The sequence below is a fragment of the Solanum lycopersicum genome, chromosome 6 (assembly GCF_036512215.1).
Source record: "Solanum lycopersicum chromosome 6, SLM_r2.1".
Taxonomy (NCBI): Eukaryota; Viridiplantae; Streptophyta; class Magnoliopsida; order Solanales; family Solanaceae; genus Solanum; species Solanum lycopersicum.
Genome location: NC_090805.1, coordinates 8,039,309 through 8,111,397, shown reverse-complemented (window position 1 = coordinate 8,111,397; position 72,089 = coordinate 8,039,309). Strand labels below are relative to the sequence as shown.

General features: G+C 34.5%; 2 protein-coding genes across 51 annotated transcripts; one reads left to right on the top strand and one right to left on the bottom strand.

Annotated features, from left to right (window-relative positions):
• Positions 1–17,767: 17,767 nt before the first annotated feature.
• Positions 17,768–24,609, bottom strand: LOC101249554 (hydroxymethylglutaryl-CoA lyase, mitochondrial). Of its 50 annotated transcripts, none has more exons than XM_069299093.1 (15): positions 24,301–24,609; positions 23,289–23,452; positions 22,809–22,896; positions 21,768–21,859; positions 21,357–21,423; positions 21,084–21,129; positions 20,914–20,993; positions 20,200–20,585; positions 19,402–19,460; positions 19,144–19,303; positions 18,923–19,053; positions 18,705–18,790; positions 18,477–18,621; positions 18,142–18,199; positions 17,768–18,076 (listed from the first exon to the last, which is right to left on the bottom strand). In XM_069299093.1, the coding sequence occupies exons 1-5, from the start codon at positions 24,334–24,336 to the stop codon at positions 21,414–21,416; spliced, it is 390 nt and encodes a 129-aa protein (XP_069155194.1). In that variant the 5' UTR covers positions 24,337–24,609; the 3' UTR covers positions 17,768–18,076; positions 18,142–18,199; positions 18,477–18,621; positions 18,705–18,790; positions 18,923–19,053; positions 19,144–19,303; positions 19,402–19,460; positions 20,200–20,585; positions 20,914–20,993; positions 21,084–21,129; positions 21,357–21,413. The 50 variants fall into 50 exon arrangements, with proteins under 50 accessions (XP_069155194.1, XP_069155193.1, XP_069155198.1 ...); XM_069299092.1 differs by having other exon boundaries at positions 17,768–17,999; XM_069299097.1 differs by having other exon boundaries at positions 17,768–17,999; positions 18,705–18,783.
• A 41,695-nt stretch (positions 24,610–66,304) lies between these two features.
• On the top strand, positions 66,305–69,296 carry LOC101249271 (ACT domain-containing protein ACR2). Its single transcript, XM_010323641.3, has 8 exons — positions 66,305–66,462; positions 66,700–66,772; positions 66,849–66,900; positions 66,999–67,113; positions 67,250–67,317; positions 67,848–68,507; positions 68,602–68,706; positions 68,794–69,296. The coding sequence occupies exons 2-8, from the start codon at positions 66,702–66,704 to the stop codon at positions 69,157–69,159; spliced, it is 1,437 nt and encodes a 478-aa protein (XP_010321943.1). The 5' UTR covers positions 66,305–66,462; positions 66,700–66,701; the 3' UTR covers positions 69,160–69,296.
• Positions 69,297–72,089: the final 2,793 nt, after the last annotated feature.

The following is a 72,089-nucleotide window of genomic DNA, read 5'->3' as shown; positions in this document are numbered from 1 at the left end:
ATTGGAGTTTACATGACTTTCAGTGCTGGAGGGAGTGAGGTATGTTAGACGAAGTACCCTCACTATCAAAGCTTACCTTGCAGGTGCTGACACTTTGTGCTACTGGACATTGCCCTTTCCTGCTTCGGAAGATGTTTTGATATGGTGGCTCGGGAAGTTGCAGCCTCCTAATTAATGAGTATCCCTAGTCTTCTTTCGAGGAGGTTGATTTCTTCCCACAATCTTTGGTCTAGTAATTTATGTAAAAAACAAATAAGACACATTAGATTCAATTATGAAAAAATTAAATTGAAGAAAATTGCATAGAAGACTCACTGAATCATTCGGTAAGCCAATGAAAGCTTTTTCACTAGTTGAGTCCATCTTCCCAAATGGGCTCCATCTACCTTAGTTGAGTCCAGGTTCCCAAATTATATATCTCATAAGATGGAAATCTTCTACATTAGCTGAGTCTGGGTTCCTAGAATAAATATCCTTAACCCATAAACTATGTGCCAACATAGGTCTTTACCTAGTTGATCCACCTAAGCTTAGAGCATAGTTCTAGCTTAGGCAAGTAGGATAACCCATTTTCGGTGTGGGGTAAATACCAGATTCCATAGTAAGGCACATGGTCTATGTCGGTTAAGGCTAATATTCCTTTATGATAGTATGAATAGGAATATGAAATATGAACTATAGTTACTCAAGAAGCTTACTTAGTGTGGGTAGGATTACGAAATCTTATTCATGCATTGCACAAGTATGCTTTGAGGGTATTTATGGTAAGTTCCCATTATGATATGATGATATATGAGTTGATTTTTCTTATGACTTATTCTTTTGCATTATATGCATAATGATTCTTTACACTAGTAAATGTCATGCATTCAACAAAATGTTCCTTTTAGCATGTTTCTTGATTTTATGCATGGCTATCGTACTTGGTCCATTTTTATAGTAACCCATATTATTATTCATTGTACTCTAGTGTAGGGTATAGTTCTCAAGGAGGTCCCCATTATGGATAGAGCTTGGAATTGATCATTATCTTTTTCTTGTTTGGTGAGTCCTTACGATTCAAGGATGGATACTATCAATGTAGCTTCATTCTTGTATTTTTACTTTTGGATTATGTAGTTTGGGGCTATGACTCAAGTATTGTATTAGATAGATAATCGAGACAAGTCTATACTTCCGCTTTTTTTATGAAATATTTGGACAAGAAATGTGTTTTTACTCTTGTTTTCCTGATGCTTTATGTTATTATATGCGGAGTGACTTACATAAAGCCTTTTAGGGTTGTTGTTACGTCTAGGGGGTACCCTTGGGTCATGACAAACTTGGTAATCAAGGCACAAGGTTTAGAATGATTCTACAATGATTTCTCATAAGCCACGTCTAGTAGAGTCTTGTTCATGAGTGTGAAGTGTGCCACACTTATGAATGAGTGGCTATAACATGTTTAGTAAATTTCACTTATTGCATTACTCTTATGTTGTGCCTTAGAGTTTAACTCTATAAAGTCCCTCTCCTAAATCTTCTCTTATGTATATAGGATATGAATATAGGAAGGTCTAACAAAAAAATAATGGAGGGTGACGATGTGAACGAATGAGATACTTCTCAAGCTAATCAAGCTAACCAAGCTCTGGTTCATCCCGTGATTAAGAATGTAACCAATGTAGAGTTTAGGTCTACTATCCATATATTGGGTCAATTCTTGATGGCTGAAGCCAACAGAGAAATTGTATCCTCGTTCAATCCTAATGTGAATCCGGATACTTCAAGGGTTAGGGACATTTATAGAATGAAACCTCTCAAGTTTCATCGCTCAAAAGTGGATGAGGATCTGGTTTATTCATGAAGTTTATAAGGTCCTTTATACTACGGGGGTATCTTGGGGAGAGAATAAAATACTCGCCTACTAACTAAATGATGTTTCTCATGTAAAATATGATTTATGAAACAGGGGAAGACATGTAGGAGTGGTCCCGGTCGAATGGGAAACATTAAAACTGACATTTCATGATATATTATTTCCTTTATAATTGAGGGAGGCTAAGGTGGATAATTGATTAGCCTTAGGAAAGGTAACATGAGTATCAAGGTGTACGCCTTGAAATTTACCCAACTATCCAAGTATACTCCATCTATGGTGGCCGACTCGAGGGATGAGATAAGTAGGTTTTTAATGGGTGTGTATGACTTGGTTCACGAAGAATTTCGTACAGAAATTTTCTATTGTGACATAGATATATAAGGGCTCATAATATATGCTTGACAAATCGAGGAGTCAAACTCAAGAAAAAAATAGAGAGGAAAAAGGGATAGTACCAGTTATGGGAACTTATCCAATGTTAGGTTCGATAGACAGGAGCGACAAAGGTTCAAGCAAATGTTCTTCAACCAAGTCTTATCTGGTTCCCCAATGGTAAACAAGGATAGGGTTTAAACCTTAAACCTTAAAGAGGTAATAGTGGTGGTTCATTTTTCGCTAGGACTAATTGTGTAAATGTTGTAGAAACCATGATGGAAAGTGTCTTGTTGGTACCGATAGGTGTTTTAGTAGTGGGAAGGTTTGCCACAAGATGATAGATTGTCAAACGCTTAAAGTTAAGGAAGATAAAAAAAAAAGCTCCTCCATGTGGTTCCAACTCCATTTCTCAAAAGTAAGAAATTTTATGCTATTCATTCCCGAGATAACTGAGAGTGCTCCTCGGATGTGGTGACTGGCATTTTAAAAGTCTTTTCTATTTATGTATATGCCTCGTTAGAATTCTGGTTCTACTTTGTCCTTTGTGACATATTTTGTATCCATGAAGTTTGAAATACTCCCAAAGTGTTAGTGGAACCTTTTTTGGTCTCTACCTCAGTTGTTGACTCGGTAGTGGCTAAAAGTGTTGATAGAAATTGTCTTATTTCCTAATCCCGTAGACTTACTTTGGTGGATTTGGTGGAGTTAGACATAATATACATTTAATTAATTTTGGGTTATGGATTGATTGCATGCTTACTATACCTCTATCAATTGTAGGAATCGGGCGGTTGAATTCCAATTTCCAAATGAGCCTCTCTTAGAATAGAAGGGGGAAATTCAATACCTAGAGGTAAATTTGTTTCATTCCTCAAAGTTAGGAATATGATCTACAAAGGGTGTATTTACCATCTTTTTAGTGTGATGGACATTGAGTCCAAAACCCCTTCTCTAGAGTATATTTTGGTAGTGAATGAGATCCCAAAAGTTTTCCCCGATGATATTCCCGGTATTCCTCCTGAGCGGAATATGTTTTGGCATTGACCTTTTAACTGATATGTAACGTATCTCCATTCCTCCTTATAGAATGGCTCCGTTAGAGTGCAATGAGAGGATAAAAGATTTGTTAGACAAGAGTTTTATCTGACCGAGTATCTCTCCATGGGGTGCTCCGGTGTTGTTTGTTAAAAAAGGATGGGTCTCTTAAGATGTTCATTATTATTATCAATTGAATAAAACGACCATCAAGAATAAATATCACCTTCTAAGAATTGATTATTTGTGACCAACTTTAAGGGGATAACTATTTCTCTAAGATTGATCTTCGTTCGGGTTATCACCAGTTAAGGGTGAGAGGGGTTGATATCTCAGAGACGACTATTAGAACCCTGTATGGTCACTATGAGTTTGTGGTAATGTCATTTTGTTTACTTATGCTCCATCTGCATTTACGAACTTTATAGAGTGTTTAGGTAATACATAGAAATGTCTCTAATTGTGTTTGTCGATGATATTTTGAACTACTCGAAGAGTAAAAATAGACATATGGACTATTTAAGAATAGTGTTGCATGTTCTTAAGGACCCACAACTTTTTGCAATGTTTACAAAGTGTGAATTTTTGTTAAGGTTCATAGATTTCCTTGTTCATATCGTGTCAAGAAAGGGTATTGAGGTAGATCCTAAGAATACAGACGCGGTCAGGAGTTGTCCCAGACCTCTAACTCCTTTTGACATTAGAATCTTTTTGGGTTTGGACAGTTACTATATGACGTTTTTTGAGGGGTTTTCCTTCATTGCTTCTCCGTTGACGGCTTTGACACAAAAGAAGGCTATTTTTGGGTGGTCGGAGGCTTGTGTGGAAAGTTCCCAAGAGTTGAAAGATAGACTTAGATCCGCTCCGGTGTTGACCTTATCAGAAAGTAGGAATGGTTTTGTGGTACTTTATCATGCCTCTAGAGTGTGGTTGGGATGTGTCCTCATGCAAAATGGTAAATTGATTGGATGTGCTTCAAGGCAACTTAAAGTGCATGAAAAAAATTATCTGACCCATGATCTTGAATTAGCGGCAGTTGTGTTTTCCTTGAAAATATGGTTACATAAATTGTATGGGCTCCATGTGAATATTTTCACTAATCACAAGAGTCATCACTATGTGTTTAGGCAAAACGAGTGAATCTTCGACAACTAAGGTGGTTAGAACTTTTGAAGGATTATGACATGATTGTCCTTTACTACCCCGACAAAGCTAATGTTTTAGCAGAAGCACTTAATAGATTATCCATGGGTAGTGTAGCTCATGTGAGAATGAAATAAAGAATAGTTCGTTAGGTGCATAGATTGGCCGGACTAGGTGTCTAACTAGATGATTCCACCAAGGGTGGTATCATGGTCCATAATGGTTAGAAATAGTCGTTTATGGATGTAAAGTCTAAAAAAGAACTTGATCTTAAATTAAATGGGTTCAAAGAGTCGGTGCTTAAGAAGTTCATTGCGGCATTCTCCCAAGGGGGAGATGGAGTAATGAGGTACCAAGGTCGATTATTTGTTTGAGATATTGATGTCTTAAGGGAGAAAATATAAGACAAAATGTATAGTTCTCATATTCTATTCAATCGGGTCTATTCAATCGGGAGACACCAAGATGTATCGTGATTTATGGGAAGTCTATTGGTTGAATGGTATGAAGAGAGATATTGTGGAATTTTTAGCCAACTGCCCTAATTGTCAACAAGTTAAGGTTGAGATGATGAGGATATTTGAAGCGTGTCATTTGTCTCCTGTTTGTGGCCATCATAGTGGTATTTGAACTTCAAAACAGATATTTTTGTGTGGGTATTTTTGTCCTACAATTAACCAATATCTGATAGTTTGGAAAAATCTTGTGATCCTTTTCAAAGAGAAGGGGGTATTTAAAGGAAACAAGAACTCCCGGTGACTCTTATTCTAGTGATTGAAATATTTGATATTTGGGTCCTTCAGTTTATTGGTCCATTTGTGAGAGCTGATATGATTAAGTACATACTTGTAGTGGTCGGATACATATCTAAATTATTGGATGTGGTAGCGCTTTAAAAACAATGAAGGAAAAAGTGTAAGTGCATTCCTGAAAAATAGTATAATCTCCATATATGGTACACAGGGAAATTATTAGCAATGGAGGTTCTCACGTTTTTAATAATGTTTTTAATGTGTGGCTTGATAAATATTATGTTCTTCACATCATATATACTCCTCGAGATCCGAAGTCCAGTGGGAAAATCAAAGTGTTAAATAGAGAAATTAAGCAAATCCTTGAAATGATTAAGAATCTGAACAGAACTGTTTGGTTGACAAATCTTGATGATTGTGTATGGTCCTATTGCACTGCACTCAAGGCTGCCATAGGTATGTTTGCTTATCAACTTTTGCTTGGGAAGTCTTTCACTTGCCTGAAGAGTTAGATCATATAGCAATACTGGCACTCAAGAAGTTGAATCTAGATTGGCATGTTGCGTAAAGTCAAAGGTTGAATGAGTTGAATGATCTGATGAGTTTATTCCTAAAGAATATGAATTTACAACCTTATATAATCATATGAAGAAGTACCATGATCAAAAGATTGAAAGTGTGATATACTCCGAGTGATTTCGTACAGTTATTCAATTCAAGGTTGCACTCATTTCCTTGCAAGCTCAAGTATAAGTTTACAAAACCATGGAGAGTAGTACAAGTGTTCTCACACAGAGAACTTGAACTTGAGAACGAGGAAGGAACAATATTCAGGGTAAATGATCAGAGGATCAACATATCTTTTGCTAAACCGGAAGAGGTAAAAGAGGCGATCGAAGAACAGTATCTTAATGAAGTCTTAGTAATTAAGAGGTCTGTATCGTGCCGCGACGTTAAATCAAGAACTACTTGGGAGGCAACACAAGTTGTAAATCTAGGAAATTTAAAATATTTTAGTGATTTTTAGTTACACATTTTCTATTGATTTTTATGTTTTGACTTTTGGTCTATGCGAAATTAGGGTAGTATAGGGTACGTGTCTACGAAGTATCAAGAAAATGTTAAAAAAGACAGAGGAAGGCCTAATTTTAAAAATCTAGAAAATTCTAAGTGTAGAAGGTTCTACAGTTCTCATCGATCAGTCGTCGTGTAGTGAACGGATCGTAAATGGAATCTATGGAATCTAAGGTCTAAATTCAATTGCAGCTTTAAGGCTACGGTAGCACGGAACGAACCATTGCTCATTCTATTGAATATTAAGAAAGATGATGATTGGAACGTGTTAAGGGATCATGTCCAACGAATCTGAATAATGTGCTTACTGTTGTAGAGTTAGAGTCAAACTAGAACAAGACTACTAAATCCTAACTTGTGTATAACTAATCTAATGTATTGTGCATGGGACTATAATGACCCTAAAAAAAATAGGATACACTATAGCTTCACATCCATTTAACAAGTTAGTAACTTGTTAAAATTATTATAAATATATTTGAAAGTCTAGTGTAAGAAGTTTCGAGGTCGAACGGCAAGGAACGACCATGAAGTTCGGAACTAGACTTTTGAGCTTGTGTGTGTACAAATGTCTTGTCGTTGAAGTTTGTGGGTTGTTTGAATTCTAAAACTTATAAAAATGAAAATAGTACCTATATGGACATTTGTACAAGTTAAATTTCCGGTTACGACTCCTCAAGGACAACCCTAAGGGACCTTGAAGAAGACCCAAACTTTGGCTAAAAAGTTATCAAAACAACTGACCTACGGTGGCTATCTATGCCCCTTAGACCAATCTACGGTCATTATATGGTGGGCATAGGTGAAGACATAGTATTGGAGCCTTATCTTCCATTTAAAAGTATCTTACCAAAACCACAGAGTCACAGGATGGGGCGTCATCCCATCTACGGTCTGTAGATGGGTAGACATCGTTTGCACCTCCTTCATTGATGAGTTCATGGACAAGTAATTCACCCCAAGTCTTTTAAAGTGTGAGGACGGTTATTTTAGATTTTTCAATTATTTTGAGAGTCTTAAAACATTTAAAAGGTATTTTTGACTTTATTATTTCAGAACCCCTCTTCCACAAAACTCTCTCTCAAGGAAAACTCCATTAGAGTTGAGGTATGGGATTTGAGACCTCTTTCCCCAAAGGGTTTCTTAAAATTATTTTCAAAAAGTTGGGTTTTCATGTGGGTGTTTCTCAATCTAGAAAATTATGTTATTAATTGGTTTTTTTATATTTTCTATTGGATAATATGAATTTATTAACATGTATTTTAACTTGATTATCATACATCTTGATGGTTTGGTCTAGTTTGTAGAAGATGACCCTTAACCCTTAACCCTAGGTTTGATATTGATATGAATTAAGTTGTATTTGATTCAATTGATTTGTTTATTGGTTGAATTACTATAAAATTATGTTGTTACGTTAATCAAGAACAAATAAGAGTGATCCGTAGCCTCTTAAGAAGTGAATTGACCTAAGTATCTTGTCTTAAGCTATGATCTAGTATTGAATTGTGATGTTGTGATTCTTCTAGCCTTGTTATCATGTTGATGAATTACTTATGATGATGTATAACCAAATTGGGTTGAATTGAGGGTTTATGGTAAGGCATTGATGATGAACTATGAATAAGACTTGGTAAGTCTTATGACCTTTATTTTTTATTTCAAATTGTGGTTAATTGTGATTAAGTCATGATATTTTGTTGGAGCATGCCTTTTATTAGCACTGTTAGGGTGGTATGATGTTGAATTAAAATGTCTTGATTATGATTGTGTTGATTAAGATGTAAATGTTATAAGGAAGGTGAATGATTTACCGATGTGCCTTATCACGATATGAAATGTTAATGTGCTAACGTCACCTATATGAATTATAATGAAAGGAATTATACTCATGCAATTCTTATTGAGTTATGATGATGATGATGTTATACAAGGGTTAGACTCTATGACTTATACTAAGTTATGATTGATAATACAGGCTTAAAGACATTTCAAAAAGGGACTCTAGCTTAGCACAGAGTGAACTAGATTGAGGAGTGTCCCTTCCCAAATAGGAAAGGTAGGATCACTAATGTACTCTTGAGATTGGAGACTATAATGCATGTAGCATAAAGAGGGTCCCAATTATATCTCCTAGTTCTTGAACTTGTTGGCCCCATAGGAATACTAACTATTGGATCTACGTAGTTGCTATGTTTTATGTTTTGGTACTACCTTGAAAAGTAGTCCACCTTCCTTCGGTCTAGGGTTTCATGACACCGGATTCCACACTAGCTCATGTGGTCTACGTCGGCTAGGGCAAGATGTTCCCAAAAGGTAAAATGAACTAAAGGATTGAACTCTAACTAAGATGACCTAAGTGGTCTAGCTTAGTCTAGGTTGGGGTATTGGACTCTACCTAAGATTTGCACTATTTAGTCTTGAGGGGAGTATTGGAAGGATGTTCTTATGTATGAATATGCTTATAATGTTGAATGGCATGTATATGATGAACTTGCACATTGTTGATACTATAAGATGATTAGTTTCACTTATGTATATATGTTTTTCTATATGGTTAAAGTAAGATGATGTGTGCTCTTAAATACTATGTTATGTGAAGTAGGATGTTAGTCATGATTCTTGTTGGGTTACTTGAGTAAGGTTATGGGGATTTACTTGGTCATTGAACTTGTTGACTATATAGGGGTTCATGGGTCATTGACTTGCTTTGGTTATGTTAAAATGTAATCTTGTTCATGCTTATTGTTAAAATGACTTGATGATAAAGTTACATTGAGTGTTTATTTACTTATATGATATGTATGGTTGACTTGACTAGACTTGATGTTGTAGTCTTTGTAATGTACATGTGTAATGACCTAATGAATATAAAGATTGATTGGTATGGTCTTGTTGAAATGTGCATAAAGGTTTTTAATTGAAAAGTGCATACTTTATAAAATGTCCCTTTTCTTAGCATGATTTCAAAGTATGTGCGCATATGGTCTCATACTTAGTACAAGTAGCGTACTAACCCCATTTGTTCATTTTCCTAAACATTTTAGGTTCCGGCCATTGAAGCGTTTTGGATGGTGACTTGAAGAAGGCTTGGATCTTGTATTCATCCAAGTAGAGTAGGTCCTCATTTTCCGAGGGAGAAGTCACTATCTAGCTTATGGATTATGCTTTTTAGTTAAAGACTATTATGGTTCATTCTTTCCATTTAGTATGAAACATTGTATAGACAATGTGAGGCATTTTTACTTGATGTATGGGTTAAGCCCAAGTTCTTACAATCTTAGTACATGGTTATGAGATGAGACGACTATTATGACTATTATGTCTATGTTATGTTTATATACTTATGTGCAATAAAAGTAGAATTTTATGTAACCTTCCTATACGAAGGGACTATGTATACTCAATATGTATATGTTATGTGTATGTAGAGGTCTATGTAAACCTCTAAGTAGAAGTAATGAAAAGATTTAAATTTTCCGCTAAATTTGACCAAAGAATGTAATGATTGTAAACTAAGAAGCTAGTCTTAGTCCTCAAAGAGGACAACGACGACGGTTAATTTTAGGGGTAAACCAGATGTGACAGAGATATTTGCATAGGAGTCTAGAAGAGACTAAAGTGAACTTGTATGATTAGAATGATGATTACTAAAGGAAATAAATGCTTAGCACCGAAAGGACATGTAAATTACATTGGGGTATCACATGTCATAAGTCGGTCTCACTACATGGGTTTCCTCAAGTTTGGTAAGTTCGAATTCCTAGGATATTTTTTGTCTCATGAGATGGAAACCTCCACGTCTAGAAAGTCAAGGTTTCTAGTAACAATCTCCATGACCGTTAACTATGTGTCCACATAGGATCCTAGCTTAGTAGATCTACCTATATAGTTATTTATGAAAGGTTACACCTTAGGAAAGTGTTAACCCTTGGTGTGGGAATAGAACGTCGTATTCCATGTATCTCACATGGTCTCATGTCTGTTATTGTACTTATTTTTCTAATGTAAAACTAAACGAACAAGTTAAGTATGTGAACTCTTATTAGGGCTTGTCTAAAAGAATGCTACATAGTGTGAGGGAGGGTATGGGACTTCTCTTACACATTGCACATGTGGGATCCTAAGGGATGCTCCAAATAGTGTTCCTGTATGATTAAGTTGATTATATATTATATAGGTCAAGTTATATATGATCTTATGAATCAAGTATGTTATGATGAAATATGAGGTTATGTAATATGTATAAAGTAAGTGACTTAATGTGCTATTTAGTTTTGGATAGAGTTATGAGGTTCTATTCTTTGCATTGCACAATTATTGCTTTTGGTTGCCTATGTGTTGGGTTAATTTCATGTTGGGTTGACTTATGATGTTCCATATATTTGCATGATAAGGTTATTTGACACTATGCATGGTTTGGACTAATTGTGCTTTTTTCATGCTGTGATGATTTTATGCATAGGAAGCATACTTAGTACATGTGGTTTGTACTAACCCATATTTCTTTCATTTTTCCCCAACATTGCAAGAAGACTTGGACTTTTCCCCATGTTGTTAGTGAGTCCTCAAAGTTCGAGGATGGTGCCACTAGTTATACCTTAGTAGTATTTCTTCTTATGCCTAAAGACACTTATTTATTTCCCTATTTTTAAGACTATTGTTTTAAGCCTATTATGAGGCATAATGTTCTTGTATAAGGGCTATGCCCGAATATTGTAATTCTTTTTAGACGGTTTAATGTGAGAAAAAGTATTAGACTATTTCTTATGGATTGGTTTTATTGCCTAAATGAGAAGTCTATGTAAACTTCATAAGCGAGGAGTCTATGTAAACTCCATATATGATATGTGAGAAGTCTCGGCATACTTTACTATGTAAAAGTTTTTAAGTTATCTGCATTTTGACCAAAGATATGTTATGACGAATGCTAAGGGCTAGTCCAAGTCCTCTTCGAAGACGAAGATGTCGGTTACGTCCACAGGGTACTCCCGGATCGTGACAAACATGGTATCAGAGCATGAGGTTGAATAATCTTAAGATTGATATCTCACTAAATCACGCCAAGTAGAGTCTCATTCATAATTGTGAATCTCACCACACTTATGAATGAGAAGCTATGGGATGCTTAGGAAAGTCTCACCTTTTGGTATTCTTAAAGTTGTGCCTGTAGAGTATTAACTCTATGCGTCCTTTATTCTCTTCACTTTCATGTGCTTATAGGCAATAAATACAAGAAGAATAATTCTTGAAGGATCAAAGAAGAGAATGAAAATGAGGTGTCTCCCCCTCCGTCTCCTCAAAACCCTCAAGTTCCTATTGAAGAAGAGGTTATGTCTAATGTTGAGATAAGGGCGGTCATTCATAGCTTGACTCAAGTGTTGGCAACTCAAGTTGCTAGGGATTCTATGGTAAAAGTGAACCCCAAATCTAGCACCACCACATCAATGATAATAGATTTCACAAGGACAAATCCCCCTACTTTCTTTGGCTCCAAAGTGGAGGAGGACCCGCAAGGGTTCGTTGATGAAGTGTTCAAGGTACTAGATGCTACGGGAGTGTCTTCTTAATAAAAGGCGGAATTAGTCGTGTATCAACTCAAAGATGTGGCTCAAGTATGGTATGAGCAATGGGAGGATGAGAGGTCAGTTAGAGAAGGTTGGATTACTTGGGGGGCTTTTAAGACAACTTTCCAAGATTGATTCTTTTCCTTTGAACTAAGGGAGAGGAAAATGCAAAAATTCATCAACCTTTGCCAAAGGGTTCTGATTATGAAGGAGTATAGCCTCAAGTTCACTCAAATTTATGCTCCTACTATGGTGAAAGATTTTAGCGCTAAGATGAACAATTTTTTTATGGGGATATCCGATCTTATGATTAATGAATGTAGGTTGGCTATCTTGATACCTAGCATGGACATCTATCGTCTTATGGTTCATTCCGAACAAATTGATGAGCAAAAGCTTAAGAAAGTCGATAAGGAATTGAAGAGGACAAGGGCCGAAGATGGAAATTTTCTAAGGCTAAATTTGAGGTGCAAGATAAGCCAGGGTTAAAAAAGAGGTTTTACAACCAAGGCTCTTCGAACACTCAAAAGATAAACAAAGTTAAAGGGCCTATACCCAAGCCTCATGAGATAAAAGGTAGTAATCCTTATATTGAGAAGCCTATTTGTGCTAAGTGTGGTACAAAACATGAAGGCAAGTGTCTAGTTGGCACAGGTAATTGTTATGGTTGTGGTAAGGGTGGACACAAAATAGGGATTGTTCTATTATGAAGGCTCAAGGAAGAGAAAATGCTCAAGCACAAGTAAGTGCTCCCAATTCTAATGCTTCTAAGAAGAATCGTTTCTATTGTCTCTGCTCTAGGGGTGATCGATAGGATTATCCTGATGTTCTCACCGGTATGTTATAATTGTTTTCCATTAATGAGCATGCTTTACTAGATACCTCTTCCACCTTATCTTTCGTAACTACTTTAGTATCTAGAAAGTTTAATGTGTTACCTGATGTTCTAATTGAACCTTTTTCGGTTATTATCTTGGTGGGTGACTCCGTTGTTGCTAAAAGTGTCTATAGGATTGTCCCATAATATTTCCCAATAAAGTTACATTGGTTAATTTGGTAGAGCTTGAGATGTTGTACTTTGATGTACCATTGGGGATGGATTTGATTACATGCTTGTTTTTCTCCATTGATTGTAAAACAAGGGTAGTTACGTTCAAATTTCTTAATGAACCCATCTTAGAATGGAAGGGGGGAAACTCAATCCCTAGAGGTCAAAGATGATCTCTAAGGGGTGTCTTTACCATGTGGTGAGGGTCAGGGGTCTTGAATCTGAAGTTCCTCCATTAGGGTCACTACCTGTAGTGAGGGATTTTCTTGAAGTCTTTCCTGATGACTTTCCCAAGATTCCTCCCAAATGGGAAATAGATTTCGGCATAGACTTGTTGACGGATACAAAACTTATCTCAATCCCTACATACCGGAATGCTCCGGTCGAGTTGTAAGAACTAAAGCTTCAACTCAAAGATTTAATAGACAAAGGATTTATAAAATAAAATATTTTCCCTTGGGGCGTTCCAGTGTTATTTGTAAAGAAGAAGAGTGGATCCCTCAGGATGTGCATTGATTACCGTCAACTAAATAAGGTTACCATAAAGAATAAGTATCCACTCCCTAGGATTGACAAATTCTTTGATCAACTCCAAGGGGCAAGCTAATTTTTTAAAATTGATTTGATGTCTGGGTATCACTAACTTAGGGTGAGAGGTGAAAACATACCTAAAATGGCTTTCCAAACTAGGTACGGTCATTATGAGTTCCTAGTTATGTCTTTTGGTCTAACTAGTTCCCTAGAAGCATTCATGGACCTTATGAATATAGTGTTCCAAGTTTACCTTGACTCTTTTGTAATTGTATTCATTAATAATATCTCATTATATTCTAGGACCGGGGATGCAAATATGGACCATTTGGGGGTAGTATTACAAGTCTTTAAGGAACACAAATTCTGCGCTAAATATAGTAGGTGTGAATTTTTGTCAAGACTCTCAAAATGAACTAAGGTGTCTGGAGTCTCACATGTTCATGAAAAGGTTAATCATGTGTAAATTAAATGTTCTACAGTAGGTATGATTGATTTGAAGTGGTTTGGAAGTCAAACGTCCAAGAACGACTAACACGTTAGAAAGTTAGTCTTGAGACGTGCTAGTGTGTCCTAGTATGTTTGCCTTGTTTGTATGTGTTTTTTGGAGTCTAAAAAATAGTAGAGGTGACCCTAGTGTTGCAATAAACATGTTCATGGTCAAACATCTGGTAACGACTCCCCAAGGACCGACCTAGGGGTCCTTGAGGAGGACCCATCCTTAGGCCAACAAGCTGCCCAAGGCAACAACACTTTGCTCATAGGTGAAATAGGTCCGCTTCATGGACAAGGGTATTCAAGCTCCAAATGTTGCTCAACGTTGAGGACGTGTAAGATGAACAACTATATCCAGAATTAATTCCATAATCTATGTGGGAACATCTTCGAGCCGATGAAGATTCCGAAAATGAAAGTTACGTTTGACATGTATAAAAGTGCAATTAAGTATAGGGGTGTTTTGGATAATTTTGTTGACGGTTATAAACTGTTTTTAAGACCTATTTAACCCTTTCCCAAGTCAGAACCCCAACAACCAATAAGAAAATCAAAACCCTTAAATTCTCCTCTTCCAAATCTTCCCTAACCTCCATAGGAGACAATAACTCAAGATCAAAAGCTAGGGGATGGAGTTCTATGGTTTCTTATCAAATTTTTCATGGGTTTTCAATCAATAAGGTATAGTTATCTTTGATCCTTAGTTAATATTCCATATAAGGAGTTCAATCATTGATTTTTAAAAGTGACTCAAAGACCAAAATTCCTAATTTCCAATCTAGCCATGGGTTCATTGTCAAATTGACTTCAAAGTCATTATAATGATGGATTTATGTTTAATTATTGTTTTAATTAAGAATTTCAATCCAATTTTATGAAAATCCCATAATCCTCCTAATTTCTCAAACTGGCCTAAATGTGATTCTTGTGATCTTGATGATATGATGATCAAAGTATGTTTAGATTATAATGAATTGTTTAGTTCTATATTCCTTTATGTAGATTCACTATGAATTGTTGGGAATTGATCAAGATGATCATTAGCATAGGAATTTGGTAAGTTGGCCTATTTCTTATAATTAGCTTAGAATGTATATTGAATTGTGATTATTGGTATGGTCCACTCATGGTGGCGGTGTTTATATTCTTGTATATCCTTATATGTGATGTTCATGGCTTTTTAGGCACTAGATGTAAGATGAATTGATATGATGATTTCCATGTTCAGGATGTTAAAAAATGTAGCCTTAATTATAGTATCATGTTTTAAGTGAATTGATCTTATGTAGATTATATAAGTAGTCTTCCACACTAGTTGCTTGATTTAGGTGTGTGGATGATGTTGTGTATATGTGATGATCATGTTAGGGTTAGGTGTGGTCAAGATGGCTATTATGATGAATACTATTATAGCATGACCCTACCTATATGAATCCTAGATGAATGTGTGATCAAAGTATGTAAGGAGTCTTTAATAATGATTAAATATGTTCTTGCCTCCTGAGGTAATGTGAGTTTGTGTCGTCTATATTGCTTAATACTTAATATGTGTGTATAACTTGAGATTTGACGAATGTTGTACATGTGTTCTGATTCTTAGAGGGTGGCTTCCTCAATGTTACGTTATAGCCATTATGTGAATCAGGTTTACCAATGTACACACACTTCATGCATGACTATGAATATGGTAGATTCATGATGACTAAGGAATGTGTAATTCTCGTATGTGTCATCACCTATTTCAATGCATGTGAAGTATATGATTGATGAAGTCATGAACATATGTGATTAGAGGTGTTTTATGTGAAGGTAGATCTCACATCATATGCGCACACACACATGATGTATGATTGTATGAATATGTGAAAGGACATTCTCACATGAAGTATGGTCTATGATGAAAGGAAATTATCATCTTAGAATCCTTTGAGCAATATGATGTATGAAGGAGCAAGATCCTAAAGACTTCTTTATGAACTAATGCATTCAAGACTTAAATATATCTAAAATAGGATGTAGAGCCTAGCACCGAGTGAACATGACAAATGAGAATGGGGGCTTCACGTTGGTAAGTCCAGCTTCCCACAAGAGAACCTTCACGTTTAGCAAGTCTGGGTTCCCAACATAGACATCGTCTCATAAATGGAAATCTCCACTCTCTTTAAAGTCCATGTTTCTAGAAGCAATCTCCATGTTCCATAACTACGTGCCCCCGTAGGTTATAGCTTGAGGATTCCACCTAGATAGTTGTGTATCATTTGTTACACCTTAGGCAAGTGTTAACCCTCTCTTTTCGGTGTGGGAGGAGAATATCGGCTTCCATGTAGCTCACGTGGTCTATGTCGGTTATGGCCATGTATCCCAAAGTAAGAAATGAACTAAGATAAGATTATGGACTCTAATCATAACTCCTTGAGAAGTTACTTACTACAGGTTGGACTATGGACCCTACCCATGCATTGCACAAGTGATCTTCAAGAAAGGATAGATTAGTAATTTTATGATATGAAGACTTATGTTATGATATGTATGAATTGTATGAATGAATGTTAAGTGACTTTGCTATGTCAAGACATGAACTATATTTATGTGTATGAATTGCACTTGTAGATTCTAATCGGGTTTACTTAGTATCGTGGGGGTATGGAACTCTATGCGTACATTGAACAAGTAAGCTTGTGAAGGAGTTGTGAGGGGGATTTACTTATGATATGAACTAAATGAGTTGTGACTAAGGTTATAGTAAAGGAGTGAGTCCTTATATGAGTTACGAAGTATGTGTCCTTATGTATAGTTATAAATGAAAAGGTGGTATGACTTGTGGAGTACGTTATGTCTAGTCTAGGGTGAGTTGTGGAAGTAGTATTATGGGATGCTAAAAACACATTGCAGTAGTGTTAGTAAGGTGTTGTCTTAGATTGTGGTGCTTGTGTGAAGCTTATGTTTATGATGTTCTTATGACATGTGAATATATGAGGTTATATTTATTAAGCATATCTATGATAGACTGTTGTAAGGTGACCTCAAGGTGATAAATTATACTTAGTACACTTGAGGGTTACTTAAGGAAAGAAGTAAGATAAAAGAGAGGCAATGTATTTTATGTATTGAATATGCCTCGAAGTATGATAAATGATTTTATGTGCTATTATGAGTAGTATCCATGTCTATATGATGCATGTGAACTATATTTTGTTTGTATGTGCTTATGTTCATGAAGTTTACTAAAATGACATGTTGCATTATTTTAAATGAACTGTCCTCTTTAAATGCATGTTTTCGCATGGTTGTCATACTTAGGGAATTCTTGTTCTAATACCATTATTCTTCATCTTTTTACATAAAATTTAAGTGTTGATGGCTAGAGGATGTCTCACTACATCATTTTAGGCCTACGGCAACCCTATTAATGTGTAGCCTAAACTAGCAAAAAAGTATGGTCTTTAATAAAAGGCCACACTTTATGACTTAAGGCAACACTTCTTAAGGGGTAGCCTAAAAAGGCGTGACCTTTGACGTTAGACAACACTTTTGAAGTGTTGCCAAATCAGCGACACTTAAAAAGCATGGCCAAAGAGTATAAAGGCCATACTTTTGAGTACTTCATTAGCAACACTTTTATCAAATTATACTACACTTAAAAGTGTAACCGTTGTGTTGTTATTGGTTACACTTTAAAAGTGTAACTTTTTATATCTCACCTACAACAACACTTAAAAAGCGTAGCCAAACAGGTATAAGACACTTTTTCGTAGTGTTGTTATGTTGTGTAGTTGTAACGACTATTCAGCCACACATACTATACAATATATATATATATATATATATATATATATATATATATATATAAGTGATATATATAAGTGATATAAAGTACAAAATTAGCTTATAAATAATTTGAAAGTATATATATATCAAAGTAAATAAACTTGGAAAATATGTCCCATGTATACATATATAGAAAGCAATTACTTGAAGATGTGTAATAGCAACAAATTCCACAAAACCAAATGTGTTCAAACAACATTTATGATAATCGTATGAAAACTCTTCATCATTCACTACAAATCGAGTTTACTTCTGTCCTCTATTCATAAAGTTCAATAAGCGGCATTTTCCTACACATTCAAAAGTAAATTCAATGTAGCTCCATCTATCTCTTCTCTAGTTAATCCTCCTTCTCAATCTTGAACGTCTGCTAGTTCAGTTTTTTCTTAGAAGATATGGACGAAAAATCTATAAAGTTTCAACTGCAAATACCTGGTTAAAGTGTTGTTGCAGCTTCTCATTTGTGTAATTAATGGAGCATTGTTAAAATCTGGTACACAAAAAGTCAAAAGAGTCAAATGTCGAAACACAATATTCAACAAGATCATGTGTGTCCTCCAATTATTTGACTCCTATCTGTTAGTTTTAAAACTTCAAAAATCATAAATGTTAATAACACCAATAAGAGACTTTGAGCTCGGACCTTGACCAATTGAGTTATTTATTTTGTCCACCAAACTATAAATAATTGAAAGCTGTGCATCTAGTGTCAAATAATCTGTACCAAAACCACATCAAACAAGCTGGTTGAGACAATAGATTCTTACCAGTCAAACAAGCAAGAATATAATGTTTTAGAAAGCCCATTTATACATATGTTGAAGCATCATGATCAAGATTCTGTTTATTACTTCTTCAGTTGTGACCATTACACATTTTGATAGTGCATCTTCAAAATCCTTAAGATCACACCTGATATAACGAATGAATCACATCAAACTCTCATCAACAAAGAAAAAATTAAGAGAAGTAAAATTTGAAAGCCAAGAACATACATCGAAAGCTCTGCAATATTCTGAAGATGTAATTTAGACTTGTCATCTCTTAGCATTGATGAATCAGTTTCTTTGCCCCCTGTGAACTGAAGATTACCAAGATTTAGAGCGGAAGCCACTACTCTAAAAATTGCTTCTTGAAAAAGAAACGAGTGACTTCTTAGACTCTTAATCAAAATAAAATCTGCAGCACAAACTAAAGGAACTAGGGCCATTACCTGCTCTTTCTCACTAAAGCCAACAACATCCATGGCCCTCATTGTTTCCAGATAATCTTGAGCAATACTAATACCTACTAGTTCAAAGAAACTCGCTCTATACTTTTAAACCTCCTTCTAAGATTAAAAAACTGTTAAGAGGGACATCAAAACTATAAAATAAGTATACAGTAAGAGCTGAAAATTATAAAAAAAGGAGAGAAGCTTTGAAATACAATTACCTCCTTGGGTGCTGCACATAGAAGGGAGAAACAATGATAGTTGCATTCCGGATCTGAAACTTGGCAAACTCGAGACCTTTCTAAGAGGTAAGTTCTAGTAGCTGCACCAGACATTCTTCAATTTTTGGCAAAAGAAATTTCCATAAATTTACCAAAATGGCTGTAACAACATAAGTATAAACATTTAAGAAAAATTGTAGCCCAAAACAACAAATGATACACTTCTTAATTGGATGCATGAGTGGAACAATATCTCACCTTGATTTGTTATTTCTAAATGTTTTGGCATTCCCAAATGCTTCAAGTACTGGATTTGACTGGAGATGAAACAAAGTTAAATTAATAACAAAACCAATAAGAAGACATAAGAAAATGAGTGATGACCCTTAAGCTTGAAGCTCCCTCCTCCCTACTGATTTATACTTATTAAATATGAAATCGGTTATTTCAAGATTATTATATTCAAATAAATAAGAAAGAAAGTACAATGATATATTAGCATAGAGCATAGTGACCCATTCACAAGATTTTAATAAATCTGTAACATAGCAAAATGCTGGTGAGTTCATTAGAACCAAGAATGATCTCTTTTGAATGCCCTTCAGAAAATCTCATGTCATGTACTTCAGATGTTCAGCATGTAGAAAATACTGTAGCAAATGCAACATTTGTTCCAAAAAGCTTCAGTATGTAAAAATAATGTAAGTTATGTAGACCTAGCCTCAAAGGAAAAATTTGCCAATGTCTTACCTACCCTTTTAAGTTATAGAGGAAAAAGAGTTCAAAAAAGCTAGACTCATCAAGATCATACAGTTTACCTCTAGAACTTGCTGCTCAAAAGTTCGAACATCATTGCTTCTATGTCCACCCAAATAAGTAAGGTATTACATAAGCATTTTAGCAGTTTCAGTTTTACCAGCTCTACTTTCACCGCTGACCAATATTAAATTGCTTTTACCTTCATTTATCATCTTCCTTATTCAACTTATAATCTTAGTGCCAATTGTAAATTGTTTGGGGATAAATCATGGGGAATGGAATTTGAAACAGGAGTACCTGTAAGCAGCATCAGCAATAGAGAAAACATGAGATATTAATTCGCCAAGCGGTGCTCCCCCTTGAATTGTTCCATCATGTTGCGATCATATTGACGAGGAAACTTTTGGAATGGATTGATGGCAATGATAATACTTTTAGTATAAGTGTGTCATAATGTCACATTATGATTGAACCGCACATAGATACAATCATTCATTTCTTCCTCTCACTTATCTACAGAAATATGACCATAAACCTACATAGATTTCGTTGATTTGATATCTTGAAGCCAAATTCAGCAAGATGCCAGGCTCATGCAAATATGTTAATTTGGTAATGTCATCAAATCCAACAGCATGAGCATTTTCATCTATGGGGTGTATGTTTGATAAACTCACTGTAACCTAGATGAATTGAAAAATCAAATATCAGTAAGCAGTTACGACTGAAGACATAGCCACTTACAGTTGTGTCTGCTGGATTAAAATTTTGTGACAGTGCAACATAAGAGGGAACGAGACAGAGCTTACTAATACTTTCTTAAACAAAAAAACAATAGCAACTACTACGCTGAACAAGTTACCGTCGACTATATGAACCCCCACTTCTTCATTTAGGCTCATTTCACATTATCATCTTCATACAAGGAAAGCTCATTAATAAATCAAAGTACTTCATATTAAAACATGTCATACAAGGATAACTCAATAATAAATCACTGCCTGTTTATACCTTCACGTCTCTGTGTAGAACACGGTTAAAGTGCAAATATTCTACTGCGAGTAATAGTTGATCAGTCATATGCTGAGTTTCTGTAGAGGAAAAAGATGGTGAACACATAAAGTTTACGTGAACCACTCTAGTACGAGAACCCATTATAATGGAAGTTGTATCTGAACTACCTCTTCTGGTAACAGAGCTCCTCTAGATTTCCTTGTGCTCATTTTCCTGATAACCAAAACAAAAGTCATTATCTTCATATTACACCATAAAACATTCTCATAATCTTATAGCTTTCAATCTCGTAATTTAGGAAAAGATGTCTAAATATTATTCATGCAAAAAGAATCATAGGTAGTTCAGTCTACAAATATGTTTTGATCATCTTTTGGGAGAAACGAAAAATTCATGTCAACAAGTATAGAAATGCTAGAAAGGATAGGATAACCACTCACACATCTCCTCCTTCACAATATGTCAATAAGCATTAAATTGTTAGCAAGGCTAGCATGTCAAGTTCCCCTGAAAGAAAAATAAAGTCACTCTGATTTTGAGGCAACTCGATATAGTATTTTTCTCAAGTCAAGGATAATCATTTCAGTTCAAACTCTTGCTCTAGAAGCTGAATAACATAATACGTTCTCGACCCAAGCATCCTTGTACTCCATGATATATGCTTGTTTTAACCTAGCTATCAGATCCACAAGTAAACATACTAATCAGCAAAATACCTTTCTTTGAACACAATTAAAGACTACAAAAATCAGTTTCCTAAAAATATGATATGAAAAGATAGCAGTAAAAGCAACCATATAAAACGTTAAGATAAGTTATCTGAACATTGTTTAGCATCTTTTGAGTCTTACTTTTGATAGATCTCAAAGAGATATTTTGTAAGAAAGCCAACAGAAGCCCTGAAGGAAAAGGCATAAATCATCAATAGTAAGAGCCTTTGATTCTGCATACAAAAGATGTACAAACTAAGAACGACTTGAAGAAAAGTTCAGCAACATGAAAGAAAATTTACAAGTCATTGATCATGTACCCCTCTCCATGGTGGTGTGAGGTTAAGCCAGAGTAAACATGCTACAAAATAAAAGAATTTGAAAAACCCTCCCACTTCCCAGAACATGTGCAAGTAGCATCCAATAGTAGAGAAAAAAATGACAATGGAAAAATTAAAATACACATATATCATCAGTCAAAATTAATCAATCACAGGAAAAAGGCCCTTCATAGTGCTGGAATCAGAAGGTGAAATTTGAAATTGCACGAAACCAATTAATCCATCTCATTCACTTACTATGCTACTTTCATTCAAAACAACCTCTAAGACTGAATAGGGAGCCACACTTCAATAAAAAACTCGACACAAAATGATACTCCAGTTTTTTTAACTGATTATTACTAACGTCATAAGCAAGTGCAGAGGAACAACAAAGATTACGGTAATACTTTAAAATCTTTAGAGAATAGGAGTTCATCAATCCTGAAGATTTAAGAAAAACAAGTAGAATGTTGCCTTATTTCTTAATGTTAAAAACAAATCGCCTATAATTATCCATAATATTCTGAGAACCAAAATTCATCTATAGTGAAGATATAAAAAAAATTGAAGGAGCACGAGCAGTAAGAGAGCCATAAAACTTTTATACTCTTCACATTGTCATTTTCTGGATCACCCTTAGGTGTAGGGGAAGGGGTAGAAGCAAGAGCAGGAGAAGGAGCAGGGGCAGGGGAAGATGACATTGATATTTGTGAAAATTTACGAAAACGCGACACTTTGGGGTAATCATAGAACCTACCATGAACTAAACAATCATAGGAAATCAAGAAAACAGAATTTTTAGAATATTACCAGGAGTAGCGTTTCCTATTACGTCTCCAAGGGAAATTTTGAAACATACCATGTCATGAAGCTCCTTTGCTACATATGCCACTTTTGAAGGTGAAATCACTCCTTTAACTGGGCACCCAATAGCACAGGATACATATCTGCTGAGCATTGAAAGATTTTATTTAACATTGTACCGTATATATTGGTAAAAGATAGATGTTACAAGCTGCAACATCAAATCCGAAAAAAACTAAACTAAAATTTCTAATCTTTTTTTCCCTTAAATATAATATTGAAGTCATCATCATGTCTTTATTTGATTAAGCAAATCAAAGTTAGAGAACCATGTTTTATTAGCTTACTGACTTCAAAATAATTGTCAGAAGACAATGATTCAAACTCGCAGTGATAACACAACACAAACAGCTATTCATTCAATATAAAAATATGCCAACACAAAATGCATGTCCAATTTGCAGAACCTACTTCAGTACTTGAGAAAAAATAGAACTAACTTATCCTTGTACTCAAGTATAAGATCTTTCATTACTTGCGAATAGGTATTTCAAGCTTCTTGGCAGCAGATGTAACAACTTGATATCTAACAAGGCTCTCCTTATTGGTGCAATTAATTTTTGACTTTGTGAAAGACTCCGAAGTTGATGCAAAGACTGCTACTTCTTTCGCCCTGGCTGCAATAGCTGCTTCAAAGACCTAACAAAATTCAAAAAACATAAATTTATACCTACTTTGAGGTAAGATGTTCACCAATTACCTTATTTCAAGCAGATAACTTTACCCATTTTCTTTCTATAAATTTGCTCAGATTAAACCCAACTAACTTTACTTCAATTGGAAAACAAAAAGACCATAGTAATCAATTACACTAAAACTCAAACTAGTTGAAAGACACCTATGCGATCTTCATGTTAATTGCATTCAAATACAAAGGAAAGAACAAAACCAACCCAATTAATCCCTGTAAATAAAGGCAAAGTGAATGTTGTTTTAAAATATTTTCCAGCACATTTGATACCTATTCCTAGGTATAATATAAAAATTTAGCTCATATAAAACCTAAGTAACTTTTAATTCCATCAAAATGCAAGAACAAAAGCAACCCAACTAAACCATAAATAAAGACTACTTGACTACAATGTGAGGATTCCCAGCACATTACATTCCTATACTTAGTTCTAATCTTAAATTTAGCTCATAAAACTTAACATACTTAAAACTCGTCAAAAATGCAAGAACAATAACAACTAAAGCAACCCGATTAATTCCATAAATAAAGGCAAACTAACTGCTATTTTACAATTTCCCATTACATTAGATACTTATTCCTAGTTCCCGTCTCAAATTTAGCTCATAGAAAATGTTTCTTACCTTCCATTAGATTCTAGTTCACTTTTCAAATAATAAATTCACCTCCTAAAAACCCTAACAAACTACATATTCAATCAAAAAAATAAAAAATACCATGAAGCAAAAATTTGAACAGATCTTAAAAGGGTTTGCAACAATGATACATTCATAGCTATCAGTAACATCAACAGTACCTTTAAATGAAGTTCAAAGCAAAATCGCAACAACATTCTTCTGTCTTTTGCGACTCTATTATAGTGGTCTACGATGCTCAAAAGCACAAGTGAGTGAACTATGACCTTCCCAATCGACCTCGAAGATATTTGTTGAGATTTGATTACATCGATTATTGCTTCTTCCGTTCTTTCTCTCTTCGAAATCTAGGGAAAATGTGTTCTTCAATATAGTGTCTCAGTCAATTCGTTGATCAGCTGTTATTTTTTATTTGGGGCAAAACTCTCAGCCAGAACTTTTTTATTTATTTATGAATATTCTTTTTGGCCAATAAGAAAATGGAGGGAGTACTATATTTTAGAGATATTTTTTAAAATAAAAGAAAGTACAAGGCTACACTTATAAAGTGTTCGTTTATATAATTATAAAAATAGCACACTTTAAAATTATAGACATATGTCTAAATAAGTGTTACCAATTATATCATGATATGACAATGCTTATAAGTGTAGTCTATACCACTAAAGAGCATGTTTTAAAAGCGTACCCAAATATTTTTTAGGCAACACTTTACAGGTGTAGTCCAGATTTAGTGTTACCTTAGGCCTAAAATGGTATAGTGTCTCCTAAGTGAAAGGCTTGGATATATCTCCCAAGCTTAAGTAAAGGGACCCTTATGTTTCAAGGATTGCCTATTTCAAGATGTTCTTTGAGTTTATGTAATAGCTTAGACGTATATTTTATGTTGTAAGGGTCTTGTCCCTATTCTATTCTATTCTATTGAGTTGTATCTTAAGATGGCAAAGAGACTTAGAGTCTAATTATGTATTATGATATTTTATATATATATATATATATATATATATATGAAGTGATATTCTAGCATATTATGTGCTATGAAATTTTTTTAATTTTCCGCTAATTTTATGACGATTATGCAATGAAAGATGGATAAGGGCTTGTACAAACCTCCGAGAGGTCAAATACATCGTGTTACTTCTAGGGGGGTCTCCCTGCTCTTGACGATTTCTGCTGAGATCGATTGCTTCTAGGTAACATTGTGTCAAGTGAGGGTATATAGGTCGATGCAAAGAAAACGAAAGCGATGAAGAATTGCTTAGACCTTTTACTCCAACCAATATTCGAAGTTTCTTGGGTTTAGACAGGTATTAGGAGGTTTGTTGATGGTTTTGCATCTATTGTGTCTCCTTTGACATCCTTGACCGAAAAGAAAGTTATGTTTGAGTGGTCAAAAGCTTGTAAAAGAAGTTTCAAAGAGTTGAAAGATAAGCATACCTCCACTCTAGTGTTGACCTTACTGGTGGGTAGCAAAGGGTTTGTAGTGTATTGTGACGCTTTTCGAGTGGGTTTAGTTTGTTTCCTCATGCAACATGGTAAGGTGATAGCTTATGCCTCTAGACAACTCAAGGTGAACGAGAAGAATTATCCAACTTATGACCTTGAATAAGAAGTTGTAGTGTTTGCCTTTAAAATATAGAGGCATTATCTTTATGGTGTCCATGTGGATGTATTTACCGACTACAAAAGCCTTCAATATGTGTTCACTCAAAAAGAGTTGAATCTCCAACAAAGAATATGGTTGGAACTCTTGAAGGATTACGACATGAGTGTTCTATACCACCCCGGCAAGGACAATATGGTTGTGGACATTTTAAGTCGTATGATCATAGGTAGTGTGTCTCATGTAGAGGAAGGTAAGATATCCCTAGTGAAGGATGTTCATAGATTGGCCTGGTTGGGTGTTCGGTTAGAAGATTCTCCGAAATGCGGTGTTATGGTTCATTATAACTCCGAATCATCTTTAGTGGTTTGGGTGAAGTCTAAACAACATCTTGATCCTCTATTGATGGAGTTGAAAAAATCAGTACTTACTAAGTTTAATGATCCATTCCCCCAAGGGGGATGGTATGCTTAGGTACCAAGGTAGATTGTGTGTATCGGATGTTGATAATTTGATGGGGGAAATTTTGGAAGAAGCTCATGTCTCCCAATATTCAATTCATCCAGGTGCCACCAAAATGTATCGTGATCTCCAAGAGGTCTATTGGTGGGATGGTTTAAAAAGCGACATACCAGAGTTTGTGACTAGGTGTCCAAATTGCCAACGAGTTAAAGCCGAGCATCAAAGCCAGGAGGTCTAACCCAAGTAATGGATGTTTCTACTAGGAAGTAGGAAGAAATTAATATGGACTTTGTTGTTGGGTTGCCTCGAACAAGGAGGGAAAATGACTCATTTTGGGATATTATGGATAGATTTACCAAATCAGCTCACTTTATCCCCGTCGAGTCTACTTATTTGGCAGAGGATTATGCAAGAATGTACATTAATGAGATTGTGAGCTTACATGGGACCCCTTTGTCAATCATATCGAATAGAATCTCAGAGCGTACCATTCATACCCTAGAACATATGTTAAGAGCTTGTGTAATAGACTTCAAAGGTAATTGGGATGATCACCTATCGTTGATTGAGTTCTTGTCTAATAATAGCTGCTATTCGAGTATTTATATGGCACCTTTAGAAGCACTCTATTGTAGGAGATGTAGGTCGCCGGTTGGGTGGTTTAAGTTTGGTGAGTCTTCACTCCTTGGTCCTAATATAATCTATGAGGCATTATAGAAGGTTCGGATGATAATGGATGAGTTAAAAACAATCTATAGTTAGCAAAAATATTATGCCAACAATCAAAGAAAAGACCTTGTATTTGAAGTAGGTGATAGAGTCTACTTGAAGATTTCACCCATGAGAGGGGTGATGAGATTTGGCAAAAAGGTGAAGCTTAGTCCCCCGATATGTGGGTCGTTACGAGATATTGGAACGAGTTGGGAAGGTGGCTTATGAGTTGGACCTACCAAGTGAACTAGCTCTAGTTCATCTCGTATTTCATGTCTCTATGGTCAAGATATGTATTGGCGACCCGGTGTCTAAGGATCAAGTCCAAGGGAGGGGTACCCAACCTTGAGGAGCAAGCCAAGGCCAAAGGCCAATGGTGCCCCAAAAAGGGAGGCAACTGCCTCACCCTTAACGAGCATGACCACGGCCGTGGTCATGACCATGTCCAGGTGGAGAGCTCGTGAAAATATTGTGGCCATAAATGAGGGAGGACATCATGGACTAGCTACTTTCCAAGGCACCATGAGCCTCTTCACGACTTGTGGTGCACTTGATGGTTCGTGGACTTGCCTTGGGCTCTTTAGGGAAGGGGTAGTTTTTTATGATCAACTGCTTAGAGCACAATGAGCCACTTGACGGTCTGTGGTGCATGTTCACGGAAGGGGGATGGGTCATGAATTTCACTTAGAAAATTCTTAGGATAGTATGTTGCAGGAGCTACTGCCTCATCCTCCATGACTACCACGACGGGCTGTCAAGAACTTCACGGCTCATGAAGTGGGGCATGAAGGAGGGCGGGCTTTCACAGCCAAAGTCAAGTTGGACTTCACTTTTGGAAGTCCAACTTAATGAGGGGTATTTGGGTATTTTTGGGTTTGACTATATATTGGTTTTGGGTCTTTTATCACTTATTTCCCACTTCAAACCTCAAACATAAAGTGAAACCCAATTCCTCCCACTTCTCTATACATTTTCTCTCCACCTCATCCTCCATTGAAGACACTTTGAAGTTCAAGAAGAAGACTCAAATATCAAAATTTCTACTCAAATCTCATGGTTATTCATCTTTAAGGTATGGTTTTTTTCACTCTTAGATTCCTTTCCCCAAGAGGTTCCTCCAAAATATTGATTTCTAAATCCCTTACAACAAGGGTTTTCCTCTATACATGGGTCTTCTTTGAAAGGTTAAATTACGAACCAATTGTGATGGGTTATGATGAATTAATGTTGGTTAAGTATACATTGATGGTTAATTCTTTTTTATTCACCCAGTTTCCCATGGACACATGTAATTCCTCAATTTCATAAAAACCTTGAATTGATAGGGTGAATTGTGAAGAGGATGAATATGTTGATTGATTACATTTTGACATTAATTATGCAATTGCTTGTTGTATATACCTTGTTTATGTATTGATTTTGTATTCTTTGTAATGGAAGTATGGGTCCATGAAACGTCAATAAGGTATGAAGGTTGGTTCTTCTTGAACTTAATTATGAAAGATGAATTGCTTAAAAGTAATGCTCTTATGTATAATGTGTTGTTGTGATGTTGATGATAAGCATTCTTCATCCTTAACCCTAGACACTTGAATTATCTATGAAGTATGTATGCATGTTATGATATTATTATAATTTGATTGAAAGTAATTCTTAATGATTATAATAAAGTGTTTAGAGAAAGGTTTACTCACTTGTATGTGGTTCCTAAGGTGAAAGGATAGTTCTCACTTATTAATACCTATGTGCTATTATGATGAGATGTTTACATAGGAGTCTAAAAGAGACTAATCTGAACTTGTATGATGAGTATGATGATTACTAAAGGGAATAAATGATTAGCACCAAAAGGTCATGTAAATAAGATGGGGTCTCACATTTAGTAAGAATGGTTCCCTACAGAGGTTTCCTCATGTTTAGTAAGTTTGGATTCCCAAGAGATGTGGTATAGCATGAGATGGAAACCTCCATGTCTAGAAAGTCAAGGTTTATAGTAACAATCTCCTCGTCTTCGCTCGTGATCGCTTAGAGCCCCCCTTCCATCAATAGGTACTCCCAAGCCATCGACCACATGCCCTAGCATAGCCTTTCCCGCAGGAACATGCACAAAGGATCCAGTGGCCATTAAATATGTGACCACATAGGACCCTAGCTTAGTGGATTCCACCTAGATAACTATGTACAAAAGGTTACACCTTAGGCAAGTGTTAACCCTATCTTTTCAGTGTGGGAGTAGAACACCAAATTCCATGTAGGTCACATGATCTCATGTCGGTTATTGAACTTATTTCCCTAATGTAAGAGTAAATGAACAAGTTAAGTATGTGAACTCTTATTCGGTCTTGTCTTAAAGGTTACTCCATAGTGTGAGGGACGGTATGGGACTTCACTTCCACATTCACAATGCAGGATCCTAAGGGATGGCCATAGTAGTATTCTTGTATGATTAAGTTGATTATATATTATATAGGTCAAATTATATATAATCTTATGAATTATGTATGATTAAATATGAGTTTATGTCATATGTATGAAGTAAGTGACTTAATGTAATATTTAGCTTTGGATAAGGTTATGGGGTTCTATTCATTGCAGAATACAAGTATTGCTTTGGGTTGCTTATGCTTTGGGTTAATATCATGTTAGGTTGACTTATGATGTTCCATATATGTACATGATAAGGTTATTTGACGATATGCATTGTTTTTACTAAATTGTGCTTTTTTCATGCACTGATGATTTTATGCACAGAAACCATACTTAGTACATGTGGTTTGTACTAACCCATATTTCTTTCCTCCCCCCCCCCCAACATTGTGTGTTCCATCCACTGAAGAGATTCTAGGACACTTTGCAAGAAGACTTGGCTTTTCCCTCCAAGTTGTTAGTAAGTCCTCAATGTTCGAGGATGGTCCCATTTGTTCTAGCTTAATAGTATTGGTTATGCCTAAAGAAACTTATTTTTTCCCTATTCTTGAGACTATTGTTGTAAGCCTATACGAGGCATAATGTTCCTGTATAAGGGCTATGATCGAATGTTGTAGTTATCTTTAGATGATTTAATGTGATACAAAGTATTATACTATTTCTTACAGATTGATTTTATTTCCTAAACGAGAAGTCTATGTAAACTTCATAAGTAATGATTCTATGTAAACTCAATATATGATATGTGAGAATTCTAGGTATACTTCACTATGTAAAAGGTTTTTATTTTTCCGCATTTTGACCTATTATATGTTATGACGAATGCTAAGGGCTAGTCCAAGTCTTCTTCGAGGATGAAGACACAGGTTACGTCTAGGGGGTGCTTCTCGATCGTGAAATTCGCACTACTTTTATTGCCTATGTGATGAATGAATGCTAAGAGTCTTGTATGAGATCCCTTCACGACAAGTACGCCTTGTTGCGATTAGGGGGTGCTCTCAAGTCATTACACGGATTAAAGTAAATTCAGATAAGTTTTAGTTAAAGTAGTAATACTACTCACGTAAAAACTATATTTGTATTGGAGTAGGACTCTTAGTGTAGCTAGTATTGGATTCTTCTCATAAATAAGAAGCATGTACTCAACTATTTTCATTATCAATACAATCCTTGATTTCTCTATACTTCACGTGAGAATTTTACATGGTATCAGAGCATTAAAGCTAAACCGATTAGCATATTTGGGTACGATTACCGAGTGGAGTTGATGCAATAGAGCCTCCATGGGAGATACTGAGTAGAGAGAGACCTTGATGCGTTTGGTAACTTGGTATAATATTGATGACAAAGTGAACATAGAAGGGGTCCTATAGAAAAGGAAACTCTAAATTTTGCGGCCAAGTGTCAGTATTCTATTGTCCAATCCAGGTTGTCTCCTACGAAAACAAACAACATAGTGACTTGGGATCAAGTGGTAATGCTTGATTTCTTGATGGATGGGCATGAGATAGATTTTCTGTCATACTGATAGCAAAGATTCATAAGAGAGTTTTGCGGGAAAAGACCACATTTCCATTTTCATAGTTGATTTTTTTTACCTATGTAGAGAGGTTATTATTCAAGTTTTGGGGTTGTGATAATTTGATTGAGGTGAACAAGGCACTTGATGAATGTTTAATACAAGATGATGTTATCGTCGCGGAATCACTTAAGGGTATACAATTTCACTTGCATCTATGGGGGAGAAACTTTATCTTGAGTAGACCGATAAAGGCACCATACTTTCCCCACTAAGGAGCCCCATTTGACTGCTCCACATTTCACTTAACATGGCGTGATTTGATCATAGCACGTGTTCCTATTGTTACAGGGTTTACTTTACTACCCCTAGCCTAAGTACAGACACTAGAGACTCAAATAGAGACCTTTTTGAGACATATTCTCCCTTTGATGCATTAAGACTATTGAGGAGTCAGAGAAGAGGGTAGAAATAGTTGTGGAGCTTAAAATACAGGCATTGCACAGAAGAATAGATGCATTTGAGATTCAATTGTTAGATAGACCCCATCCAGAACTGACTGTTGATCTAGATGCCTTAGAGAGTCATCTAGTCACTCTTATAACTAACATAGATCTACTTACTGCCATTAGTTCGGATGCATAGTAGTTATTTGTTATTCCCACTAAAACTAGTAAGGCTAAACTAGAGCCTAATATAAAACTAGTGAGATATTAGGGGTTGTGCATTTATTAGAGTCGTAAAATATCCTCTGAGACTTGGTATGAAAATTTTTGGGTGAAAATGTCAAGGTACGACCCCTTAAGGAAAAACCAATGGCCCTTGGGGGACCTTGCGGTTGCCCCAAAAAGATGTCAAAATAGGTTGCACCTATGGATGGGCACCCAAGAACTGTGGGTGGGACCACACCCCGTAGGTGGGTGTCGTGGGTCGAGGCTTGGTTTCCCGTCATCCTCAAACTCTCATACCTAAACCACGACTTTCCAGTATCGCTTGTAGACCCATGCACAGTGGTAGGTGGGGTTTCATGAGTGAGGCATGTAGGTTTAGCTATTTATTTTTAATTAGGAATAAGGGAGGGGCTTAGGGTTAATTAACTCACTAAGTAAGGTCGTTTAATATTATTAAAGAGACATAAGTACTTAATAAGATCCCTAAACTAAAACTAACTTATTATGGCATGAGCCAAATCAAATTCCCAAGTACTTTCCCCTCCAAAATTTCTCTCTCTTGAAACCACCATTAAAGAAGAAGAAGAACTAGGAGACCAAGGTCAAGAACTCAAATTTCCTCTTGAATTTCATGAAGGATTTCTAATTAAGGTATGACAGTCTTTATATATGTATAGTTTCTTCCATAAAGACCTTCAATCTCCATTTCTCAAAAACCTAGGGTTTTCAATATATGGCATGGACACACTTTCAAAATGATTTTAATGTGTTTAGTGTCTTAGATTATGATCGATTTGATGAATTAATATTATTTTCCCGAAGTAGTATTTAAGAATCCATGGAGTTCTACGTTTTCCAGAATTGGATCTTAAAACATGAATATGGGTCTTTGTTAGTAGATTGTATTCAAATTATGAATGTTATGGAGTTCCTACTTAAATCAGGTTATTATACATGTTCCATGAAGTAATTCTACAGATACTGATTAATCATAATCTATAGCACTTGAAGGGCAAAAGATATGTGAATTCACTATGTGTAAGAGGTTTGTGTGTATGAAATTGGATTACTTTGAGAGTAAAGCAATCACATTATTATCTAATTGTTGTGTTTATTGGTTGGTTATCCTTATGTTCACTTAGGTATGGATAGCCTGCAATGTAAAAAATTTGTCACATGTAATGTTTCTTAGGTTTAAAGACTAGTCTCACCTATTGAACTTAGGAGATTTAATATGAGTTTTAGTATCAAGACATTTTTCCCTAATTATAAAAGCTTAATCAAGACTTAATGTAAATTCAACGGGATTCATGCTAATCACCGAGCAGATATTGTTATGAGACAAAAATTCTTTCATTATCAGAGAGAGGGTTTCTAGAAGGAGTCACATGGGATGGAAGCTCCTCTGTTAGTATAGGAGGGTTTCTAGCTAGTGGATCCACGTAATTTAAGAGTTTCTGGTTATACCTTAGGAAAGTAGGACAACCCCTTTTCGGTGTGGGGTAGACACCGGATTCCTCTCTTAAGCTATGATGGTCTATGCCGGTTAAAGTTAATCCCACTATTATAGAATGAATTAGAATTGGATTTATGAGCTATAATCATTTGATAAGTTTTTGCTTAGTGTGGATAGGGGTATGGGACCTTATCCATACATCGCAAAAGGTCGCTTTAATGGTTTTTATGGTTTTTTTTTTATGTTGAGATGATCAATATGTTGAATATGCATGCATTTTATGCTTTTGCACGTGTTATATGATACTTCATAAACTATGTCAAATGCATAATTTTCAACTAAATGTCCCTTTTTAGCGTCTTTAATGGTTTTTATGCATAGCTATCATACTTAGTAAATTTTGTGTGATAACCCATATTTCTTCTATTTTACTACATAGTGTAGGTTGCGGCGTTTAAGGTGACTTCTTCTAGCTCAAGCTTGGGTTGACTTCTCATCAAGCTTGTGGTATGTCCTCATGGATCCAGGGACAAGTTCTATGTTATTTCGTTTCTTTAATTGTACTCGACATTTTCTTATTCTTTGTTGTAAGGGTTGTGACCCTATTATGTTGAGGTTCTGATTGTAATAGATGGCTTAATGAGACTTTCCCTAGACTTCTGCTTGATTAGATGAAACATTTCTTTAAGACTTGAAATTATGTTTTATTCTTTATTATTCTATACTTATATGATGATTATAATCTAAGTGGATTACTCAGCTTTCTTTCGGGATTCCATGTGCCATGTTACATCCATGGGGTAACCTTTGGTCATGACAAACTTGGTAATCAGAGAAAAAGGTTTATAATAATTCTAAGGTGATGTCTCATAAGCTACGTCTAGTAGATTCTTGTTGATTAACGTGAAGCGTGCCTCATTTATGTGTGAGAGGCTATGAGATGTAAGCAATATACCTTTATTTCATACTCTTAAGTAGTGCGATAGAGTTTAACTCTACAAAGACTTCCTTCTAATCCTTTTCTTGTGTCTTCGGGAAAGGAATGCACAAGGGCTGACGCTAGAAGGGTGGAAGAGGAAAATATGAATCAAGGAGTTCCTCAAGGGAATCAAGCTCCTCATGATTCGATAAATGTAACTCTAGCATAATTTAGGTAATGATGCAAATGATAACTCAAGCTATGATGGCCTAAACTCAAGCCATGACGACCCAAGCTCAAGTTGTAACAACTCAAGCCCAAGCTATGACAGCTCAAACCACTAGGGATGTTGATCCTCGTGTGAATCCTAATGTAAGTTCTCTAGCTTTGAGATTAAGGGATTTTTCTAGGATGAACCCCCCCTCCCCCTGAATTTCTTGGTTACAAGGTGGAAGAGGATCCCCAAAGGTTTGTTCTTGAGGTTAGAAAGATACATGGTGTTACAGGGGTGTCTTCAGGGGAGAAAGCTGAGCTAGCTGCCTACAAATTAAAGGGTGTAGCTCAAATTTAGTATGAACAATGGAATGATGAGAGGCATCGATAAGCAGGTCCCATAAATAAGGAGGTATTCAAATAATCATTCCTTGATAGTTTTTCCTCAAAGATTTGACGGAACAAAAGTTTAAAGAATTCATGAACCTTCGTCAAGGGTATGGGTGTGAAGGAGTATTCTCACAAGTTCACCCAACTATCCAAGTACGCTCAAACCTTCGTGTTAAAATCGAGGGTTAGAATGAATAAGTTTGTAATGGGAGTGTATGATTTGTTTAATAAGAATGTCGTACGACAATTCTCTATCATCACATGGATATTTAAAGTCCAAGGGTATATGATTAACAAATCAAGGAGACAAAAGAAAATGAATGGAGAAGCATAGAGGGCTAGAATCGGTGAAGGGAACTTTTCAATACTAAGTCCAATTAGCAAAGCCGGAAAAGGTTAAAAAAAAGATTCTCCAACCAAGTCCTTCTAGTACTCTGAGGGTTGACAAAGATAGGGCTTACAACCTTAAACCTTAAGAGGGCAATGGTGGTGGTACATATGTTGATAGTCCATATTGTGCAAAACGTGCTAGAAACCATAAAGGAAAATGCTTAATTGGCTCAGATGGGTGTTTATTTGCAGAAAGAGTGGCCACAAGAGAAGGGATTGTCTAGAACATGCGGAAAGTCTAAGAGAGGGAAAATAATACCTTCCAACTGGTTCTAACTCCAATGCCCAAAAGCAAAATCACTTGTATGATCTTCAATCCTGAGGTGACAAAGAGAGCTCTCGAATATGGTGATGTTTATGTTATGTTAGATCCCGATGCCACTTTTTCCTTTGTTTCACCTCTTGTGGCAATGAATTTTGAAATACTCTCCAAAATATTAGTACTGCCTTTTCAAGTTTCCGCATCGGTTGGTGACTTAGTAGTGGGAAAAAAGAGTCTATAGAAGTTAACCTATTCCCTTTTATCACAAAGTTACTTTGGTCGATTTGGTAAAATTAGACATGCTTGATTTTGATGTAATTTTTGGCCTGTATTGGTTGCATGGCTGTTATGCCTCAATAAATAGTACGACCGAGTAGTCAAATTTCAATTTCCAAAAGATACAATTTTAGAGTGGAAAGTGAGGACTTCTATTTCTAGATGTTAGTTAGTTTTATGTCTAAAAGCTAGGAAGATAATCTCCAATGGGTGCATTTATCATATTGTTAGGGCAATGGATGTTAATTCCAAGGTCCCTTCTTTAGAGTAGGACCCCGTGGTGAGTGAGTTTTCATAATATTTACCAATGAATTGATCGGCATTCTCCCGAATGGGAAATAGATTTTTATATTGATCTTTTTATCAGATACAAAACTCATATCCATCCATCCATACAAATTGGATCCGAATGAATCGAAAGAATCAAAAGAACAACTAAAGGATTTGCTAGAGAAGGATTTTATCAAATTAAGTATCTCTTTAGGGTTCTCCATTATTATTTGTAAAAAATAGAAGAAGGATGGGTCCCTAAGAATGTGTATTTATGACCTCCAATTAAACAAGGTAACTATATATAATAAGTATCCCCTTACTAGACTATTTATTTGATCAACTCCAAGGGGATTGTTACTTCTAAAATATTGACCTTCATTCGAGCTACCATCAATTAGGGTGAGAGGCAATGATATACCCAAGATGGCTTTTTGAACTAGGAATGGGCACTACAAGTTCCTTGTGATGTCATTTTGTCTAACGACTTCCCCAGTGGTATTCATGGACCTAATGAATAGGGTATTTCAATAACATCTTGATATATTTGTGATAGTGTTTATTGATTATATCTTTACTAATTCAAGGAGTAAGGGTGAAGACATGCACCATTTGAGGATTGTATTGCAAGTCCTTAAACACCACCTATTATATGCAAAGCTTAGTAATGTGAGTTTTGGTTGATGCCGGTAGCTTTTCTTTGCCATGTTGTGTCTAGCAAGGGTATTGAGGTAGATCACAAAATGAAGGATGCAGTCAAGGATTGGTCTAGACCTTTAAATCCTACCGACATTAGAAGTTTTTTTCGGTTAGGACGGTTATTATAAAAGATTTGTTGAAGGTTTTTCCTCTATTGATTCTCCGTTGACTACCTTGACTCAAAAGAAAGCTAAGTTTGTGTGGTTGTAGGCTTATGACAAAAGTTTCCAAGAGTTCAAAAATAGTATTACTTTTGCTCCAATGTTGACCTTACCAAAAAGTAAAGATGGGTTTGTAAGTTTGTGTGGTTGTAGGCTTATGGAATGTGTATTCATGCAACATGGTAATCTAGTTGCCTATGCTTCAAGAATACTCAAGGTACATGAGAAGAACTGTTCTATTAAGATCTTAGAATTAGAGGCGGTGGCATTTTCATTAAGAATACAGAGACACTACTTGTATAGGGTCCATGTAGATGTTTTCAGCGATCAGAAAAGTCTTCAATATGTATATACCCAAAAGACTTGAATCTCCGTCAAAAAATATGGTTAGAACTTATAAAGGATTACGACATGTATTCGTTACAACCCCAACAAATCTAACGTTTTGGATGATGCATTCTATAAACTATCCATGGGTAGTGTGACCCACATAGATGATGAAAACAAAGAGTTAGTTTGTGATGTGCATAGGTTGGCCTAGTTAGGTGTCCAAATAGTAGATTCTCACAAAGGTGGTTTCACAATACATAAGGTCTCCGAATCATCTTTTGTTGTATATGTGAAGTCTTAGCAACACCATGATCCTATGTTGATGGAGTTGAAAGAATCAGTACACTTCAAACTCTAGAGACATGTTGAGGGTATATGTAATAGATTTTAAACGTAATTGGTAGTGACCACTTCCTCTAGGTAGAGTTCTCCTAAAATAATAGTCACCACTCAAGTATAGGTATGGCTCCTTTTGAAGCTCTGTATGGTAGAAGATATAGGTCTCCAATTGGTTGGTTCGAAGTAGGTGACATTGCTATTATTGGCCCCAAGAGGATATATGAAGCTATTAGATAATTTCAAATTATTAGAGAGATTTTGAAAACGGCTCAAAGTAGGAAAAATTCTTATGTCGGTGTGAGGAGAAGAGAGCTAGATTTGAAGTTGGTGATTGGGTCTATTTGAAAATCTCACCCATGAAGGGTGTGATGAGGTTTTGCAAAAAGGGGAAACTTTGTTCCCGATTTGTAGGTCCTTACCAATTATTGGAGTGTGTTGGGAATGTTGCCTATGAGTTGCACTTGCCAAATGAGTTGGCCCCAGTTCACCAGGTAGTTCATGTTTCTATGATTATAAAGTGTATTGGGAACTAGTGACCATTATTCCATTAAAAACATCAGGTGTTGATGAAAGTCTTTCCTATTAAGAGGTTCTGGTAGAGATTCTTAACCATAAAATCAAGAATTAAGAAACAAGGAACTAGCTTCCGTTAAGGTTTTGTGGAGAAATCATCTAGTTGAAGGTGCTACTTGGGAGTCCAAGGCCGATATGAAGTCCTGATACCCTCATCTCTTTCTTTCTACTGCTACTCAAGCTTGAGGCAAATAGTTCCTCTAGAATTTCCTTATTTTGGAAGTCACGTGTAAGTGATATATTTTCCTGGTTTCCTTAAATGATACATGTTCTTGCCGAAATTAATGTTTTATGATAAAATGAGTTTTCATTATTGATGTGTTCCCTCATGTGGTTGTGGATTTTAGTATGATGTTGCATAATTGAATTCATGAGATGTGTGGATGAACATGTCGTATTATGTATTTATGAGATGTAATATTGTCTCCATGATGTTGTGTTGGTCATGTTTTTGATGGAGAAGGCAGTTCCTCCATTGAAAATGAGAAATGTGATGTAGTTCCTACTTCCTTATGTTGCATTGATTATGTTACCTTCTTGAGAGTAGTGCACCTTGTGAATAGTGTGTCTTTGAGTTGTGAATTATTTTAATGTTTCATGCATTATGGGCTGCTAGTCTTGAGTCTTTAAGCTCCTTAGGTGTCTAAATCCTCATTCGAGGATGAATGTTCCTAAGGGGGATATGATGTTACACCAGGTAAAACTAGTAGGACTAAACTACAGTCTAATGTAAAACTAGTGACATATTAGGGGTTTAGTGTATTGATTAGAGTAAAAAAAATAACCTTTGAGACTTGTTATAAACATTTTTGGGTGTACACCTCAAGGTACGACCAACTAAGGACCCTTGAGAGGGACCTTGAGGTAGTCCCCAAAAAGCTGTGAAAACAGTTTGCAAATACAAATGGGATGATTGGTCTCCTTTACATCCTCCAACTCCCAAACCTAAACCACAACTTTCCAATACGGCTAGTGGACCCACCCACGGTCCTGGGTGGGTTTTGGTGAGTGAGGCCTGTAGGTTTAGTTGTTTATTTGAAGTTAGGGTTAAGGGAGCTGCTTAGGCTTAATTATTTAACTAAGTAGGGTCGTTTAACATTATTTAAGACATCTATAAGTACTTCAGAAGATCCATAAACTAAATAAACTAACTCATTCTTACAAGACCCAAATCAAATTTTCATATACTCGCCCCTCCAAAATTTTTCTCTCTAGAAGAAGAACTAGGAGACAAAGCTCAAGAACTCAACATTCCTCTCCATTTTCGTGAAAGATTTCCAATCGAGGTATGGTAGTCTTGATTTATGGATATTTTCCTTCCACAAAACCCTTCAAACTCTAATTTTCATAGTTGAATTCATAAAAACCTAGGGTATTCAATCTATGGCATGAATTCACTTTCAAAATGATTTCATTGTGTTTATTGTCTTAGATGATGATTAATTTGATTAATTACTACTGTTTTCCTAAATAATTATCTAAAAATCTATGAATTTGTACATTTTCCTAAATTGGATCTTGAAGCATGAATATGGGTCTTTGTTAGTATATTATATTTGAATTATGAATATGATGGATTGCTTACTTGAATTAGGCTATTATACATGTTCCATGAAGTAATTCCAAAGATTTTAATAAATCATGATCTACATCTCCTGAAGGGAAAAACATATGAGAATTGACTATGTGTAAAAGATGTGTGTGTACAATTGGATTGCTTTGAGAGTGAAGTAACCAAATTATAATCTAATTGTTGTGTTGATTGGATGGCTATCCTCATGTACAAATTTAGGTATTAATATCATGCAATGTGAAAGGTTTTTCACATGTAATGTTTCTTAGGCTTGGAAATTAGTCTCACCTATTAAAATTAGGAGCTTTAATATGAGTTTGTGATTGACGTCATCAAACATACTTCATATAATAATAAGAGTCGATGATCGTTAATTATCATACCCAACCAAGGGTTGGGATCGTTCCCACAAGGAATGGTTTCAAAAATATTTCAGCTAAGCAAAAATCAGCTCATGCTAGTCATAAATACAAGAAATTATTGAATAAAAACATGGTAAATTATAGGGGTGGATATAAGTGTGAATTAACAATAAGGGGTTTTGCAATAGAACAATTAACTGAAAATAGTAACAACAATAAGAGAGACTAATAGGTAAACGGGATTCTTGGGATGTAACCGGAATATGATAAAATACACTAAAGGGTAATTGTTATTGATAGTACATCGTTAAATATATGTAACTAGGATTGAATTTAGGGAGGTAAATTCTCTCTTGAGAAATTTACCCCGAATCAACTCAGTTTCTCTTGAACACTGAGTTGCAGCCTTTAAGCACAGCCTCCGCCGTAGACCAATAACTCTCTCAAACTGAAAGTGTGGTAGAGGAACTAGGACTCACTCTCTTGAATTGAACCCATGACGACCCAATAACCACCGGCTATAAATTAGTAGTCTTACTTTTAAAACCTCTCTCTTGAGCAAGCCAAAACACTAAGGTGAAATCATATTTGCAACTACAACCTTATTAAGTTTAAACACAACTACTAAATATAATCACATTCAAATAGAGAATATACAAACAATAAGCAACACCAAATAATATATTTAACTCATATCCACAAAATCACACCCCACGAATTGGAATTTTAACTAGACATAGAAAAAAGGAAGAAAACTACACCAAATAAAGATAAAAATAATTGTATATGATTTATGTTCACTTAAAATAAGTCTAAGATGAAGAATTTCTAACACCCACTTCATATTTCTTCAAGGTGAGAATCTTGAAGTCTCCAGGTTCAAGAGCAAAGTTTCCCAAAATCTCTCAAAAACTCAAAATTGAAGCTATGCCTTAAAATTACTGTTCAAAAATATGAAATTCGATACTAAGCTACAAAAATTAATGAGTATTTATTGTTTTCAAAAATTTGTGCTGCGAAGGACCACTCGGCGTAGTTAGTCGGGATCGCTCATCAAACTTGGTGATCCTCCCTTTGGTATATTTATCATCGTCTTGTGTTAGCCTATAGAATATTCACGTTTGAAATCACAGGGTGACATAGTAATCCTTATCAGAACTGCTCGGCGATGCGCCAACTGCTTCTCTTCACTGCTGATTTGATCCTTTCCTTTAGGGAACAAATCACTAGAACAAAATGTGAGGATGTGACCTTTTTGGCGACACGCTGAATGGGTTCGTTGATCCATATATATTCATTTCTTTGTTCTTCTAGCTGCCTTTGATCATTTTTTTCTTGATTATGTCCATGCCTTTGTATCGACTTCTAAATACCTGAAACTCAAGGTTTTTTTTATCATTTTCAGAGACAAAATATGCATTTGAGGACACTAAACATATCAAAATACTAAATGATTCCAAATTGTGAACTCATCAAAACCACCAACTTAAACTTTTGTTTATCCTCAAGTAAAACTCCTGTTCAGCAGTTTAAGAAGGATGTCTCAAACAGTGCTACAAAAGACTCAATTATGAATGCACACAACAAGACTCAACTTACTCATGCAAGATCAATTGTGCACTCAAATACTGAAGTTGTGACACACCATTATCAAAGATTTTCAAGCTCATGATCTTGCTTCAATCCAAGTTCAAGCTCAGCCAAAGTGATCAAATGCCCTGAAATAAAGAATGAGTCCATATTGACACAAATGTGTTAACAATTTAAAGTTTCGAAATCAATTTCTACACTCGCACTCACAAAGATGAACACAATGCATGAATTAATCCATAGGTTTGCCCGTATTTTCCAATCAACTTTGTTTCAGCTCACTGAAGATCAAAAAGGCCTTTTAAGGATTTTAACGGGGCTGAGTGTATAGGTATAGTCATTTAGGCTCAGTGAATTTTATCCTCATGAGATGTGGTGCTCATAACACTTCATTTTTCCTTCCTTCAACATTTTCTCTTGTGTTCGTAAGTTATCCCTTTATTAACTTTCCATGGATTTTATTGAAGATCGCATTTTTTTTTGTCTTTTCATAACTTTATTCCATGACTTTCTCTTTTTTTCCATTATTCTCTTCTCTTTTCTCTTTTTTTCTTTTTTTATCAATGGAGGGATTCTATTTTTCTCGACACCATTTGTTAACGGAGACTTTTCTTGCTCTTTATGACTTACCTTCTCTTCTTACCACACCCCCAACTTAGGTTTTTGGCTGGCTATTAAATTAACCACAAATCAAGAGATTTATGAGTGGAGGGTAAAGATAAGTCATTCTTTCATTAAATTTCATCCACAAAAAGGTAAGTCTCAAGGGGTATTCAGAAGAGGTTCACACACTCACAAGGTAAGCCACAAAAGAGATATATGTCGAATTTGTTCACACTCTTTTACCACTGCCTAAGATCATAACACGAGTTCACATCACTTAGACAATCAAATTAAGGGGCAAATTCTAGGTTTCATCATGTATGGTTCACAGTAAGCTCATCACACAAGGAATTGACACTAATGTCAATGAAGACTACACACTGCTAAGTGTGCAATATTCATTGCAAGAAGCTCAACTTGATAATTGGCTAATGACAGTGACATGCAAAGAGATCACATATTGTCTGTGTAACTTCATTTGGCCTCGTTGTAGCTGCGCATTCATGTTTGTTCGATGCAAGCATTATCCAAGTCATTCCAATTGATCAAAGTGAGACTTAAATTTGACTAAGAACAACTACATTCAAGTACATGCAAGAGGTGCAGAAAGAAGAAAAATATTTTAGACGGGTCAAAATATTTACAATTTAAAATATAAGGATCCACAAGCTAAAAAAATCTACAAAATGTAGTATAAAGAACAAATTTAAATAGAATATCCCAAATGTATACATAAAAACACGAGCTAGGAATAGCACACAAAAGGTGACCTCACCCCACCACAAATAAAAAGTATGCATACTCAAATGCAAATGATATAGAAATATTCAAAAAGTAAATCAAAATAAGACAGAGAGGGAGGTAAATATGGGATCATGTCACTCCATCTGATGGGTCATAGATTCCTAGTGCATCAGCCTAGACTTGGGCTTTAGTGGCCGGAGTCTCCTCAGAAATCTCAGCTCTGCTGAGGGAAGAAAAAGGTGTACCTTCCATGGTTGCTTGTACCGCAACATCTATCATGATCTCCTCAGTCACAGAAAGTCTCCCTTATCAAAATTATGATGAGGCACATATCTAAAGATGCTCTCCTCCTATACCTTTATATTCTCGTCATCAACCTCTTCATCTGATTCATCAACTATGGCAGCCCTACTCTATCCTTCTCCAGTGGTATTCGGAGGAATCTCCGAAGTCTCAGGAGCATATAGGTTATTTGCAGCCTGAATCAATGATGTCAAGTTGGTAGACTTCAAATAATTTGCATCCTTTCTCAGGTCTGCTACATCGACTTCCATAGCTAAAACTTCAGAGGTCTCCCCTGCCTGCTCTCACAGGTTATGACTCTAGTATCAAGATCATCAATAGAAGCCCTAAAGGGGGTTAGTGTAGCTAATATAGCTGCATCAATCATAATGGGGACATCTCTCTCCAGTCTAATAGCTTTCGTGTCAGCTGACTAAGAAAGGTGCCCCATCTTCAGGGTCACTGCTTGAGTAATCTTGGGCTGCTGGGAGGAACTGGAAGCTCATGGAGGATGTGAAGCAGAGGTAGAGGCAGAAATACCTCAACGCCCAGAGGCCAGAGTAGGAATGCCTTTGTAGGGATTACACCTATATCTACCTCAAGTGAATTGTCTATCGGAGTTTCCCTCCTCCTATGGGCATCCTCTTTGGTATATTCGGACTCAATATGCCAAATGTCAGTAGAAGGATAGAGGGATCACTCCAAAAAATCTAGTAGTAACTGGAATACTCCAGCACATCCTCACAACTTTTTGACCATGTTGGGAATATTAGTGAGGTCCGTCTCTTTATGGCCCTCATGGCTATTTCTTGTGAAATCAGAAGTTATGGGTCGATGCGCCTCTTAGATATGACGGACCCTAAGTATTCCTCCTTAGGATAGGGGAGGATAGACTTGTTCTCGGATGGCATAATGGGGTTATTGATAAAGCTAAACAATAATCAAACAGTGATATTCAAATCCCTCTTTTCATTAGTAGAACCCACCTCGATCTACGTCATAGTGGTGTCCGAAATAAAAGGTGTCAACCACCCCTTCAAATTGTCCAAGGACTGAGCACGAAATCCATCATAAGGGTGTGTGAAAAGCAACCCTCTACCCAAAACATTGTTTATACATTTAATGCTACAACCGACCTCTTTTCATCGACTAATGACCGATCTCACTAGTCTGAACTCACTGGCCTTTTTCTTACTCTTTGGAAACCAATTCATCATAAGTTCTATAAAACTCACGGACCCAAGAGGATATATAAAGACCTCAAGGCCTAGTGAATTTCTCAAACATGTATAATTTGAGAGTTTTGACCACATCGAAGTATTTTCCCTTCAAACCTTCTGTAGATAGAAGCTTTTATTCAAGGATGGTTCGTAAACAATCACCTTTTAATTTTTTCAAAAGTCTAGGAGTCGGGACGACTAGTAGCATAGGTGCCACAATTGGAGTTGACTCTAATACCATCGTAAGAGGAGTGACAACTAAGAGAACTCTAGTGGATGTGGGTTTAGATCTAGCTGGAATCTCATGCCTTCTGGAAATCAATGGTTGCTCATCTTCAGGCTTAGGCAAATCAGCCCAGTTGTTAGCAGCTTCGTGTACTTCTTTCTTTTGCCTTTCTGTCTCGATGGGAGTTCTTGTCTTCTCTTCTTTGGAGGACCTGATCCCCCCCCCCCGCTCAAAGAAATGCCTTGTGCTTTCTTTAAGTGTAGCCTATCTAGATTTGTTCGCACCATCTCTTCAAAACATTGGAGAAAAGTTAAATAATAATGACCCTGAAGCACTGAAAAATTGATTTCAGACAGTCTCAGAGTAAGTCAATAGGACGCCAAATCTTTTTGGTAAGCTAAGTAGGTCTCTCCCAAAGTATTGGTTCAAATATTATGGAAATTAGGCAAAGTGAAGATCCACTCAATGAATTGCCAACACCTAGGCTAGCTCGCTGAAAGATACGGTGCAAAAAGGGTTAGGGGGGAAACAAAGTGTGGTCAAATAGACTTTCGGCGAGTCGCCGAGTGCCTTTGGTGAGACTAGGTTTTTTGACGAAAGTACAAATTCTATCAAATAATTAAGCATAAAATTATAGGTGAGATGGGGACATAAGGCGAATGGCTAAGTGGTTCAGCGAGCTCTATCCAGCTCGCCAAACAACCTAACATGCCCATTTTCAACCTAACTTCCCAAATTCAACCTCGCAACCCCCAAAAATAAAATAAAATCATACACTAATCAAATTAGCACCAGACCTAATATCCCAAAATACTCAAAATTCTCTCAATTTTGCAAAAATAAAATAATTTATGATTTTTACCCTTTAAAATAATGTCAACATCTCGTTAATTGGGTAAATTACACATTTAGGTACAAATATAGGCTACTTATGATTCACCCACAATACTATATGACAAGCAGGAATATCCCCCACAAAATTTAACCAAATTTAAACAATACAATACCGGGTTTCACACGATTAATGCAGTACAACAAGATTAAGTCCCTGCACATGTCAACACAATATGATCATTTGCAAAAAGGTTCAAAATTAGAAAACATAAACTCACGGTTCAGAATAACTAACATTTTATGCCGAATACACAATATTGAAATGCTAGGAGGCAAAGTAATCCCCTTTGGACACAACTTTGACTAAAATACGATGAGAAAGTATGAAATATGGAAAATACTACTTTGGTAAGAGTTTCAGAGGTTAAAAAGCAAGGGAAAAATGAAAGAAGTGGAAGTTTAAACTATTAGCTTTTAAATAAAACCATCCAGTTTGCCCATTTCGCAATGTCAGTATAGATCGCCAAACCACTCGGTGACACACTGATGTATCACTTACCTAGTCGAGTTCTATAGGGCCTTCATTTAAGTAGAGGTCCAAATAGTGGACAATAGCGGGATCACCAACTATTTCTGTGATCCGCCAACTGGATATTCAGCTCGCCAACTTGTGTTTTTCAATACTTTCCTCAATTTAACTTGCACAATCAACTTACCATTATTTTAACATAACAAAAAAGAAAAAGAAATAAAACCTTGGGTTGCCTCCTAAGAATAACTTTAGTTAACGTCGTGGCACGATGCAAGTCGTTACTCACTCTACATTATTGGGGTTATTCCTAGTATCACTTGCTAACCCCAATTGTGAATATGAGTGGAGATGAGGCACTACATGACTCATGAGTGTTCTGATCAGCTGGATAAATCTAGAGTGAGATTCAATCATATTATTTAACACTCAAATATTGTCCTTTATTTCTTCCTGCACTTTATCTTGCTTGGAGATTTTTGAGAGAATGATTTGCAGCGTATCTTCAACACGATTATTCTTACTATAACTAAGATTTTTCTGCTCATGAGGGGGTATGTACCTTCCTTTTCTATTGCATTGGAATTCTACCTCTAAAATTTTGGTGACCAAGTCATCCAGTTGAGTTGCTAGTGTAGTTATTATAAAGGTTCTCTCAAATTCTTTGCTCATCTCTCTAATTTTGCACCATTTCTATTGGCCATACTCACAGTATTTGCTTACAATATCAAAATGAACCAAAACAAAACTGAAAGTAAAGTAAGAATCATTATGACTAAGCAAGAACTAAGTTTCTACTTAACGAAAAATTCTCAAGTAACACCACTCCTTGTCAGCGGCCCTATTTTTTATTGATATCATAAAAAACTCTTCATCCAATACTAAGAATTGAGGGTCGTTAATTAGTATATAACCTAACCAAAGATTGGGATCGCTCCCACAAGGAGTGGTTTCGAGAATATTTTAGCTAAGCACAAATTAACCCATATTTGTCATAGCTACAAGAAGTTATCGACTAAAAACATGATAAATTAGAAGGGATGACACAAGTTTCAGTTAACAATAAGGGGTTTTTCAATCGAATTATCAACTAAAACAGTAATAATAATAAGAGAGACTAATGGGGAAATGATATTCTTGGGATGTGATCGAAATATAAGATAAAAGACACCGAAGGCTAATTTCTATTGATAGTATGATGTTGAATCTATGTAACTAGGCTAGACTTTAGTGGGGGTAAATTATCTCTTGAGAAACTTACCCTGAATTAACTTGGTTTCTCTCGATCACCGAGTTACACTCTTTAAGCGAAGCCTCTGCCTTAACCCAATCACTCGCTTGAGCTTAAAGTGTTGGAGAGTGACTATTTCTCACCCTCTCGAGCTGAACCTATGACGACCCAATAACCACCAGCTATCAATTTAATAGTCTTAGTTTTAAAACCTCCCTCTCGAGCAAGCCAAAAAATACTAAGGTGAAATCGTATTTGCAACTACAAATTCATTTATTTTAAACACAACTAGTAAGTTAAATCACATTTAAACAGCAAATATATTAACAATAAACAACACCTAACAATAGATATAACTCATATCCATAAAATCACACCCCAAGAATTAGGGTTATAGCTAGACATAAAAAAAGGAAGAAAATGATACCAAATCATGATAACACCAACTGTTATTATTTGTTTTCACTTCAAAAAGTTTAGGATGAAGAATTTCCAACACCCACTTCGAATTTCTTCAAGTTGAGAATCTTCGAGTCTCCAAGGTTCAAGAGCAAAGTTTATCAAAAGCTCTCAAAAACTCTCGTGCCTTGACATAGGAAAGACAAAATTATGATCCGCTTGATGAATCTGAATCTAGACACAAAGTTATACAGCATATCCGAAATTCAAGATTTAATACCTTCAGAATTTTTTCTAGATGATTTTTGAAGTTAGCTCTAGATTTTGTCGTGCTGAAAATTCCAGATTTATGTTGCTTTACTAAAATTCTCATGTCTTAACGTAGGAAAGACGAAATCACAAGCCTCTTGATTATTTTGGACTTAGACACAAAGTTCTACAACATATCACAAATTAAATATTTAATACTTTCATAATCTTTCTAGATGATTTTTGAAGTTAACTTTAAATTCTATCATATAGCTGATTTCAGATCTTTGTTGCCTCACAAAATATTTTATATCTTGATGTTGGAGCGTCATGACCCAAAAGGGTTTTGAGCATTGGAAACTATACTTCAATGGTTATTATTACCAAGAAACATATTGTCTCAAGTATAACTTAATTAGTATAGCATACCTTCCAAGTATCAAACGTCTTGACGGATAACAATCTCTCCTTTACTTGTATTTTATTTTCTTCTTTTTTTGTGTTTTTTTTGTAGACCAACACAAGCAATATTTATATTCGCGTAGGCTACACAATGGAAAGATTTATCACACAAAAATTTGATGTTAAATTATGAAGGGATATGTTTAACGTCCCTGCCTTTTTTTTTTGTTGAATAACCCTTGGAGGGGTAGGGGCTGAGCAACACCCCCAGGCCTTATCATTAATACAAAAAAGCAAAATACACGGAGGGGGACATAGACCTAACCTCCAATCCTAGGTGGTTTGGAATTAACTTTCCTAGTGAATGTTAACTCCTCCCCTTACATGGAAGGTGAAACCAAAATACTACGCACCTAAGGAGAGGACTCCTCTCGTTACAAAGTATCTAGGAAACATAAATTAGGGAGACTCTCCCTTGTACAAGAAAGTCTATACGCCTACCTATACCTATTCAAAGTAGCTATACTATTTGAGGATAGCTATGTTGAAAAGATAATTACATCAAGGTGGATCAAAGATCTTCCTAGTCTTCTTTCTTCTAAAACTTGGCATGTTTAGTAAGTCCATCCGATATTATGCTTGAGCTGCTTTAGGTAATTGAGTGCTGTTGACGTATATTTGAGGGCTTGTGGTGTAGTGGCTGTGTTTGGAGAGTGAATCTGCTACCCAGTTTGCTTCTCTGAGGGTATGTTGACATTTGAAGTTCTGTGTTTGCAAGATACTACGCAGTTTGCTTCCCTGCCTTGAAGATCACAAACTTGAGGTTTTACTAGAATACCGTATAACGTTTCCGCTATGAAAAAATTAATACTCTATAGGTGTTACAAGGTCCCGAATGCTTAACCAATTTGAGAATTTACTAGAATACTGTGTAACGCTCCCGCCTTGAAAAAATCTCAAGGTGTTACAAGGTCCCAAATGCTTAACCAACTTGAAGATTTACTTGAATATCGTGTAACTCTCCCGCCTTAAAAAAACTCAAGGTGTTACTAGGTTTCGAATGCTTAATAAACTTGAAGCTTTACTAGAATACCATGTAATCCTCCTACTTTAAGAATCTCAAGGTGTTATAAGGTCCTGAATGCTTAACAAACTTGATTATTTTTACAATACCGTGTAACGCTCCCGCCTTGAAAAAAACTCAAGGTGCTACAAGGTACGAATACTTACCCAACTTGATTCTTTACTAGAATACCGTGTAATGCTCTCGCCTTGAAAAAACTCAAGGTGTTACAAGGTTCTGAATGCTTAACCAACTTGAAGCTTTGCTAGAATACCGTGTAATGCTCCCTCCTTGAAAAAATACTCAAGGTGTTACAAGGTCCCGAATGCTTAACAAACTTGAAGCTTTACTAGAACATCATGTAACGTTCCCACCTTAAAAATAATACTATCAAGGTGTTATAGGGTATTGAATACTTAACCAACTTGAGGCCTTACTAGAATACCGTGTAACGTTCCCGCCTTGAAAAAAAGCAATACTCTCAAGGTATTACAAGGTATTGAATATTTAACTAACTTGAGGCAGGATAAACCCGTGAAAAGACCAGTTTAAGGTGCAAAGGGACAATTATTCTCCACCTTAAGGAATGGAAATTTAAAGACCCTTTTAAGTAAATCTTTGGCAAGTTTAGTATAAGGTGAAAAGGGATAAGTTTGTCTACCTTAAGGCATAAAAATTTAAAGATTCGTTGAAGGATAAATTCGCGACAAGGCTAGCTTAAGGTGAAAAGGGAAAAATATTATCCACCTTAAGGCATGGAAATTTAAAGATCCTTTTAAGTATAAATCCGTGAAAAGGGCAGCTTAAAGTGCAAAGGGACAAATATTTTCCTCCTTAAAGCATGGGAATTTAAAGATCATTTTAAGTATATACCCATGAAAAGGCCAACTTAAGGTGTGAAATAACAAATCTTGTTCACCTTAAGATATGAAAATTTAAATATCCTTTTAAGGATAAGTCCGTATGAAGTCTAGCTTAAGGTGCGTAAAAGGAAAAGTTTGTCCACCTTAAGGCATAGAAATATAAAGATCCATTGAAGGATAATCCGCAACAAGGAAAGATTAAGGTGCAAAGAGACAAATATCACCCACCTTAAGGCATGGAAATTTAAATATCCTTTTAAGTATAAACCCGTTAAAAAGGCCAACTTAAGGTGCAAAGGGACAAGTCTTGTCCATCTTAAGACATGAAAATTTAAAGATCCTTTTAAGTATACACCCGTGAAAACGCCAACTTATGGTGAAAAAGGACAAATCTTTTCCACCTTAAGGCATGAAGATTTAAGGATCCTTTTAAGTATAAGTCCGTGGAAAGTCTAGATTAAGGTGCAAAGAAAAAAGTTTGTCCACCTTATGGAATAGAAATTTAAAGATCTATTGAAGGATAATCCACAACAAGGCTAGCTTAAAGTGCAACGGGACAAACCTCGCCCGCCTTAAGGTATGAAATCCAATGTTATACGCATTTTGAGACTTTACTTACATACTTGAAGTGTTACTTTCATACTTAGAGGATTTGAATACTTCAACTTGTATACTTAGAGGATTTGGATACTTCAAATAATAAACTCGAAGAATCTAAAGACTTCAATTTGCATATTTGATCTAATTTAAAGACTTCAAGTGTATTGTTAAAAAAACTCATATTTTACAAGGGGGTTCCCCCTCCATTGACCCATCAATACTTCGTACATGTATAAAGTTTGATGAGACAAAAGATAAATAAAATATGTATTGCTTTGACTTTCATGCAACAAATCAAGTGGGAACATTTGATTTTTTGACACTCATGCAACAGAACTTAGAATATAGTTCTAAGCACCTACTTACCTCAATAAAGAGGATCAAGTCACAACGTAGTTCTTGGGGATTGAGAAATTTTTTTTTGGTTGTGTCGTACATAGTTTATACTCTTGCGAGCCAGGAGTGACATGTAGTTTAGGCTCATATCTTAAGGAGCATCATCTTACTTCAAGGGTAGTACCTCTTTATGAATTTTGCATTAATAGAATCGATTTTACGCCATCTACATCAACCAACTTGTATGAACCATGTGAATATGCTTCTTGTACAACATAAGGTCCCTCCCACTTAGAGGTAAACTTGTTCCTAGACTTGTGAAAACTAATGATGGATCTTCTTACCGCGAGAACTTGGTCTCCAACTTAAAAGCACGTCAAGCGAACCTTCTTATTGAAATCACAAGATAGACGAGTTTGATAACATTCAAGATATTGATGGGCTTCTAGCCTCTTTTCATCAAGTGCTTCTAACTAAGCAAGACACAGTCAAGCATTTTCTTTTTCAGTGATCCCTTCTTCAATAGCAAGTCTTAAGGAAGTTATTTGACGCTCGAGTGGTAGTACTGTTTCAACTCTAAAAGAAAGTGAATATGGTGTTGCTTAAGTTTGTGTACAATATGTCGTCCTATATTCCCACAAAGTTTATTCCATTCTTTCATGTCAATCCCGTTCGGACTAGGAGATAACTTTCTTTAGAAGGTTGCATAAGGTCTTATTGAATGCTTCAGCAAGACCATTGGCAGCATAATACATAGAAGATTTACGCTGCTTGAAACCAAAGAGATCACTAATCTCGTTCATTAACTTGTTATAAAATGGCTTGCCATTATTTGTTATTACAAAGTAAGGGATGCCAAAGTGATATATAACATTCTTTTTCTTCACTTCTTTAAGAGAGAGACAGCTTCAGCTCATTTTGAAAAGTAATCAGTTGCTGCCAAGATGTATAGATGTCCACCAGAAGACTTCGGTAGTGCTCCCACAATATCCAATCCACATGCGTCAAATGGTCAAGATGTGATACTTGGGTGCAATAATTCAGGAGGCTGATGTATGAAATTCACATGAAATTGACAAGCATTGCATCTCCGAGCATAATCTAAGCCATCTTTCACCATGGTTGTCCAATAATATCCCATTATCTTTATGTGAAAGTGGAGTTTTAGTCCAGATTGATGTGATCCACACACTCCTGAATGTGCTTCTCGCAGATCTTGAATTGCTTCTTCCTCTCCCAAACATTATAACAGTACAACCTCAAATGACCTTCTAGATAATGTGTCCTTGTAGTAAAGGAAACAAGGTGCACAACGACGAATGTTAGTCCTTTTATTTGGATTTTCTAGAAGTATCCCGTAACACATGTAGTAAATAAATGGTAATCTACAATATTCCTCTGCAACTTCTAAAACGGCAAAGATATGATAAAACTCATTTTCTATATATTCTTCCTCATTTGGCGGTGGTACTATCTATATTTGACAAATAGTAACTTTTGTTTGATCAGGAAGGGTTAGCATCGAAGCTAGGGCATCCTATGCATCGACTCTTTGATTTTTCATTCTACACACATGTTGAAGGGTTACATCTCTAAGCCATCCTATCAACTTTTGAGAATAATCATTATAAGGACGCAATTTAGGTTTTTTTACCTCATAACTTCCCAAGAGTTGGTTGACCACCAACTGAAAGTCACCAAAGACTTGTAAGTCTAATTTTTTCATGTTGACAACCATCTCAAGTCCAAGTATCAATGTTTGGTATTAAGCGACATTATTAGATCAACATTGCTTCAAAGTAAAGGAGAATGGTAGAATCTTTTCGATATTGACCCTTAATTGTGTATGATTTAGTTTACAGAAGTTGATTTCAATGTGTGCACTGATCATAATGTCTAGACGTTATGGATGAACATACTGAATAAGAATGAGAGTTTAACCACTATGTATAAGTGAGAGATGAAAGAAGTTGGTTTGGGTCATCCATGTGGGCCAATCCGATCCATATTAATAAATATATAATATATAATTTTATATTTTATTTAGTAAGAAAAGGGATGAGACATAATTCTTTTAGAAGTTGTTCCCGTTAGGATTAAAAAAGAATTTTTCTTTCAAAAAACAACTATATCGTTTAGAAAAAAGAGAAAAGACGTTCCCTTTTCTTCTCCTTCTTCCTTCTCAAATATAAGTAAAGTTCATATGAAAATTCTTTGAACGTTTCTTCTTTTAAAGTGTCAGATTGAACCATGGTAACATGTATGATTTTAGTCTGACTTTATATGGTATAGTTCATGATTATATGCATGTAATTGCATTTTCTGACAAGTAAAATAATATTAAATGATCCTGCATATAAAGTGTTTGATTAGATTCTTCACTAAATAAAAATAATCATGAAAACGTTCTGCGAATAACTTGATGAATTATCCTAAACAGAAGTCATAAAAAACTATAAACATAATTAAAAAGTAAAAATAAACCACAAACAGTTACCACTCTCAAAGGACAAAGCAACTGCCACAAGAGTGATACTACTAATAGTATGACTAATAGCAAAGAAGAAAATGTGAGATAAAACTTAACTAACTAACTAATCTCCTTTAATTTCCTAATATCTGAACTTTATAACCTTCTCATAAGGTCATGTCCTTGGTACACTGAAGTTGCTTCATGTCATGTCTAATCATCTCTCTCCAATATTTTCAGCCCACCTCTACCTCTATTGAAACTATCAATAGTCAGCCTCTCACACCTCCGTATTAGAGTACCGGTGCATCTCCTTTGCACTTGTTTGAACCATCTTCCGCTATTAGGGCCCTATTTGTGTTGGTTATCGTGATTCTTAATCTTATCCCTCCTAGTATACCAACACATCCATCTCAGCAATCCACAATTTGCATTTTCTAAATGTGGGAGCGCTTGACTAGTTAGCAGTCCACTCCAACAACATTGGAAGTCTAACCACTACCCTTGTAGAACATGCGTTTAAGTTTTAAGTCTCGCCTTCTTTTCACAACAAATGCTAGGCTTCATTTCATCCATCTTGCACCTATACGATGTGTAACATAATTGTCAATCTCCACATTTCTTACATTTCTTGTATAATTGTTTCGAGGTTACTTTAAACTTCCTTTTTTCTTAATGATCTATGTATCAAACTTCATTTACACCAACCTTAGGCATCACATCACTGAATTGGACTTCAAGTACTCCATTTTGGTTCAACTTAACTTGAATCCATTAGACTCTAAGGTCTGCCTCCAAAACTCTTTTTATAATTCACGACTATATATATATATACACACACACACACATATATATATAGCTTAAATTCATTATCAAACGCTTACAAATTTCATTTTGATTAGTAACTTTACTAATATTTAATCATAACCAGTATCCCTTTCAATAATTCTACCACAGTAGAAGTGTGAGATGAAAATTGGTATCAACATGTCTGATTTTTGCCTTTAAAATTTAAGTTGAGGATATTTTAGTCATTATATGTTAGTAGCTCTACTTACGTGTCTAAATTTGTTCCTCACTATTATAGATTTCATTAGTTTATGTTGGCAACACCTAATTTTAATTGTAAAGTTCTCTCATTTCACATTCTTCTCTGATTTATTTGGTCTAATTTTTCCTTTGTCCTTCGTAATTTCTTCGGTTGTTCTTAATAATTGTTTGGGTTACCTAAAGAGTTTTAGAACTTTAGAGATGAGAAATTCTCCTCAATTAACAATTCACCTCAAAAGTTGATAAGGATCGACTTTGAGATGAGAAAGAGAGGGCAAATTTTAGGAAAAGTGACATGAATTTCTAAAAGCTCAACAAATCGCCATAACAACAATGAATCAGTTGGGTTTTCCTCTCTGTATGAATTTTTTTTCTATTTGGATCTGAATTCATCACTGACATTCGTTTAGTTTCTTAATTTTGGTGAATATTCCCTTCTCTGTGATGTTTACAATATTTTTTTTTGCTTTTAGTTTCAATGTGGTAATTTCATTGGAATGAGTTGTTTGGAAAGTATTGTGAAATATCTACCACTTATTTCACAAAAAAACATGAACAAAACCTCTACATCAACACATATGTATTAATGTGTAGAGAACTCTACCTTTTGGGTTGATTTATTTTAATTAGTTTCTGTGTCTCGTGATATTTGTACTGGCGCCGAGAATTTTTTGAATTTAGGAGCAACGTTTGATGTGTACGTACATTTGAAATAGAAGAAAATGTAGGTTCAAAATTTTCTAATGGATATGTAAGAAGTTAAAATTGTAATAAATGCTAAAGCCATCTCCCCAATTCCTCTTCTCAATGCCCAAATTAAGGATTACGCTTCAACAAATTATTGAGTCTTCCCCAACTTCAGTATGTTTCAGTTCATATCTTTTTATTTCTATTTTGAGTTAATGGTCAAAAACATATTTATTTTTTGTACCCAATGTCATGAACTTAGAGTATTATTAGATCTCCGTGCGGCACTAGACTCATGAATCTTTCACAATCTTGTAAGCTCAAGTAAGCTCTTTTAAACTAATATCGTTAAGAGAATGAAAGGGAAGTCTTAGAAAGATTTGGAAAAAGGTTTTATATTGCTTAGAAGATTGCTAATAAGTCGTTCGATGATTTACAAATGAGAGCCCCTCTATTTACACTAAATCCTAGGGGGATAAAGTGTAATTTAATATTATTTATAAGTCTCTAAGTTATTTACACTTTGGTCCATGTTCTAGAAAAGTCTACACATTCTAGGATTTTCCAAGGCATTTAAAGAAAGAGTCTAAGTTATTCTAGAGTTTTCTATAAACCTCTCCACAATACTAGACTCTTCCGACCCTATCCATTTGCAAATTTGACTGTGAAGTGACGGGACGTGACACTCTCCCCTACCTATTGATGCGACGACCGTGTCGCATTGCCGCTGCATAGGCATCCAATTCTTGTGCATGCGTGACCAATAGTCCATTGACTAGATCAAGGTCCTCGTGCAACGTCCTCAATTGTTTCTTTATCTCTTTCAGCTCGGTCTTATGATACACCTCTTTCCTAGGAGGCAATCACCTTGGCGTCTTCTTTGGCATCACAACATTGTTCCCTCTTGGAACCCTCTTCGTGCATGGTGACAAGGCTTAGAACCATTGTCTTCTTTCAAAATTGTAATGGTAGCTAGAAATGTTGACTTCTCCTTCTTATGATATTTCTTGAGTTGCATGTCCGTTAGTCAGACCTTTCCTTCTTTCTTCAGTGCCTCAACCATAGGAACCTTGCATGTTCCTCCACGCTCCATGACCAGAAGTACTTGGAGGTAAGGATCGATCACAGTGATGCTTACTCTATGTTAGACTCCACTAACTGGAGTCGGTGGTGCATTGACCGTCCTGAGTTAGGCGTTACTTAGACTGTAGCGCAGCCCCAACCTTGTCGCTGCCCTTTTGTTCATGATGTTAGCCTCTACACCGGTGTCGACCATAGCACAAGCGGATCTTCCATTGATCTTGATGTCGACATACTTTGCGTCATATTCTTTTGACTTTCGTAGTTACTTCATGATAGATTTTCATAGTCCTATCAAGCCCAACTGCGTCGTCTCTGTGCCTTGTTCTTGCTCATGTGTATTCTTCTCTTTCCGCTCTCGTAGAATAGCACCAAGGTTCTTCCATTCAAGGCACGTCGAATAGCTATGCGGGCCACTGTATATGTAGCAACCACCTCTTTTGGCAACCTCTGTCTTTCTCTCTGTGTCTCCATTATGTCCGGACTTCTTGCCATCAGACTTATAAGTATCATGTTTCTGAAGATGTGGTCTCTACTCCTCGCCTTTGACACAATATACCCCACCATGGTCATGATTACCTCTCATATTTTCTTGGCTCTGTCAAGCTTCTCGTGCCTGAAGTTTGTCAAAGCTTTAGCCTTCATGATTGTTTCATCAACAGTCCTGACCTATCGGCGTTCCGATTCTATCGTGGCCCAATTCTGTGGCCCATCCATGAAGTGGAACAACATATCTTCATCCGTGAGGTTCGGAATATGAAGCATAAGGGTGGTGAACTCCTTCATGTATGCCAGAATGCTTCCCGTTTGCTTTAATTCCGTAAGCTTTTGCTTGACTTCATAGATGGTGTTGTTAGGGAATAAGGTTTCTTGAAATCCTCGCGGAATCGCTCCAACGTGTTGATGGTGCACGTGTTGAAGAAAAAGGAAGCTGACAATTGGAACATGTCAAAGGAACAGGTCCAATGCAGCTGACTGACCTGTCTACAGCTGCTAAAGAATTAGAGTAGCACTACGATTAGACTACCTATGTTAATTAGGATTATATTTCGTCTAGAATTATATTGTGATTTTGATTATATTACGACTAGAATTACTATTAGAATTATAGTACAATTAGAATTTAGATTATTTATAATTGTATTATTATCATTATTATATTAGTAATAGATATTATAGTAGGCATTATTATGTATATTACTAGTATCCTAAAATTATATGTAAATCAATTTATAATTCATATAAAATGGTATAGCTGGAAAAAAACATATGATATTATAAATCATGAAATACTTAAACATAAACAAAATATTTAAAAGTTAAAGTAAAAAATCATGTAGTTCTAAAAATTATAAGGTACAAATAACTATTTCAAGTTTCTAGTCCCTAGTCTTATACCAATTTAGTAATTCATTCAATACACACATTTGATCGAAACTCATACTAAAGTTTAATACAATATATATAAAAATCAACAAATCAAAATGTGTATTGATCAGATTTCATACACATTTCACCCAATAATGGCAGATTGAAACCTACTTGATATTTAAAATGTTGAATCCATATGGTATGAACTATGTATATTAATAGTATACTGAAATTAAAAATAACCAACAAGTGAAGAGAGACTGCTATATTGAAATATTGAATCCAAGTGATATAATTTTCGTATATTACTAGTATCCTTAACTTATAAAAACCAATAAGTAATTCGTAGTAGACGATATACATGAAAGAAAACATATGATTTTATAAAAAAGTAGAAGGTACAAGTAACTATTTTCTTGTCTGTGGGATTGCTGTAGGATAATTGGTGGTACCTAGAGCATGTTCTTTAGCTATGGGAAGTCCATTATATTTACTAGCAACCGTATCAGTAACTTCACTGTCACTTATCGCGCCCTCTTCATTCTTTATAATTTCATAATGCCATAAGATTGTGGCATACCTTTGACGGTGGTACGTTGCATCGATATCAACAAAAGACATATCCAAAACACCATTACTGATGTATTCATCAAACAGAGATGTGTACATAGAAAAATCACCGTAAAAAATTTAAATGAAAAAAATTAATAACTAAATAAAGTGAACATTTATAATGAAATTAGTATAGTATAGAAAATATGTACTTGGAACTATCTTCTTGTTTAGGAACATGCATCCTGTGCTCGATATCAAGTGGGTTGGACTGAGACTTGTGTTCATATGCAGGTAATTTATTAGCATACAAGTCAAGCCTTTTGTCATAAAATCATGTGCTTTGTAAAAATAGTGATAACATTGTTGCAAGTTTATCAACAACTTCATTGATTTTGTTGGTGTGAACAGATCCTTCCCTCCTCGAATCATCAGACATCTAGGCTTGATTTGGAATACAACCAACAATAAATGAAACTTCTCATAATGTTGACACGAACAATGAATTTGTCAACTCTATCCCAATGAATATTAGCAAGTAGTTTGAAACCTCTAATGCACTGTCCAACATCGTGGTCGGTAGAATGCATCTCATGTCGTAATTTGACTGTCTCCGCTGTTCTCAATGTTAATAATACACGCCATAAATCAACATTCAACTGTACTGTATGATATTGTTGTTGGAGAGTATTTTGCGTTCTTTCGCAGATAATACATAATAATATTAACATACTGTTATAAAAAAAAGATATTAAACATGTTTCAATATTTTGTATAAGACGCATTCAAATATCATACATATAGCACTACACAAAAATTTTAGACCAATGTTATACAACATTCATTCAGTATGCATACATTCAAGAACAGTAGTTATAATTACAAAATTTTGAAAATACTTGTTTTGAATTAACTGTTTAAAAAGTTGATAGATGAATGAATTTTTTTTGTATACACGTATACCTGCGACGCCTAGAAGAAAAACCTTTGAAAATCGTTTTTTTATACTCATTGATCAACTCGCTGCAACCCCAAACTGATTAGACTTTCAAATTGTTATTTGATTTGAAATAAAATAGAAACTCTTTTTGAACTACTTTTGCCTTTCAACAATTGAATGTACGGTATGTGTCATATTTTTTGGGGTTCCTATTTCTTGCTTGCATAGCTGAAGTTGTATTAGCATTAAGAATTAGATCAAGTTCAAAAATCTGTGTCATAGTCAAATCAGGCAATCATCCAATGATGGTGGTTTTGAATTCGATGATGCATGTCTGTCAACATTGAAAACAATATAAATATTTTTGTTAGTTGACTTCTGAGCCTCATTTATATGTCAAAATATCATAATGTTAAAAAAACTTTGTAAATGAAAGTACATATCATAATAAGATTTAAACTCATACCATCCGTATTTGAAATATGAATGTATTCACACATTGAAATGGAAGGCTGATCCATTAGAGCTTTATCAGATTGTTCAACATTTTGACGTGCATCATCCTAATGTATGATATAATATAAAATTCAATTATAAAGTAGTGTGAAAAGTATATCATACAAATTTTATGCAGAAAATAATATAAGATTTAACACAAGATCAGTAAAACGCATTAATGTTGTCTTTCACAGATTTAATAACTAAATTGAACCAACAAAAAAATTAAACCAACTATTTCATACACTTTTAATAGATGTTGAGTAATTCAACATTTACACAATTTTATTACATATATAAAACAAACAAACTAGAAAAAACATGCAAAAAATTTAGTCATACAAAGTTCATACACAAATAAAACTATGATAAAATAACTATTTTTATTTTTAACTTGTAAAACCCTTTAATTTCATATAATACATGTTGGTTTTTTCACATATAATAAAATTGAACCAAAATAAAAGTGGAACCAAATTGTTTCATTCAAAATTTATACAATTTCAATACCTATATCTAACAAAAAAACTGCAAAAATATTTATAATATCTACTCATACACATTTCATACACAAATCACATATTGATACAATTGTTGTTTTTAATTTTTACTTTGTAAAACCCTTTAATATCTCATAATACCTATTGGTGTGTAGTTGATGTTAGTTGACCTCTTGACGACCTAATCTTTTTAATTATTGGCTTTGTCGAATTATTGACATATGTTTTCATTTCGGCCATGTGCATGTCAACCTTATGAATAGATGTAAAAATATATGTTAAAGCATTAAAATTTTATACAAAAAGAATTATTAGTAATTAATTTAAAAGGGATGAATAATAACATTATCTTAATTGTTTCAACTCCACCCTAACCTATCATTGAACATTAGTATATTGGATAAGTAATTTGTAGTATGCTAAAAAAATGTATTAGATCAATGATTTTTTATTGTATAACTACGAAGTTTCTTCCTTCAACTCTAAATACTTTTTGTCGACATCAACACCATGTTCTTATGATGTTCCTTGATCTTCCGTATCATGATTGCTTGAAGATTGATTTAAAATATACTGATCCATGGCATTTAACTCTTTATCAGTAAACACTATGTTTCTGAATTTATGTTGCAATTAAAAAAATTATGTAAGAATTATAATATATAAAAGAAAGGTTAATAATTTATATTTACTAAAATAACAGTAACAAAAATGTGACCTGATCGTCATGTGTTCTGAAAATCGTATTCTTCAAGTCATCGAAAAAGATAATGTCATTCGTTGTGTTCCAGTTCAAAATATGTGTTGTGCGATTTGAAGCACGAACAACAATTGTATTGTCAAAGGGATGACAACACTCATAAAAGATAACTCTATAGCTATATGGAACAGACTGAATTTGAATGGCGTAGGATTGTTCATCAACTTATGACCGCAAGCTTTAAGAGTTGGTTTAAAATATTCATTACCCCATGAAAAGTTGAAATAATTACCAGACTCAACCAAATCCAAATACAACTTGGTAATGGTTATTTTAGATGATTTCGAATCAGTAAAAAATGAGGCAATGAAATACAAAATGTCGATTTTGAAGAGATCATCACCCTCAAAAAATTTATTCAGTTTAAACTTGTGAAAAAGTCTCACTTAGAGACTTTGTTTATTTCCCCAAAATATTCTAAGATAAGTCTATTAGAAATAGACGGATCAGAAAAAATTCAAAAGGTGGATCACATTTGAGCCCAGTAATCGCTGTGAATTCCTTTATTCCAAATTATAATTTTGTACTGTTTATTTTAACAACAAACATGTCATCTCTGACATTTTCAGATTCAAGAAGAAACAAATATCCAAGTGTTGACATTGAATCTTTATATTATGCAATTCATAAGATATACCACAAAGGGTTTGTACGATAAATTATTGAAATCTTTCTTGCCCAAAGAAATTCAATAGATCAGCGAACACATTCATATTTGTACATGAAGACAAATATGTTGATACCTTCTTTGCCTATAAAAATTCAACACTCATTCACGTATTATTCATGTTTCATACACATGGATATCAAAATAAATTATATTCAAAATTTATACAAAAAAGATTAGTTGAACATTTCATACATTTTGCATACCAAATAAATAATTCATCAAATGGACACAATTAATTAAAATACAAACACAACAAAATGTTTATACATAATTCATACCAATATTATTCGAAATTTATATTGTAGTTATATAATTCATACAATTTAAATACCAAATTAATATTCATCGTATACAAACAAGTAAGATACAAAGTCAGTAATGTTGATATACAAATTATATCAATAATATTCAAAATTTATACAAACATACTAGTTAAACAACCCATGTAATTTGCATATCAATATAATAAGGCATCATATACTGATGAATCTGATAGAAGTCATTTTAATTACTTTTGATGATGACAAATCATGATTCTAATGAACCAGGTTCATCTACTTATAAATAAGTCATGACTCTCATGAATCAGGTTCATCCCCCTGTAAATGAAAGCACAATTACAGAATAAAAGAGGCACATATTTATTTATGGAAATAACAAGAAAAAAAGAGGCATATTTATAAAAATAAATAGAAAAGACAAAACCTTTCTTAAGACGTTATCAACTTTACGCAGAAAAATAAAAGAGACATATTTATGAAAATAAATAGAGAAGGCAAAACTTTTTCTCAAAAGGTTTTCAACTTTACGCGTATATGTCAGCAAATAAACAAATATTTTCCATATCAACTTTGTAGAGAGGCGGTGATTCTTGATCATAGAATATCTATATAAATAGAGATATCAAGCAAAAGAAAATTGTCTTTGCTATCGAGGAAAGAGTGAATAAAAGTGAGAAGAAGAGAGAGGCAGCGAAGATCGTTTGTGAATTTTGTGAGTTTTTTGTTAGCTTGTGAGTTTTATGAATTTTTTGTAAGTTTGTGAGCTTGTTGATTGTAAACAAGTGGGTTTGGCTTCTTGTGGCAAGAGAGAGTATTTGCGAGTGAGTTTGGCTTCCTATAGAGAGAGAGAGAGAGAGAGAGTATTTGTGAGTGAGCTTGCAAGAAATGAGTTTGGCTTCTTGTGAGTTTTAAGAGTTCAATTAAAGTTAATTGAAAATTGTAATTCAGCAAGAAAAGTTAATAAAACAGAGTTGAGTTTTTCCTTCCTTGAGATAGGAAAGTTTTAATTAAAGTATATTGTTTTACTTAACTTGTTTACTAGGCAAATAATCAAGAACCTGGTTCTCGATATAGAGGGGTAAGGTTTCTTCATATACATATAACTAAAGGACAAATACACAAATGTTAATGCACAATTCATACAATTTGAATGCATAAACTAACTATCAACATTCATACACTACTAATCATATACACATGATTAAAGGACAAATATACCAATGTTAGTACACAATTCATACAATTTTAATACATAAACTGACTATAAATATTCATACACTACCAATCATATGCACAATTTAAGGCCAAATAACTAATGTTAATACACGATTCATACAATTTTAATACATAAACTGACTATCAACATTCATACACTACCAATCATATACACATAATTAAAGGACAAATACACTATGTTAATACACGATTCATACAATTTTAATACATAAATGACTATCAAAATATCCATATTTCGATTTTCAATTAATTTTTGACTAATGTAATCATAAATTAATTATATGACTTACCCTAGAAACTTTTTTGTCTTTTTTGACTGTTGGTATCTCTGATTTCTTATTTTTCTGCTAAGTTCCTTGTTGATGGTCTTTAAAGATTACAAGATTAAGCAACATCGACATTTGTCGATTTTTTGTTTTACTCTTTTTTGTAACATTAACAAAAGCAAAATCAAAGTCAGAAGGGGTTTCAACAATTTTCCCCTTCTTCTTCTTTCCCTTCTGATTTACCGGAGTACCTCTTTTGTTTGCTTGGTATTTTTTCTCTTTTTGAACATTGGATTATGCAAAACCATCCATCGTTTGCATCGGGCTTTCAACAGTTTTACGCGATGAGGTTCGAGTTAAAATATTGAACGATGGGACATGAACTTCATCAAATGAAGTTCTTTCAACAAATCTTGAACTTTTACGAGACATGGATTTCTTCGACATGGGTTATGAGGAAGAGGGGATGACAGTTTTTGAATGTTTGGTAGTAGGATGTTGGGAAATATTGTAGTGGGTGGTGGCGTGTGGCGTGTGAGAATGTGAGTGTATGCTATGACTGGCGTGTGAGGGAGGGGGATGTGATTGGGGTATGAGGTGATTTCATTGTAATGGTAAAGAAGGAAAGATAATCAATATAAATCCTTAAAAATAAGTGACCGATAATATTATGTAACTATAAATAATTAAAAAATAAAACTAAAAATTAAAAGAGACAGTTTTAAAAAGGGAATCGTTTTGAAAAATGGAACTGTAATTAAAGTAATTAACTTTAAACATTAATAATTAATAAAATAAAAATTTTAATTGATTAAACATTTTTCAGATTAAATTATAATTGATTTTCAAATAAATTTAATTTTAAGTATTATGTTATAACACGTAAATAATATGTCATAAGTGAAAATCTTTTAAAAGTATATTTATAACCTGTAATATATACCCTTAAATGTGTATGTGTGACTTTTACAAAAAGAATATGAGATATGTGACTAATTGCACTTTATATGATCTCGTGTATAAAGTATGCATGTACAAGCAAAGCAAGTAAATATACTTGGCATTAAATTTGATGGCTTGTAATGCCTATTGTGCTACACTTAAAATTTTGTTGGTGCTGATGAGAAAACTTGGTGTTATTTGATGTAAGTGAGAAAAATAATTATATTGCTTGCTAACTCTACTTTGGAGGTTGAAGTAAAAAAAAAATTAAGCTTCAACTAGTGAAAAAAGTGGATCCATTTTACTATATTAAACACAAGTTTATTTTGAAAAAATAATTTTTCTAGTTTTGATTTAATTGTGATAGCTCCAATGTAATGGTAGAATAAAAAATCGTTATTAGACGATAAATTCAGACTCATGATAAGAAAAACTATATTGTGAGATTATATTAATAATTGGTATACAATCAATATTAATTATGGTAAAATTATTTGTGTTAATCTCGCATATTCTTTAACTAAGACCTTAGCAAGATATAGGGTATGAAGCACAACTAGGTGCGTGAAAGGATATATCATATTTTTTTTGTCAGATATGAGAAAACTCAACCTGGAACTAGAAATCTTAGAACAAGATTCAAACAGGAGAATGAATCATATGATGACTAGTTGTGAAATTCACTATTGTTAACTTAATTCAATCCCCATCATGTAAGTGTATTTATCGTATAATAATTTGTGGAGGTTGAGTATTTGAACATTTAATGAAATTTTGTATCTCGTATAAGTGGGCTGTCAAATTATAGGAGCTCTCTTGACAGATTTCACTTGTGTAAGTGTAAAAGTAGGCCGCTTTATATGAGAATGAGCTTTATCTAAAAAACACTCATCCAAAACTGGGATATCACAAGGTTGTAATGTATTGACTAAAAATGTTTATGTCAATACCTTGATTTTGGTGTCTAAGAAGTGATATTGCATTTCTCTTAAGCAGTCATAGTTTAAGCCAGCGACCATTGCTGATTAGGAGTAAAGATCATTGTTTTGCTAAGTGAAGGTTCAATGCAACCACACCTCTTTATGAATAATAGTCTACCTTCAACTGAATTATGAAGTACTCTCTTATTTTAATATCAAAATGAATGGGGAACGTTGATGCATATTATTTTTTTATTAAATTAAAATACTAAGCGCATATGTTAGTGATGAAAGTTAACAAGGATGTGGCCATTATTTTGGAATAACTCTTGTAATCACTTTTGCCATGATCTACCACTAATTTCACCTATTATTCTTAACTTATATAACCTTTGGGCTATATTCATTTAGCCAATTTACTACCAATTATATTCTTACTCTTTATTAAGGAAGAATTCATCACCTATAAATAGTGATGACCTTATTTTAATTTTCAGAACAACAAATATACAAGAGAAAGAGTGTAAGAGAAGACAGAAGTGGTATATAGTGTATGTACTGAACTAGTGTACTGAAAGAGAGAGTTGAGACAAAAAATAATATTCTTAATCTTCAACTAATTCACTATACAAAAGAGAGTATTTTTATGTTGAAGGAATGTATTCTTTTTGTGGAGCTTTGGACTCTTCAAGTAAATACAGAGTTATTTGAGTTGTTGGGCCTTTGTATCATGAGGGAGACAAATCAAAAGTAACATTGCTGAGTCGGTGTGTATTATGTTGCAGTGTACTTGAATCTCTTTAAAGACAGATATCTGTACTTCCACCTAAAAAAATAATTTATTCATTTTTAGTTCAACTATAATTTATTATATTTGTCGTATATTACACCAACATGACTCACATTATCTTAATAACAAGTCGTCCACAACTTAATCAAGTTATATCAATCAAATAATTTGTACTACTATAATCCAAAATTTATGTAAAAGAAAATATTGTTATGGCTAATGACGGTCTTAGCCCCTGCCCTAACAAGTCGCAAAGCCTATTCGGTATTCCAAGAATTGAGGAAGAACTTGTGGATGGTTGACGACACATAATTGACTTGTTGAAAAAAACATGACTTTTAATATATTTTCTTCCATTTTTCTTTTCGAGAGAGAGCACACAGAATTTTAATATCTCTCCCTTTTCAAGGAATTTGTTCATGAAAATTTATCATGTTACCAATCTTCTGAAAAACATTAGGATTTGAGACTTCTCATTGGCATCTCTCCTTCTCCTTTTTCTTTCTTTATTTATTTAGTTAACAAGAATAAAGGTTAGTAGTTTCTTGTCATATGTTCATATTTGAAGAGTGTTTTTACACAAATTTTCAAATGCAATATAGTTTTACATATCAAACCAGAAGAAGAATCAATTGCATTATATTGTTTTTTTTAATTTATTTTGTTAATTGTTGGCACCATTGTTCTATCAAAATTTATTTGTTGGATATTGTTATTATACATTATTTTTAGTTTATATGACATGACATGACATAATTTTTGGTTTGAAGGCATGAACCCAGTTTGTTCGCCTTATTTTGATCCAGATTTTGATAGCCTAGCTGAGAGGATAAATGGCCCAAAGTAAGTCATCAAAATTAAATTGGCTTCTAAAAATAAATAAAATTAAATAGGTTTAACTTATTTTCCTTATTTGTAGATGTCGAGTTACTATTGACAATGAGAGTCTAGAGAATTGTACAGTAGTTAAGGTAACACAATCTTTTTATTTATAACAACTATGAATTATTAATCTAGAATAAAAATGTATTTTTGTTGTGATAAACGTATCCATTTGTGTTATATGCAGATTGATAGTGTAAATAAACAAGGTCTCCTGCTGGAAGTAGTGCAAGTGCTAACAGATATGAATCTCATTATACTGAAAGGCTATATATCTTCAGATGCTGGATGGTTCATGGATGGTATAATATTCACACCATTCCTATCGTTATTAATTTATACTCCGTGTCCCATAAATTGGATAGAGACAGTAGTAATTATCCCAATTAATTATAAATAGAATCTAATATGTTCCTTCTAAATGCTTGTTTTAAACAGTGTTCCATGTCAAAGATGAGCTAGGTAACAAAGTTACCAATCAAAGAGTTGTCAACTATATTCAAAAGGTAACAATCATATAAGTTATAACAAGCTTAGTATAGCAAATTTAATTAAATCTTAGAATATGTGATACTTCGTTTCAATTTGTTTGTTTTTACTAAGTTGATATAAAAGAACACAAAATTCAAAATTTTATAAGGAAAAAGGACAAATACACTCACGAACTATTGAAAATGGTATGCCGATACCGTATGACATATATTTGGGACATTGATGCCCCTGTCGTCATAAAACTAGAACATATATGTCCTTCACTCTAATAGAGGACCAAATAAGGACATGTGATGCAATTTTATCCGTCGATCCAATTTTTAATAAATGTCGGGTTGGTGGATAAGATTAATATAAAGGGTATATACGCTCTAATTTTTAAAGGATAGGGGCACCAATGTCCCAAAAGTATGGCAGAAGGTATATCTGCATACCATTTACGATAGTTGAGAAGTATATTTATCTTTTTCCGAATCTTATATTATTAATTCCCTCCTACTCTTATATATATGGGAGTGATGAAAAGATGAAATAAAACATGCAGGCGATTGGGGCAAATAGGGAGGGAATACAGAAATCAATGACAGGAAGTAGAAAACATTTGAAATGTGATGAACCAAGAGCAATTGAAATGACTGGAAGAGACAGGCCAGGACTATTTTCAGAGATATCAGCTGCCCTAGCTGATCTCCATTGCAACGTTGTGGAAGCACATGCATGGAGCCATAATGCACGTTTAGCTTGTGTTGTATACATATCAGAAGAGTCTACTGACAAACCTATTGACCATAATCGCTTGGCAGCAATCGAAGATCACCTCACGACAGTGCTCCGAGCAACAACATCTCCTAGGAGCACAAATGAAGAAAATGTGAAACAACAAGAAGTGAAAACGGCTTATGGACTAATTAACCCTGAAGGAGATCAAGGCACGGTGACTGATGTGGAACGTAGACTACATCAGCTTATGCTATCAGTTCGTGATTTTGAAAGCCCTATAAGAATGGGATTAATTGAGAGTAATAAAGAAGACAAAATGTTGAGTGTGTGTATTGAGAATTGTCACGAAAAGGGATATTCAATTGTGTCCGTACAGTGCAAGGATCGTAAGAGGCTCATGTTTGATACGGTCTGCACTCTTACAGATATGCAATATGTCATCTTCCATGCTTCTGTTGATTCCCGTGGTGGTTATGCATTTCAGGTATTCAAAAGTTATTAGTACAGTATTTGGATATATTGATAAAAGTTGGTCCGAATCAGAAAAATAAAAAAGTTTTTTTTTTTTCACGTGACAGGAATATTTCATCAGGCATGTTGATGGATATGCAATGAGCACACAGGGTGAGAAAGAAAGAGTAATAAAGTGCTTGGAAGCTGCTATAGAACGAAGAGTTTGCGAGGTCTTTTCTTCAATGGGCTGGTTGTTTTTACCTTAAATTTCATTCATTTCATTCTAATATATATATGTGATTAATTTTATTTTACAGGGAATCCGGTTAGAACTATGTGCAAATAATAGAATAGGATTGCTATCAGATATTACACGGGTTCTACGAGAGAATGGTCTAGCTGTTGTTAGAGCAGATATAGCAACAGAAGGAGGGAGAGCAAGAAATACATTCTACTTAAGAGATATTTCAGGTAATAATATTGACATGAAATTTGTGAAATCAATGAAGACTGAGATGGGAGAAATAGATGTTGCTGTCAATAATGAGACAGCCACTACTCCTACAACAACAACCAACACAAATAACTCATTATCCATGACACGTCCAAGCTCTTTTCGCTCTCTTGGAGATTTAATGAAATATCAGTTCGAAAAACTCTCCCACAACTTCGTTGCCATCTAGTAAATTCCTAGCAATTAGATCTAGCATGTAAATTCCTAGCAATTACATCATCTTCTTTCTTTCTTCATATAGCTAGCCTACCTCAAAACTAGACATTATTATTATTATTATTATTATTATTATTATTATTATTATTATTATTATTGTACATATGTAAAACTTGTAAATTTTCTACAAGGATATTATCTGTGAACAAAACCTAGAAATTTTCTTATTTTATTTCTCGAAATCATGCTTACTTGGGGCCAACAATTAACCAAACGCAACTATATATGACTCTACACTAGCCAAGGCCCTGCACACACAAGTATATGTGTGAAAATAATACTTTCAACCTACAACAAGAGGGAGTTACCTGATTTAGGTTGTGACTTCGAGTAACTAAGAGAGCAAAAAGGATAGAGGTTTTTTTAAAAAACAACGATATGTTGACCTACTTTGTCTTGTTTTGGAAGTTTTGTCAGCCTAGAAGAAGATAGGTCATTATGAGTCAAAGACTTTGACTATCACTTTCGAGATTAGTTGCGTTAGGCCCATGAGTAGACATGAAACTGTATTGTGATTTTTTGGCTCTGAGATTGGATAGAGAAAATGATCAAAATAGTCCTTAATGTTGGAATTAGATTGATTTGGTCACTCATATATGCAACTTACGGAAAAGGTCCTTTATATATGTTAAAAACTTATTAATTTAGTCTTTCACCCTAAAACGCTAACTATATCAAAATATTCTGTCAAATTTAACAGAGATGTGCAACTCAAGTGACACACAAAAATCTAAAACAAAACTCTGTCTTCTTGGATCAATTCCAAAGGATGAGAACTCTCGCCTGTCAAACAAAAATTATTTTCTTGTAAATCAATGAGCACAAATTTTTCCATTGTTAGTGTTTGAGTAGGTTTCGACGAAGGTGAAAAAGACGGATAGTGACACACTCATCAAAATTGTTGTTTATGAATGACAGGAGTAGAACAACAAAAACTATAAATTGTCAAATTGTAGAAACTGGAATCATGCACCAGATGCATTCCGATAAGAAGATGAGAATCAAATTTGACATTTTAAAGTTATTGAGTAAAATTGTGCACTCGAAGAAAATATGGTAACAAATGAAACTGCTAACAATCAATGAAGCGAAAAAATGATTGACTCGAAGAAACTATGAAAATAGTAGCGCTATAACAAATATGATATATAGCTACGAAATTATTAGCAACGACATCAAAATTCCTCACTAATTATTTGCTTTTAGTGACAAAATTTACTTTTCGTGCTTAAATATATGAGACACGTAATTTTAGTGAGAAAACATAGAAATTCGTAGCAAAGTTTTGTCCACTAAAGTTTACCACAAAAAAATTAATTTGCGTCATTTTGTTAAGTAATTTTAGTCATGAATAAAAAGTTATCGATGACACATTATTTCGTCACTAATAGTGTATGTAAAACATGACAAACTACGACATCAACTTCGTCACTAATTATTCGCTTTTAGTGACAAAATTTTTTTCGTGCTTAAATATATGAGACACATAATTTTAGTGACGAAACATATAAATCCATAGAAAAATTTTGTCCTAAAGTTTTCCACCCAAAAATTAATTGACGTCATTTGTTAAGTAGTGTTAGTCACGAGTTCAAAGTTATTGGTGACATATTATTTCGTTACTAATAATGTATCTAATTCATTAAAAAAAATTATCGTATAATTTATTAAATTTTGAGCACAAAAAAATTTCATAAAAAAAATGTTGTTATAATATCGATAGATTAAAGTCGTAGTTATTTATTATAAATTTTAGCTATGAAAATTTAGATTTAATTATGACATTTATTTCGTCACTAATAATATAAATAATTGGTGACAAATATATTATTATTTCTAGTCAATCTGTGATGTAGAACAAAATAGTCAATCTGTGATGTAGAACAAAATAATTGTCACAAAATATGTAATGTGTTAAATAGTGACAACTTAAAATTTATAGTGAATAATTCAACTATTTGGTACATAAAAGATTAATAGCTAAATACAATTTTTTTGCTACAATTGTTCATAATTACAAGTGACAAATTACAAAAAGAATAACACAAGTACTTTAGAAGAAATAGACAAAGTCCATTAGTTAATTTGCAAATAAAAATATTAAAATCAACAAATTCAGTCGATTTTGTAAAAACTAAAAAGTTCAATAAATTATAAAATGCATTATTTGAAAAATACAATCCACGTTATAAGTATCGTGAGTAGGGCAGTATTCTACCACTAGATCATTAATATTTGTTGGTTTAACTTTTTTGTTTTTTATTTTATACAGTTTTATTGATAAGCACGATAAAAAAATAATTTCTCAAGTCTTTGTGTTAATTTTTGTGCATGTCTATTGATTTGTGATTGGTAAATGACGTAGATCTATTTGCTTCTATCTATAGATATGTACATATGTAATAGTAATTTCACATACATATGTGAAGTAACTATATAGAGATAACATAGACTTACAAACTTAGACTTTGCAAAGGTGCGATATATTTCTGATACACTCAAACTATACTTCCCTAAAGAAGTATAAGCGGTCGTATCAAGTAAAGAACCCAAATGTTAGGTTGGGGTTGATCCCACAAGAAAAATAGTTTAGACTTAACTTTAATCTACGATTAATTCTATTCAGTCAAGTGTTTTTCGAAAACAAACAATTAAAGGGGGTATTTTGTGTAACAAAAGTAATTAATTAAGTCTAAGTAAATAAGTAGCTAGTTCAAATATTTGATGTTTATCAAATGATGAGAGAAACTAGGGTGTAAGTGTTTCTCATTGGTTCATAACGCAGTAACCCTAGCTATAACAACTTTTTCCTAGTATTTTGCATGAAAAGTAGTAAATTATGTATCCCTAATTTCTTGATCTGACAACTAGTGAATTTCACTC

Excerpts from the sequence above, each read along its gene's own strand:
- LOC101249554 (XM_069299057.1), bottom strand. The coding sequence starts at position 24,336 with ATGTTGTTGCGATTTTGCTTTGAACTTCATTTAAAG. Across the intron at positions 23,453-24,300 it reads GCTTTGAACTTCATTTAAAG|GTCTTTGAAGCAGCTATTGC; the intron begins GTACTGTTGATG and ends GAATTTTGTTAG. Across the intron at positions 22,900-23,288 it reads CTTGAAATACCTATTCGCAA|CAGATATGTATCCTGTGCTA; the intron begins GTAATGAAAGAT and ends TTCAATGCTCAG.
- LOC101249271 (XM_010323641.3), top strand. The coding sequence starts at position 66,702 with ATGAACCCAGTTTGTTCGCCTTATTTTGATCCAGATTTTGATAGCCTA. Across the intron at positions 66,901-66,998 it reads AGAATTGTACAGTAGTTAAG|ATTGATAGTGTAAATAAACA; the intron begins GTAACACAATCT and ends TGTTATATGCAG. Across the intron at positions 68,707-68,793 it reads TAGAACGAAGAGTTTGCGAG|GGAATCCGGTTAGAACTATG; the intron begins GTCTTTTCTTCA and ends TTTATTTTACAG.